This window comes from Saimiri boliviensis, chromosome 11 (genome assembly GCF_048565385.1).
Source record: "Saimiri boliviensis isolate mSaiBol1 chromosome 11, mSaiBol1.pri, whole genome shotgun sequence".
Lineage (NCBI taxonomy): Eukaryota > Metazoa > Chordata > Mammalia > Primates > Cebidae > Saimiri > Saimiri boliviensis.
This window is the reverse complement of record NC_133459.1, coordinates 8119256-8180203: the sequence shown is the minus strand read 5'-3', so window position 1 is coordinate 8180203 and position 60948 is coordinate 8119256. Positions and strand designations below refer to the sequence as shown.

Sequence of the window (60948 nt, the reverse complement as noted above, 5' to 3'; positions counted from 1 at the left end):
CGCTCCCACAGCACCCTCCTCACGGCCCAGCCCAGCCCTGCCCCTTGGGGCTGCCATCCCTTGGGCTGTTGTCTGTGTCCCCACCAGGCCGGGAGCCCTGGGCAGTGTCTCCCTCTGTGCTACCATGCCATGTATCCCAGCACCAAGCACAGCGCCTAGCACACAATAGGTGCTCAATAAATTGTGTGGTGAGATGTGAAATCAGTCCGAGGTGAGATGTGAAATCAGTCTGTGGTATTTGCTGAACTTCTCCTTTGAGTCCCCCAACATGAGGGCGCTCTCTCCTGACTCCCTAACCTCCTTCCCCGCCGCCCCTCGGAGCTGCAGTCTCTGTCTGGAGCCCTGTGGCTCCCGTCCCAAACATTCTCCACATTTGCAGCCCCTGAGAACCCTCTGCCTGTCGTTTCCTGAGTGCAGGGCCACGTCCTGGTCGTCCTTGTAGACACGTGGCCCTGTGCCACTGCTCCCACCCAGCGCTGCTGCAGGTCTCCCACTCCGGCCACGGGAGCTCATCGTGGCCCTCCCGTAGAGTCCTCGCCGTGCGCCTCTTTTCTGGAAAGCAGGGTTGACTATTCAGTTCGCAGAGGAGGAACAAGCTCACAGCGGCGAAACTGCCCTATGCCACTCTCTCAAGAGCAGGGGTGGGATTTGAACTCACACCTTTTTGACTCCAGAGTCCGACTCTTAGCCTCATGGGGTGCTGTCTCCTCCCAGGTGTCCTCGAAAGCCAAGGACAACAGGGCTCCCTCCATATGCTCGCTCCTTCCCGCCTGCAGAGAGGGTGGAAAGTGTCCCTCAGGAAACCCAGCACCCGTGTGTTTAGACAGGCCTGAGTCTCAAAGGAAACCACTCCTGGCAGGAGCCATCTGTGAGTCGGAGCAGCGGTGTGGGCACAGCGAGCCCGACCTCTGGGCACAGGGACCCTGCAGCTGCTACTGCTGATAAAAAACACATGAAGAGGAAACGCCCACAGGCAGCAGCGCTGGCTCACTCAGCGCAGTTGAGCCCTGCCAACCGGTGCTGATTCAGTCCCTGACTCAGTCGACAAGCACTTACCCGGAGTAAGGCCATGGGATGAGTCGTGGGTCCTTGCCCGCTGCCAGGGGCGGGGCAGGGGGAGCCAGTACACAGATCAATCATGGCCTGGAATGGAAAGGGAAGGCCTTGACCACGTGTGCAAGGCTGCCTACCCCGCAACTGCCATTCACTGAATGAATGAATGAATGAATGAATGAATGAAGGACTCTGGGGGGAGCCGGCACCCCTGGCCCCAGCCTTGCTTCGCTGACCATCCCTGCACAGCCAGGCCTGACCGGACCCTTCCCCAGGGAAACACCCTCTGATGATTGCCCAGTGCCTAGGAAGCAGTTCTCAAACTTTTCCCCAAAAGCACCCTCGCCCACCTCAAGTGGGAATAGCTTTGAAGGCTTGTGTTTTCTATTTGAAAGGGATGGCATTTTGCATTCGGCTCCAGAACAATTCAGAGTAAAAACGGTATTTCCCTTCAATTCTTGGGGTACAGTCTGTTCTGCGGAGATGGTGCCCCACTTGCCCTGTGGCTTCTAGTCTCAGGATTTCTTGGCTTGGTCAACTTCTTGGCTGACCTTCAAGGCCTTAGGGTCTGGCCTTGAGACTTAGGCCTTCGTGCTAGCTGTCTCTCTTCTCTCCAGGGTTTAACGCAACCCTCGGAGGGGAAGCTGCCGCCGGACGCCGGCCCACAGCTGGCCTCTGTGTGACCTGAGGCCCAACCCCTGGCACTTCGTGCCTCATATGAACAGCCTTTCGGTGTCTGCTGAGCTCGTGGCTAGTCTCTTGGCATTCGAGTGGGCCAGGAATGTCACTTGCATCCAAGTGACAACCTCCCTCTTCCCTGGAACCTCTACACCGCATTTTAGGACCTGGTGAACAGCAGCACACAAAGTCCTAATATTTACAGGGAATCGAACCATGGCTGAGAGTGGAGAAGCTGCGGGCCCTAGGATTTCCGAGGCACTCGGGTCATGTTAGCAGCCTGTGGTCGGGGCGCTGCTTTTCGAGAGCAAGAAGAGGCTTCTTCCCCTCCCACCTCAGTCTCCTGCAAACTTCGCTCTCCAACGCAGTGGGCGTGGGAGCCGACTGCCTGCAAGACTCCGGTAATAAACACCCCCCTCGGCGTGGTTTCCTTGGGGGATGACTGGCTTCTGAAATAACTTTATGATTAGAAAAACTTTGGGGTGGCTGTTCCCTTCCCTGGAACATAGAAACACAACTGCAAAAGTTGTTTTTTCTATTCACTGAGCCGTCCTGATTCCTGTGGCCTGGTAGATGCTTAGTGACAAGTTCCAGGATCCTTCAGAACTTTCACCTCCTGCCCTTGCATGGATTCGTGGCTCTGTGCTCAGCATTTCCTTCTGGGAGCATCCACCCGGGACGCGCAACACCCAGGGACAGACAGCCGGCCCCATCCCAATGCAGCCAGTGAGCCACTCAAACGCGAACCCTACCGCAATCTCCATGGGGAGGGGCTCTAGGCAGAATCCGATTGGAAGAGCAAGCACAGCCAGGTTTGAAACTGCCTTGGCACAGCCCTTGACAAAGACTGAGAAACCCTCAACCAGTCCTACCCAAGAATTGGGGGCAGGGGGAAGTGAGAAGGCACCCCAGGGGCTTCCCAATGTTGCAGCCATGGCATCCGCGCCACACTCTGCAAGGGCCTCCCTAGGATGTCTGAGGTGCAGCCATGGAGCTCGATGGCCTCTCCTCCTCTGGCATCTTGGGCCATCGGGATGGAGCCATTTTCCCTTACAAGAAAAGCCAAATGCAGGAGGCAAGAAAATGGCCGATACGTAGACTGGGGTTCCCAGATCCAACAGAGGATACCTAGGTACATTTGAATTTCAAATAAACAGCAGATAATTTTTAGTGTAAGTATGTCACAAATGTTGCAGGGACATACTTATATTAAAACTTTATTTGTTCTTTATCTGAAATTCAAACTTGGCTGGGCATCTTGAAGATTGACTTGCTCAATCCGGTGGCCCAAAGGCAAAGGGAGCTGAACTCAGTTTCCTGGTGACCCTGTTTACCATCCCTGGACCCAGCTCTGCTGAAGCTGTTTCCACCCCGGGTCCTTCTGAGGAGAAGGGTCAGGACATTTCCTTTGTTTTATTTTCATTTTCTTATTTTCAGATTTAGTTTGAGTTGGGTTTCTGTCCCTTGCAACCAAAGGAATCCTGCGAAGTAAGCAAGTGATGGCCAAAATTCAGGACCAATCGAGGTGTGGCATGGAAATCTAGCAGCTTGGAGAGGGAGAGTTTAGAACCAGGTGACATGGTTTGGCTGTGTCCCCACCCAAATCTCATCTTGCACTGTAGTTCTCGTAATTCCCAAGTGCTGTGGAACAGACCTGGAGGGCGGTAATGGAATCATAGGGGCTGTTTCCCCAATACTGTTCTCGTGGTGGTGAATAAGTCTCACAAGAACTGATGATTTTATAAGGGGTTTCCCCTTTCACTTGGCTCATTCATTCTCTGCTTGCGTGCCACCATGTAAGATGTGCCTCTCGCCTTCTGCCATGTAGAACTGTGAGTCCATTAAACCTCTTTTGCTTTATACGTTACCTAGTCTCGGCCGGACGTAGTGGCTCACACCTGGAATCCCAGCACTTTGGGAGACTAAGGTGGGCAGATCACTTGAGGTCAGGAGTTCGAGACCAGCCTGGCCAACATGGTGAAACCTTGTCTCTACTAAAAATACAAAAATTAGCCAGGTGTGGTGGTGCATGCCTGTAATCCCAGCTACTCTCCTGCGGAGGCTGAGGCAGGAGAATCACGTGAACCTGGGAGGCACAGGTTACAATGAGCCGCACTGTTTCACTCCAGCCTGGGTGACAGATAAGACTCCATCTCAAAAAAATGAAATAAAATAAAATAAAATACTCAGTCTCAGATATGTTTCATTTCTTTTTCTTTCTTTCTTTCTTTTTTTTTTTTTTTGAGAGGAAGTTTTGCTCTTGTTGCCCAGGCTGGAGTGCAATGGCACAGTCTCGGCTCACCACAACCTCTGCCTCCTGGGTTCAAGTGATTCTCCTGCCTCAGTCTCCTGAGTAGCTGGGACTACAGGCATGTGCCACCAGGCCTGGCTGATTTTGTATGTTTAGTAGTTACAGGGTTTCTTCATGTTGGTCAGGCTGGTCTCAAACTCCCAACCTCAGGTGATCTGCTCGCCTCAGCCTCCGAAAGGGCTGGAATTACAGTCGTGAGCCACCAGGCCCCGCCTCGGGTCTGTCTTTATCAGCAGCGTGAAGACAGATTAATAAAACACAGGGGTTCAAGATCTCTTAAAGCAGGATTTCGGGGCCTGGTGTCACGGCTCCAGCCCAGGTAACCTCTTCTTTCTCTCTCATGGTGGGCGCCCTGCATCCCCGCAGCTGCCTACACAGCAAGTGACCTGTATTCACCCTGGGGTTCATTTCTTTCTCCTGACCTGGAGCTTTCCTGGGCCTCCACCTGTGCCTGGGCTATCTCGAGTCTTCTAAACCCTTCCTTTCTTTCTGAGGCTGTTGGCTATTATTGTAATTGAAATTATATCAGCATTTGTCTTCCATTATAAAGTAATTTGTACTTACTGGGTCATTTTATTTTTATTTTATGTATTTTTTTCATTAGAATATTATCTATACATATATATTTTATTTCAATAGCCAATAAGTGGTTTTTGGTTACGTGATTTTTTTTTTTTCTTTTGAGACAGAGTCTCACTCTGTAGACCAGGTTTGGAGTGCAGTGGTGTGATCTTGGCTCACTGCAACCTCTGCCTCCTGGATTCCACCGATTCTCTGACCTCAGCTTCCCAAGTAGCTGGGATTACAGGAGTGCACTACCATGCCCAACTGATTTTTTGTATTTTTAGTAGAGATGGGGGTTCACCATGTTGGCCAGGCTGGTCTCAAATTCCTGACCGCAGATGATCCGCCCATCTCAGCCTCCCAAAGTGCTGGGATTACAGGTGTGAGCCACTGCACCCGGCCCATGATGAATTGTACAGTGGTAAAATCTGAGATTTCAGTTCATCCATCACCTGAGTAATGAACATAGGAACAGGATCATTTTAAACCTCACACTTTTGTCGTTTTAAAAATAATAAAGGCCGGGCATGGTGGCTCATGCCTGTAATCCCAGCACTTTGGGAGACCAAGGCAGGTGGATCACAAGGTCAGGAGATTGAGACCATCCTGGCGAACACAGTGAAACCCTGTCTCTACTTAAAACAAAAAACAAAAAATAAAAAATTAGCCAGGTGTGGTGGCGGGCACCTGTAGTCCCAGGAGGCTGAGGCAGAAGAATCACTTGAACTTGGGAGGTGGAGGTTCCAGTGAGCCAAGATGGCACCACTGCACTCCAGCCTGGGCAACAGAGTGAGACTCTGTCTCAAATAATACTAATAGTAATAAAAAGTGAAACGTTAGAAAGCACCTCTGTTCAGCGACAGAGGATTCACAGAGGTCCACCAGGACGCGTCCACTCAGCGGCGGTTACGCCTCTGCTGAAACTGGAAGCAGGAAGACTGTGAGACAGTGCAGAGGGTCTTCAGGATGCGATACAGTAGCACAAAGCAGAATTCCAAAGGGTATGGAGACAAGGCTGGCTAAGATGAGAAGCGGCCCAGGAGGGAGAGAGAGGACTCGATTCACAGTGACCGGCGCTGTGGGTCATTTCATGTCCTTTATGGGGGTTGTCTTTTTCTTTCCTTTTTTCTTTTTTTGAGATGGAGTCTCACTCTGTCACCCAGGCTAGAGTGCAGTGCTGTGATCTCGGCTTACTGCAACCTCCATCTCCCGGGTTCAAGTGATTCTCTTGCCTTAGCATCTGGAACAGCTGGGCTTACAGGTGCCCACCACCATGCCTGGCTAATTTTTGTATTTTGGTAGAGACGGGGTTTCACCATGTTAGCCAGGTTGACCTCAAGTGATCCACCTGCCTCCGTCTCCCAAAGTGCCGGGATTACAGGCGTAAGCCACCACGCCTAGCCTATATTTGTGTTTTTCTCTTTAAAAACAAAAAGCAGATATAAAAAGACCCCATACAGTGAACGCTGAAGGGGGCAATCTCCATGATTAACATTCTCATCTGAGTGCTTTACTGTTTAAAAATTTTTTTCAGTAGGAAAAAAAAGCCGTACAGAGTAGGAGCAGGTCCTGACTGACAGCATGAGCTTAGTTTGATGATTTTTCTTCCCAATGATGCCTCTTCAGACAAACAGAACATGTGAGGCTGGGTTTCTGCAGCCGGTGAGTGGGCACAGAGAAGCAGAAAGGGCCGTGGCAAGGCCTCCCCAGGCGGCAGAGGGCCCCTGTTGCTCCCCTCCCCCCGGCTGTCATCCCTGCTGCAGCGTCCAGCAGTGGGCATTTTAGCTTTGCTCTCCACCAGCTGCCAGTGGGAGCTGTCAGGAGTGGGGGTCAGACCTTGCCCTGCTTCTGCGTGGTCCTCCTGTCCCAGAGTGCCAACAAGGGTGGTGGCCCGCCACGGCTGGACCCCATCCATTGCACCCCTACCCCTTGGACCACTCTGGGCACAGGAGAGCCATGTGCTCAGAACCTCCCTCCCCTAGAGAGGATGACACATGCCAGGCTTACCTCTGGCCACACACTTGCCCAGGCCTCCGCCCCTCCAGTTGCCCTACGGACCATTCTCTTATGGAAGCTCCGAGCTGGGGGCCGCCAGCTTTTCTTCTCCTCATCCACAGACACTGGAACTGGCACCACAACACCTGCCTTGGGTCCCACTCGCAGACCCTGCCTGAGCTTCTCCTGGTGACTCATCCTTAGGCTGTGAGCACTGGTTGACAGTTGCTGGCACAGCCTCCCCCAGTGACCAAGAAAACAGCCCCATTCCACCCTCCTTAAGAAAGAAAGGGCACAGGCTTTTGGCATCCAGAGCATCAAACCCTAAAAGTGTCCAGGTAACCTGTGGATGATAACACCAGGACAATCCCCGAGCTCTCCCAGCTGCAGCTAACAGTTTTTTCTTTGGTTTCGTTATTGCCATTCATTCACACACTCACACATTCACACACACATTCACACACTCACACATTCACACACACATTCACACACTCACACATTCACACACTCACACATTCACACACACATTCACACACTCACACGTTCACTGCACAGTGGCATGTAAAGTATCGGAAACACGAAAACGAGCCGAACACGTGGAATCTCTGCCATCGTGGTCCTCAGCCCAACAGGTGAGTGGGAAGATGCGGGGAACAGAGGGCATGGGTGGAGCCGCATCCCCTCCCCTTCTGCTAAGAGCGTGGCGGTGGGGGGGGGCGGTGGCTGACCCCACCAGGGCTCTGGCTGCTTCTAAAGAGCTTGTAAGAGACCCTGGAGAAGGTGGGCTCAGGCCAGCAGCTCCTGAGCTTGTCTCTACCACGACTCCATTTTTTTTTTTTTTTTTTAACAGATCTCCAGGCTGGAATGCAGTGGAACGATCTTGGCTCACTGTAACCTCTGCCTCCCGGATTCAAGCGATTCTCCTGCCTCAGCCTCCAAAGTAGCTGGGACTACAGGTGCTTGCCACCATGCCCTGGCTAATTTTTGTATTGTTAGTAGCGACAGGGGTTTCACCATGTTGACCAGGATGGTCTTGATCTCTTGACATGATCCACCTGCCTCGGCCTCCCAAAGTGCTGGGATTACAGTTGTGATCCATGGCACCCGGCCCATGACTCCTTTTATGACTTGCCAAACTGTTCCCCTTCTGCCCTTCCATCTGTCCCTGCATCTCCAAAACTATGGTCTATCAGAACAGTTCCCATTAAGCAAGAAGAAACCGAAGCTGCACGGGACCACCCAGCTGGCGTTGCCACATTGGGCTGATGGAACCCTGACCCCAAACAGAGGATCTGCATTCTTGGTTCACCCGAATCGCCTTCTTACTTAGATCCGTGTGGGGTTTCTGCTGCGCTGCTGGAAATACGTAACAAAGCTCCTGGCAAGGTCGTTTAGGCACCTGGAAATGAGGCCCAAAGGCTGACTTCAGGAGGCTGGATGGAATCAGGCCCCCATGATGGCCCCTGATGTGGGATCCTGAGGCTCTTCCACGCTGGCCTCGTCCTCAGGCCCCTGTGGTGCTGAGATGGCTGCTGCAGCTCACCCAGGCCTGAGTCCAGAGAAGTCATGTTGCTTCAGCCTGAGTCCTCGGGGTCACTCTGATTTGACCAGTTTGGGCCCTGAGCCCTCCCTGATCCCATTGCTACAGCTGTGGGCACTGGACATCCTGATCAGCCAGCACTGGGTCATACGTCCCATGCCTGCAACTCCCCAAAACACATGTACAGGAGGGTCCCCAAAGGGTGTCTGGGCACCAAGTGATCCTCCAGGACGGCCCTCACAGACACTGGCTGGGACCCACCGTCCCACCCCACCCTGTTTCTGTAAGGACCATGGAACCAGCAGCAGTCACCAGAGAGAGGCAGGGAGTGGACACCCTGGGCTACATCCCCTGCCGCCTCCCATCTGAGGGACAGGTGAGGCCGGTCGCTGCAGCTCCAGGGTCTGGCCTTCGTTACATTTTCCCTCGCAGGCTCTGGGTATGTCTCACGCCTGTCTCTGTCCTCTCTGCAATGGGGTCCTTGCCCAGAGCTCATCTATTCCAGATGGGCACGCTGCTCCTTTTGCCTCCTTGTGATGTCACCATGCCTGCGTGGGTCCTGCATGCTGTTGGTGACAACCTGCAAATCTCTAACTCCTGTACCTTGAGTGGTCCTGAAATCCTATTTGACTTCCCCAAAACATTTACGTTCCTGGGATTGTGACACAGCTTGGAGGTAGGACTCAGGCAGGGGACGAGAGAGAAGACAAATGAAGGCATCAGGCTCTGGTGTCTTCAAAGACCCTCCCCTCTTGACATCTCCCATCAGATATCCCCATGTGCTTCCTTAGGGGTGAGCTCCTTCCCCTTCCGTGGGCTTCTGGGAAGGTTGGGGGACTCTTCCCAGACTGCTTGGGAGTCTATGAGGTGCAATCCCTCTGCCCACTGCCGTCTCTCTCATGAGGCCCATGGACCCTCTTGCAAATGGAACGCACTGGCTTGCTCAGACACACTCACACTTGCAATGGCCATGTGGCTGTCCACGGCCCAGGTCCCTCACCCACCCGAAACCTCGCCTTCCTCCAAGAACACACAAGCACGATGCTGGGGCCCACAGACACCTGCGCCCCATCCCCCTAAAACAGAATTAAAGCATGGATTTTAGCAAATCAATTTTATTGTTTAAAAAATGAATGTTACATTTGACATAGAAAAAGCCATTTTAAAAACATTTTTAAAAGGTTTAAAAAGGCAATTGTTCTGGCCGAGTGCGGTGGCTCATGCCTGTAATCCCAGCACTTTGGGAGGCTAGGGCAGGTGGACTGCCTGAGGTCAGGAGTTCGAGACAAGCCTGAACAACATGGTGAAACCCTGTCCCTACTGAAAATACAGAAGTTTGCTGGGCATGGTGGTGTAATCCCAGCTCTTAGGAGGCTGAGGTAGGAGAATCACTTGAACTCCGGAGGCAAAGGTCGCAGTGAGCCAAGATCGCACCACTATACTCCAGCCTGGGCGACAGAGCAAGACCGTCTCCAAAAAAAAAAAAAAAAAAAAAAAAAAAAAAAAAAAGGCATTTGTTCTGAATGTGTCTCATGTCTCATCATCCTAGGGATCTTTTAAGTTTCCAGTGTTACCATAAAAACCAGTGGGGTTCCCCTCTCCGAAAAAAAGCATGAACATTCTTGCTGCTTGGCAATGGGTGGCTCTCATGCCCACATCTCTCCACCCAAGGGAACAGTCTCTCTGCTGCTCACCTGGCAGAAGCCCAGACCCTGAGTCCCTAGCGCAGGGCGGAGTGCAGGAATGTGATCCAGATGAGGCAGGCCCTGCCCGTCTAGTTCTTCTGCAACGGCCTTTCGGCACTGCTCCAATGTGACCTGTCCAGCTGGAATCACAGTTCCCACTCAGACACAGGTAAAGACAAGCTCCTGGGACCTAGCAGGGGCTCTGCCCCTGGGATCTGCTGCCAGCTGGCTCTTCCTGGTGGAGGCAAGTCAGGTTCCTGATTTCCAGTGAATACAGATCCTTCCTCCTGCATGCAGGCATCCCGTAACGCTTTACGACGGACCCCTCTAGACTTCTGCAGCGATAGAGTGAAGGACCCAAATTGACATGGGTGGGGTCTGTTAACACTTCCACTTTCAAAGCTAACTACCAGTTGTTCAAATATACTCCATACAGCTCTCAGCAAAGCCAAATGTTTACCTCTCCCACACCAAAGGAAAAGACGCAGACTGCCTTTAAGGCACCTGATGGCAAGGTGAGGCTTTAAACAAAAATCAGCCTTGAGAATCAAAGCAGCAGCGGAAGTGTAATTACTCCAATGCTCCTGCTTCCCACGTGTGGGTCACACAGAGATGGGCACCTCTCCAGCGACCTGCTTTGCAAACAGAAGCACTCCCAAAAGTTGGCTAAAAGGAAAGCTTCGGCAAAGGGATCGTGGTCCCCCCGGCCTGCTGGAATCTCAGAAATGCATCTGAAAGCCCTTGCCATCCTGTCCAGTGCTGATGACAGCATTAGTCAACTTGCACCTTGCTCAGTAACAAGCTGTGAGAGCCTCAGTTTGTCACTCACACCCCACCTCGCGCTGCTGACGGCGGCTTGGAGAACCATGTGCGCAGCTCCTCCCGGATGGCATCTGCTGTCACTAGTCTTCCCAGAACATCTGCTGCCCAGCGTTCTTGCTCCTTTCCCCGGTGGACAGATTTTGCAGGGAAGACTGAAGAGATGGGAGGGAGAGCTCTGCTCTAGAGCAGGCACAGCAGGTGGGCTGTTTTATAGGGAGACTGCCCAGGACACTGCTAAAGGAAAACCAAGAACATGGGAGTGTCCAACTCAACCCCTCTGCATGAGCAAATGAAGATGGACATTGGACTGTGCCAAATGACACCTGGGCTCACACGTGCTGGTCAGTGGACAAGAGACAGAAGCAGGCAGGACTATTAGAGGAATAAATCAGCACTTCCAGCGAGGCAGCTCCCATGACTGAGCTACAATGCTTGGTGCCTCCGAGGGCAGATGGCACCAGCCGGGAAGTTTGTAGGGCATCACTGCTTCGGATGCCTTCACAGGCTCTGACTCGCCGCCAGATGCTGGTGAGACTGGAAGCATTTCCTTCCTTCCTGTGTACAATATGAGCGGCACTGCTTCAACTGCCACCCACCGGGGGCAGCCTCATGGGGGAGTTGTAGAGAGAGGGAATGCGTTCAGCCAGTGGATGACCAGGGGTAAGTGGCCCCTGGTGGGTCCCATGGCCTGTGACATCTGGTGGCCGCAGATCTTCGCCCTCTGGAGCCTCATTTGCAGGGCGAATGGGTGCTAGGGTGTCGTCCGGTCACCATGGGCCTTTCCTGTGCCGTGCTCACTCTAACACTGAGATGCTGCCAGGGTGCTTTTTTTTTTGGTCTAACCAGTGGAGTAAGTTCTAAGGGAGTCCCATGTGCTTAAGATAAAAATGTAGCTGGGTAAAGCGGATGCAGAGGCTGCTTCTGTGAGGCTGCATATATTGTATAGGACAAAAAGAGTTTCATACCTGAAAACCAAATTCTGGGAAACAGTCCTGCGGCTTTGGAAGCTTCTCCCTCCCTGTTGGGTGTTCCACCTGGGCCCTCCAGAACAGGGACAGGAGAAATGCAAGAAAAGCAGCAGGGGCCAGACTAGGGAGCCTGAGCCCTGCATAGTTTGGAATGAAATCCCTCGAGGGAATAGTGTGGAATATTAGGCCAAATGGCAGGAAGCTTTGTGTATGATTCTAATTTGGGGGCCCAAGAGTAGGGTTAAAGCATTGTCTGCAGAGAAACAAACGACAGGGAAATTCAATAAGATGGGCCTATTTTAACTTGCGGTTGGCCGGAAATTTGCCCCCAGATTTTGATCTAGCTTACATCTAGCTTAAAGTCCCTTGATTCCTTCCCCTTTACAAATGGTGATCATGCTTGCTCTAGAGCTGCTGGCTGAAAAGGTCTCCCAAAGGAGGGGCCCTTCTGCCATTTATAGGCCCCGAAGTGCACAAGTGGGCTTCCATGTGGATGGAATCATTGGTCCCCACCAGGGCACCTGGCCTATGGTAACTGCTGCCACCATAGGACCCAAGGGCTCCCAGGCCAGGAAGAGGCCAGGAGCACGCCTGGGAACACAGCCCTGGAGTCCCACAGCCCTGGGTTCTGAGCAGGGCTGCGGCCTGGGCTGCTGCCATCATTCCTTCCTTTTTTCTTTTTTTTTTTTTTTTTTGAGACAGGGTCTCATTCTGTCTTCCAGGCTAGAGCATGCTAATGCAATCACACCTGACTGCAGTCTCAGCCTCCTGCCCTCTGGAGATCCTCCTACCTCAGCCTCCCAAGTAGCCGAGACTACAGGTATGCACCACCATGCCTGGCTAATTTTTTTAAAGCTTTTTGTAGATGGGGGTCTCACCATGTTGCCCAGGCTGGTTTCAACCTTCTGAGCTCAAGCGAACCTCTCACCTCTGCCTCCCACGGTGCTGGGATTACAGGCACAAGCCACTGCACCTAGCCCAATTTAGTGAAATTTAAGAAGCATTTTTTTTTTAATGAAAACTAAAAAATAGAGGATATCCAAGGTCCTAAGGGTAAGAATTTTTTTTTTTTTTTTTTTTTTTTTTTTTTTTTATGAAACTTGCTTGAGACACAGTTGTAAATGAATGGACTGATTTATGACGGAAGGCACGTTTCTTGCTGCAGACTCTGGTCTGAAGTTTGAAAGCCACCAGCCTAGAGGGTTCTGAGAACTTCTCCTTCCTAACCCAGGTGAAGGGAAAGGGGTGGGCAGGGGCACGGGAACATGGACAGCTCCAAGTCTGGACTTTTCCAACGTGATTTGAAGAAGGCACTTGATTCTGGAAAGGAGACTTTTGGTCTTTTGACCCCCACTCACACTCCCACCCACGCTCCGCACAGACTCATGGTGCATCCCAGGCAAGGCTGAGCTAGAACAAGACATCCCAGACTCGGCGTCAGAGACTACTATTCAGAAATGGTGACTTCAAGGGCCGGCTCGCCCTTCATCCCGCAGGGGCACTTGAGCATGTGAAGGCCCCTTTCTCTCTGGCGTTGCCACCGCAGAGGAGTCAGTTCCTGAAGAACAGATGGGAGAGCACTGGGGCCAGGCACCCAGGGAGAAAGGAGGGAAATGAGAAATTCCGCACAGGAGCTGCACGGGGAGCGGGGCACTCAGGAGGTGGCAGTGCGGTGCAAGGGCGCCCCCACGTGGCCAGCCGTGGAACTTCCACGGCGACCCCCTGTCCTCTCCTGAGCCGGCCCAGCACGTGCAGAAGCACAGACACTTGGCGCCCGGATGGGGTCTTCCCGGCTCTGGACTCTACAGTTCTGTCTTAATGAGGAGCACTCTCCAGGTTTATAAAGACAGATGAACTGGCTGGGCGTGGTGGCCACACTTGTAATCCCAGCACTTTGGGAGACTGAGGTGGGTAGACTGCCTGAGCTCAGGAGTTTGAGACCAGCCTGGGCAACGTGGTGAAACCCTTGTCTCTACAAAAATACAAAAATTAACCAGGCGTGGTGGCTGGGACCTGTAGTCCCAGCTACTCAGGAGGTTGAGGCATGAGAATTGCTTGAACCCAAGAGGTGGAGGTTGTAGTGAGCCAAGATCTTGCCACTGTATTCCTGTATGGGTGACAGAGAGAGACTCTGTCTTTAAAGAGAGAGAGAGAGAGAGAGAGAGAGAGAGAGAGAAAGAGAAAGATTCTCTCTCTGGCCTGGGTTGGCGGCCAGAGTAAGCAGTCTGAACAACAGTCTGAACAAGAGCCCCGGCTTGGGAACCAGGTCTCAGGCCGGCATTGCAAATGAAAGTCAGGATTCGTTGAAATCCATAGCCTCGAAGTGTAAATAGTCCAGAGAGAAACTAATTTCACCATGCTCCCTCACCCAGGAAGGCCCTCTCTGAAAATGCGGTAGAAATTTTGTAACTGCCTGATCGGGTACAATCGTGAGGTGGGGGAGAAGCCAGACAGAAAACTCGCCCTTAACCAAGAGTTCTATCTCCCACCCTTGACTGTGGGATGTTGAACAAATAAAACTACACGTGTCCTGGGAATTTTGCTTTGTGTTGTTTTTTAAAAGAATGTCAGAGCCCTCCTTGGGGGTTTCAGAAAAGCAGGTATTGCTGGCCTGTGGCTTCTCAAGACCACAGTCCCCAACCTAAGCTTATGAAGAAGCTACCCACTTACTTCCCTGGTCTCGGCAGTGTTAGTGGTGAGGTGAGAGGTGGCAGGAGAGACAGCAGACAGGAAGTCACAGGGCCACCAAGGGGCAGGGAGAGAAGGCCTGGCTGCAGCCCTGTCACCCGCCAAGTGAGCCCCTGAAGGGCTGTGGGCAGCCGTCCCGCCAGTGAGGCCTGGCTCCTGTCTGGTGGGAGCAGAGCCGCCTGGATGGCCTGTGTCACCTGATGCTCCATCTGTCTTCCCACTAATAAGCTGCCACCTCAGTGGGTGATTTAACTGCATCTTTTCTGGTAAAACAAGATGGGCTACTGAGAGTGGAACATCCACCCGGGAGTTCCCTGAGATGTAACTGACCCTCTTAAATTGGAGTTCCCCAGGATGGCCTGATTATGTGCACCCAGCGTGCTTCATGGAGGAAGACCAGCAGGACAGAGGAGCAGCGGAGGTCGGGGGTCCTCCCCAAGAAAGCTGGGGGCGTAAGACCCCACCTCCCCACACAGAGCAGGTCATCAGCTGAGAAAGGGAGCTCCAGACAGCACTCAGATTTCTGGGGCCGGGCACAGTGGCTCACACGTGTAATCCCAGCACTCTGGGAGGCTGAGATGGGAGGATCACTTGAGCCCAGGAGTTTGAGACTAGCCTGGGCAACTAGCAAGAGCTCATCTCTGCAAATAATTTTTTTAATAAAAAAAAAAAAATTCTGGAACCTTTTACATCGCCTAATCTTTGCTGCTGTATTCTGGTTATCAGCCCTCATCTCTCTATAAATGGAGCCTGAGGAATAGCAAAGACGCAGGCAGGAGACTGGAATTCCCACTGCACAGCCAGAATAGAGGAGAGAGGGACAGCGAGTGAGGCAGCAAAGAGGAGGGAGAGAGGCTGGATGTGCAGAGGTTCTAGAAGGGGCAGCTGGGGAAGGAGGGGCTTGACCCCTTCAAGGTCTCAAGACGGTCCCCAGTGCCCTTGCCTTGCACAGGGTAATGTACTCCTCTGGGTACCTCTGCACCCTTCTGTCTGCCAATCATGCTCTTTGAATGTTCCCCAGGAGCCAATTCAAGGACCACCTTCCCCAGGAAACCTTCCCTGATTAACCTCAGCCCACCACGTCTCCTCCTGTGAACACGGGAGCTGGGCGCCACCCTGCGTTGTGCTGGCTGATGGGAATGTGCGACTGCTGCAGGGCTTTTCTTAAGGCTTCTCTCCTGGCTTGGATTTGGAGCTTCTCAGGAGCAGATTCCATTTCTTCTTTGTTTCTGCATCTATCCACCACTAGACAGAGCTGCCTGTCAAAGGCATTGGGACAAGGCCTTGTCCTGCCCACTCTGGGGCCTGACTGTGGGGCAGCAGGGTCTGGAGAGCCAGGGCATGCTGGGCAGGTGGTGGGGCCAAGAGGGGAGGGAGACAGAGGTAAAGGAAAGCACAGGAGCAGAGTGGGCAAGGGGCACAAGGCACCCTCATCCCAGGAAGGCGTCGAAGTCCATGTACCACACCAGCTGGCCAGAGTGCGGCAGGACACCTGAGATGGGCCACTTCTTGGGCTCATGGCCCACCCGGCTCACCAGCGTGGTGATTTCACGCTTCATTCTGCCCATGACCAGGACTGCCACCTTCTTGGCGCGGTTGATGAGAGGCAGGCTGAGGCTCATGCGGCGGTGTGGCTGGGAGGGGCTTGTGGTCAGCACGACCAGCTGCTCACCATCCAGGCCGGTGGGCGACTGTGGGAAGAGGGAGGCTGTGTGCCCATCGGCACCCATGCCCAGCAGCACCAGGTCGAAGCTGCTGTTGGCCACCAGGGTTGAGATCTCCCTGGCGTAGAGCTGGGCGCCCTGGTCCTCCTCAGCGCAGAGCCGCTGCTGCAGGTGCACCGGCATGGGGTGGATGTTGAGGTAGGGGACCCGGACGTGCTGCAGCAGGTGGGCCTGCAGGCCCTGGAAGTTGGACTCTGGGTCGGAGAGCGGGACGCAGCGCTCGTCAACCAGCCACAGGTGCGTGTGGGCCCAAGGGAAGCCATAGTGTGCTGTGGCCAGCTGCTGGAACAGGGCCACAGGACTCGAGCCCCCTGACAGCGCCAGGTGGAACTGGCCAAAGCGTCGCACGGCCTGAACAGCGGTGGCCTCGATGTCAGTGGCCAGCTTAGAGATCAGCTCCTCGGACCAGGCAGATACCAGCGGGCTCTCTCGGTACTTGGCCCTGAGGACCTGGAAGTCACTGGGCATTGGGGCCAACGCTGGCCCTGGCACCAGCTGCTCCGGCTGCTGCTGGGAAAAGAACAACCGGCCGCTACTGAACTCAAAGTCCAGCAGATGGCCGTTCTCAGCTCCTCCAGGATACAGGCGTGGGGCCGTGTGGGCCAGGCTCTCCAGCAGGGGCGTCCAGAAGCCCCAGGAAGCCAGCAGGTTCTCCGTGGTGATGAAGGAATCCTTCCGGCCGTGGTAGATGTGGGAGAGGAGGATGGAGTAGGCGTCCCGCTCCTGCACGGGGCTGTAGGCGTAGTAACTGGACAGGGGACTGCCGAAAAGGCGGAGCCCGGGCGGGCCCTCCACTTCCTTCCAGCTGGAGGGCAGGGAGGGCCTGAACAGGTTCCTGCTGACCAGCACAGCTGGGCTGCCCAGGTCACCGTGGCCAATGTGGAAGATGAGCTGCCGAGGCAGGCACTGACTCTGCGCCGCGGCCCAGTGCTTTTCGCTCTGGACACAGCATGCCTGGTTCTTGAACAAGATCCGAGCGTAGCCCACTCTCTCATCCAAGGCTTTGCCAGACATCAGGATGAAAGGCACGCCCTCCCAGCGAAGGCTGTCAACGTGCACGAGGACGCCTGGGGCGAGGGAACAGCAGAGGGTGACTCTCCAGCACAGACCAGGACTCTCCGGCCAGCCCTCTCCTTGCTGGCCCCTCCTCCGGGCGTCCCCCTGCCTGTGGGAAGCCCCTCGCCTTGTCATGATCACTCCTCAGCTGGCCTCTCTTCTATGACCTTCTCTTCCTGGTCCATGCTGGAAAAGTGGTCTCTGGGGTTATCTCTACAGCTTTGCCACCTCACTTCCTTGAGGCCCCTCTTAGAGTCATGGTCCCCCAGCAAAGAAGAGCCTGGCTGACAGCCTCCAAGCTGGAGACTCTACAGGAAGCCCCACACTGGGGGCAAGCGGGGTGGAGGATCCTGACAGGTGTATAAGGGGGCAGGGGGCCCTACAGAGAAATGTGCTCCCCTCTTCTGTCTGTGAAGCATTCACAATGCACCCAAACCAGAGTCAGATGCAGTGGGGTGGGGAGACAGTCACTCAACCAGAGGCCCGTGGGCGGGGTGTCAGTGGGGAACATGGCTTCGGGGAGGGCAAGGCCTGGTGGGAAGAGCCAGGAGCTGACGGGACTCCATGGCCAAGTTGCAAGCCTGGTTCACTTTCATGACATCAATGAGCCTGACGTTTCCTCACCTATAAAACGGGGCTAACGGCCCCCCGCCCCTTGGTTTGTGCGTGAGGCTTGCATGAGAGACGTCTACAAGGTGCCTGGCACGTGGCACATGCTCCACAGGCAGCTGCGGCTCTTGCTGCCTGGCTGCTAGCTGCCGAGGAGCCAGCCTCTCCCAGAAAGCCCTGGGCCTCTGAACTGCCTAGAGGACAGCCCCAGCCTGGCACTTGCCCACTGGAAGTGCCTCCAGCTGTGGCCAGGCCAAAGGCTCGCAGCCTCGCTGGGTAGGCCCTATGAGGCAGGAACCAGGTCTGTCTGAGCCTCACATGACAAACCCTCGGGAAGCATCTGGGACTGAAGTGGGGCTGACCTGAGGCCAAGGCCATCAGGATGTCCTTCACCCTGGGAGCACCAGCAGGTCGCCTGCCGCTCCGAGCTGGTAGGAAGCCAGGGAGACAGGGGAACGCTTTCTGCCAAGTGCCCTGGGAGAAATCCCACCGCAAGTCCCCTCCACCCCACCCAAAGGAGTCTGGGTTTGGAAAGCTGCTCCCGAAAGTGGGCAGCCCAGTGCCCCATGCCCGACCCCAGGGCCCACCTGCGAAGGTCGGTGTCAGGCTGTGGAAGCTGTCTAGCTTCTGCAGCTCCCTGCGCACCTGCTCACTGTAAGCCTGGTACTGGCCCACGACGGCACTGGCCCTCTGCAGGCCCCGCAGTGCCTGGAAGAGCCGAAGCTTGTGCCGCAGCACCGCCTCCACACTGCTGACGCTGTGGGGCAGCTCCATGGCCACCAGGGTGAGGATCTCCGTTAGGTGGTTCTGGAGGACGTCGCGAATGACGCCGTACTCCTCGTAGAAGCTGGTGCGCCCTGGTGAAGGGAGGTGGAGAAGGGGTGGATGTAAAGAGAGGCCAGGGCATCAGATTTCGCCAAGGTGCACCGAGACCCCAGCCCCACATTCGTCCTGCCTCCAAGCATCCTCGTCCCCGAGTCCACAGAGCCTATAAAAACAGTGCACACCAAAGCCAACCTCGCCAAGAGAAGGGAGGAAGGAAGTCTTAAAGCCACCACCTCTGTCCATCAATGAGAACTACCGTAAGAGAATGCGTTAAATCCATAAGCTGCTCCAGAAATCCACGTGAAGAAAGCTCTATTCCCAGTAAAGGCCAGATTGCATCTGCAGATACTGGCCAGCCCCTTGCCCTGCCCTGCCTGGCCACTGGCGGCAGACGGTATGGCACTGTGGGGGCTATGGTGCCATGGCGGGGGCAGCGGCACCATGGCAGGGGCTTGGGCCCCAGAGTGTGACTGCCGCTTACTAACGTGTGATCTTGGGCAAGTAACTTGACTTTTGTTCCTGCATCCTGCCCTCAGATGGGACCAACAAATGGCGCCTACAGCCCCGGGCAGGAGCGGGACGCCTACTCCATCCTCTTATCCCACTACCAGGTGCATACCTGTGCCAGGCAGTGTGCAGGGGAGCAGGAAAGAGGGAAAGTGGGAAGGAGAGAAAAGGAAGCAAATAAAACTACAGACTGGCTGTGACTGAGGGTAATGAAAAGGCTCCTCTGAGACCCGAAGAGCCAGCCCCGCAAAAAGCCAGGGAGATAGTGTCTCAGGGATGCAGGGACCCTCCAGTGCCAAAGCCCCAAGGTAGGAAGGAACTTGGCCTGCTGGGGGCCGGATGGAGGTGAGCAAAGAGTGGGGACAGCGGTGAGGCTGGAGAGGAGTGCAGGGATCTTGCAGGACAAGGCAAAGAGGCTGCACTTTTTTTCTAAGCTCACTGGGGGACGCTGAAGGGTTGGAGGCAGAAGACGAGACCCATATTGGGGATCAACCCCTGGCCTGCAGGGGAGAAGGGGTGCAGAAGCAGGGAAGGCAAGAAGGAGGCTTCACGGCTGCCCAGAGGAGATGACAGGGCCTGGACTAATGAGCAGTACAGGAGCTGCGGGGCAGGGAGATGCACCCGGAGTCAGGAGTGGCTGGACCTGCTGACAGACGGGGTGGGCGTGAGCAACACAGAGGCCCCAAAGATGAGCCCTGGAAATGGGGCCTGAGTGGAGGGATGGGCAGTGGAGGCACTCACAGACACAGGGAGGCTGGGAGTGGGGGAGTCTGGTGGGGGATTTAGATGTGTTTAGGCTGAAGACCCCAAGGTGCACACATCCAGTTGTCAGGTGCACGGGGTGACTGTGAGGATAAAAGGGAAGAACACTGGAATAACACAGAACAGCACGCCCAGCATTGACGGCAACATAACACCACCGGTGTAAAAACAACATAACGCTGGCATAACAACAGCAACATAACAACACCAGTATAACAACATAACACTAGCATAACAACAATGTAACACCACCAGCATAAGGACATAACAACACCAGCGTAACATAACAACAATGTAACAACAATGTAACAATGCTGGTGTAACAGCAACATAACACTGGTGTAACAACACCAGCATAAGCAACATAATAACACTGGCATAGCAACATAACAACACTGGTGTAACCACAGCAACATAACAATACCAGTGCAACAACATAACACTGACATAACATTACAACACCAGCATAACAGCAACATAACACAAGCTTAACAACAATATAACAACACTGGCATAACAAAACCACCATAACACCACTCTAACGACACCAATATAGCAACACTGGTGTTAACAACACCAACATAACACCGGCAACATAACACTAGCATAACAACACTGGCATAATAACAATGTAACAACACCAGCATAAGAATGTAACACCAGCGTAACAACATAATACCAATGTAACAACAGTGTAAAAACACCAGCATAACAATGTAACAATAGTGTAACACCAGCAACATAACACTGGTGTAACAACATAATACCAGCATAACAACAATGTAACACTGGTGTGACACTAGCAACATAACACTGGTGTAACAACAATGTAACAACACCAACATAACAAAATACTGGCATAGCAACATAAAAACACTGATATAACAATAGCAACATAACAACACCAGTGTAACAACATAACACTGACATAATGTTACAACACCAGTGTAACAGCAGCAACATAATACCAGCTTAACAACAACATAACAACACTGGTATAACAACACCAGCATAACACTGTAACACCAACATAACAATGTAACAATACTGGCATAACAACATACCACTACCATAACACCAGCATTACAATGTAACACCACCAGCATACCACCACCAGCATAACAATGTAACAGCACTGGCATAACACCAGCAACATCATACCAGTGTAACAACATAACAGCACTGGTGACTGGTGTTAACAATAACATAACAACACTGGCATAACACCAGAAACATAAAGCCAGCATAACATAACAGAACTGGCATAACAACGTAACACCAGCATAACAACAATGTAACAACACTGGCATAACAGTGTAACACCAGCATAACAGCAGCAACATAACACTGGCATAACAACATGTAACCACACTGGTGTAACAGCAGCAACATAACCCCAATGTAACAACGTAACACTGGTGCAACAACCTAATGCCACTATGTAACAATGTAATAACACCTGTGTAACACCGACATAACACTGGCATAACAACACAACATAACACCAGCGTAACAGTGTAACAATGTAACAACACTGGTGTAACAGCAACATAACACTGGCGTAATGTTACAACACTGGCATAACACTAGCAACATAACCCCGGTGTAACAACAATATGACAACACTGGCATAACACCACCAACATAACAATACCAGTGTAACAACATAACACCAACATAACAACACTGGTGTTAACACCAACATATCACTGGCATAACAGCAACATAACACTGGTGTAACAACATAACACCACCATAATGGCAACATAATACTGGCATAACAACAGCAACATAACACTGGCATAACAATATAACACTGGTATAACAGCAACATAACACCAGTGTAACAACAGCAACATAAAGGATAACAGTGGCATAACACCATAATACTGCCGTGACAACAATGTAACATCAGTGTAACAACAGCAACCTAACAACGGCATAACAATGTAACACTAGCATAACAATAGCAACATAATACCAGCATAACAACAATGTAATAACACTGTTGCAACAACATAACACTGACGTAACAATGTAACAACACTGGCCTAACAGCCACCTAACACCAGCAAAACAACAATGTAACAACACCAGCATAACAATAGCAACACCATATAACAACAATGTAACAACACTGGTGTAATAACATACCAACGTAATAATGTAACAACACCAGTGTAACAGGAACAGTGGCATAACAACAACATAACACCAGCATAACAGCAACACAGCATAACAATGTAACAACACTGGCATAACAACACCAGTGTAATAATGTAACACCAGCATAACAACATATCAACACCAGTGTAACAAAATCAGCATAACAACAATGTAACACTGGCTTAACAACACCAGCATAACACCAGCATAACAACAGCAACATAACCCCAGCATAATAACATAACAACAGTGTAACAACATCAGCCTAACAACACTGACATAGCAAGACCGGCATAACACTGGCATAACAGCAACGTAACACTGGCATAATACCACCAACATAACAACACTGGTGTAACAACACCAACATAACACCAGCGTACATAACAGCAACAACATAACAGCACCAGTGTAACACTAATGTAACAACACTGGCATAACAACAGTAATGTAACAACACCAGCATAACAACATAACAACACTGGCAAAACAAGATAACAACACTGGTGTAACAACAACGTAATAACACCATGTAACAACAGCAACATAACACCGGCATAACAACAGCATAACCTCAGTGTAACAACACTGGTGCAGCAACACTGGTGTAACAATGTAATACTGGCATAACACTGGCAGAATAGCAACATAACTCTGGTGTAACAACAGCAACATAACACTGGAGTAACAACATAACACTGGTAATAATAACATAACAGCAGCATAACAACAACATAACAACAACAGCATAACATGTAACAAATGGCAAAACAATGTAATAGCGGTGCTCCTCCCCACACTCACAGAGACCCGGCACACAGGCACCGTGGTCACCCCTGCTTCACATGTGAGGAAGGACGTGGGTGACCAGGCTGGCGGGGCAGAAGCAGGCACTGCTTGACCACGAGCTCCGCTCCACTCCCTCCTCCCAGGCTCGACCCTTGGTGAGTGCTGTTTATCAGTGACTCAAATACACAGGACAGTCCCAGAGCTCAGGGTTCCAATGCATACCACCTTATATGTGAGTTCCAATGCCCAAGTCTCCTCACAACCTCACCTACAGACAGCCTGGCCTCATGAAACGAGGCGCCATCATTTCTCAAAGGCTTCTGCATGCAGGACCCCTAACCTGAATTTGTTTGTTCACCCAGCAAACTCCCTCTCGACCTTATGAGCTCAGCTTCTAGGAGCTTTGACCTACCCCTTCTGAAGGGTCCTGTCTTCTCCTAGGCCAGCTGACTGTAATTCAATGTCCATTTCTCTTTCTTCCCCGCTACAAGGAGGCTTCATCTGAGCTGTACCTGCCCTCTGCCGCATCCCTAGCCAGTCATACAACACTACGTTCAGACAGTGGATACTGTCATGGATAAACCTCAGAAACGTAACGTGGCGAGAAAGCAACATGATTACTTTGCTAAAATAAAGATTAATTTGAAAATAGGATGTAGGCCAGGTGGAGTGACTCATGCTGGTAATCCTACCACTTTGGGAGGTCAAGGCAGAAGGATCACTTGAGCCCAGAGTCCAGGAAGCCAGGACAGTCTTGGGCAACAAAGTGGGACCCTGTTTCTACAAAAAATAAAAAATTAGCCAAGTGTGGTCCAAAGTATTTGGGAAGCTGGGGTGGGAGGAATGCTTGAGCCCAGGAGGTCAAGGCTGCAGTGAACTGTGATTGTGCCACTGCACTGCAGCCTGGACAGCAGAGTGAGATCCTACCTCAAAAAAAAAAAAAAAAAAAAAAAAGAGAGAGAGAGAGAGAGAGAGAGAAAGATAATAGGATATAAAGTGACCAGAATAAACAGAACTTCAATAACTGAAAAATATAATTGGAAATTAGAAATTCATTAGATGGGCTTTACAGATGAAAAACAGCTGTAAAAAAGAGCTAGCAGAAGACAGATCTGAAGCGATTATTCCAAATGCTAGACACAGAGACAGAGAGAGCCATGCTCGGACACATACAGGATGACTCTTGTTCAAAATTAAACAACGGATTGTCTAGGGAAGCAGGCGTGCATGGAAACAAGAAAGAGAAACGAGGAAGCATCATCCACAATGGAAGTGTGAAAAGGGGGAACAGGACAGAATGTGGGGAGGCACACACAGGAGAAGAAAGTTGTTTTTAAAAACGGGTAGTGGGGCATAGGCGTTTGTTCTACCATGGTGCTGCAGCTCTTCCATGCATTCTGTAAACTCGGATTTTACCTAGTATCTAATTAACATTTAATTCAAACAGACAAAAAGCAGCGGGTCCTAAGTTCAGGCCTGCCGAGCCCCGCATGGTCCCGAGGGAAGGTGTTCTCCTTCCAGGTCCACAAGGGGGTGTGGTTTTGAGGGCAGAACTTCCCAGCGCCATGCCCCCTCCCATCTCTCTCCATCTGGGAGATTTAAGGATTTATGTTTACATTTCGCAGGCGAGGGAAGAAACTAAGAGTCAATCACTCCAGTGGAAGTTCCAAGGAACTACTTTCATTGGCCAGGAGTCTTAGAGAAGGTGGGGGTTCCTCCCAGGTTAAAAGTCCCCTTCTTCCGCACCCCTTCGGACTCCATGTTTGGGTCCCTTTCCACGAACACTCCCTTTGTGGAACCGTCTTTCCCTCTCCTGGATTTCCCCTCTGGAGCCCCCTGCCACACTCTCTCGTGGAAGCCTGTCTTCCCCTCCTCAACTCCGTCTCAAACACCTTTGAGTCTGGCATTTACTGCGCATTGTGCTGTGGTCCCCTTTCTCATTCTTGAGAGGGCAGGAGACCAAGAACCCGGGGAAACGTCCTCTCAGGGGAGCTAAGGGCACCCTGAACCCCAGTGTTACGGTTCCTCCCAGCAGCCACCAGGTCCACGGTGCCCGTCCTGACCAGGTTGGTGGTGCGCTCTCTCTCTCTCTCTAGAGAGACAGCAAGCATGCCAGGTCACAGGTGGGGAACACCCTGCCCTGAATCAGCCCGATATGCCATTCCAACAGCAGCACCAATGTCGGGGGGCAAGATGTGAAGCCAGCAGCCACTCATATAGCAAGGCACCCTGTCCCCAGCCATAGCAACTGAAGCTTGAGGGTGCAGCTCTGTCCAGGGACAGTCTGAAATGAGCAGGACAGTCCAGCCCAACTGTGCCAACCAAAATGCCAAGAGTGGTCTCCACAAGGGAAAACAATGGGTGGGCTCCTGCAACTCTGTAGCGTTGAGGCCTTCAAAGTTCTTGTGCTGTTGTTGAGAAGACAGTAGAAAAAGAAAATACTGATGACATCAATGTTTTCGGATCAATTTATCCTCACAATGATGACATATAAGGAAGGCCTTCTACTGCCCCTATTTTAAAATATAAGGAAACTGAGGTTCAGAGAGGTTAGATAACTTACCCAAGGTCACACAGCTGGCAAAGAGGTAAAAATGAGATTGAAATCCAGGCAGTTGGCCCCAGAGCCAGCAATTCTTACCACCAAAACATTTCCCTTTTAATTACCTACTACTCAAGACTGCAACAGAAGAGTGTGGAGTGGCGTGGGCACCCTGGCCTTTAGAAACAGCACGATGAAGACGACTACTGAGCTTCTGGAAGGAGGGGTCTAGGGCAAAGGTCAGGGATTCCAATGCCTACCGGGGCCAGCAAAAGACAGGAGGATGGAGTAAGGCTGGCATCCCTTAGAGGGACAGTTGAGTGCCTCGGCTGTAGTCAGGTGATGCCTCACAGGAGTATGGGCCCAGGGTGACCAAATCTTCCAATTTTTCGGAATAACGTAAAAATGTGGATGATTAAGTATAATCTCAAGACTTTAAAATGTGTGCAAATAATTTTGATTTTTAAAAAATGCTATGGGTCTCAAAGAAATATATGTGTGGGCTGACTGCAGTGGGCCACATCCTAGGTGGGGTGAACAGCATGCGACTTACAGCAGAGGCCTCGACACACAGTCCGAACAACAGCAGTGAGCTTGACAGCCGGTCTGTGATTCAGAAGAGCAGAAACTGAGAACACACAGAAGGGGTCTTGGAAACTAGACTAAGTAGTTTAAGGAGCTTCTAAAAGTTCTTGAGGTCAGGCACAGTGGCTCACACTTGTAATCCCAGCACTTTGGGAGGCTGAGGCAGGCAGATCCCCTGAGTCCAGGAGTTTGAGATCAGCCTAGGCAACATAGCAAAACCCCATCTAATATAAAAATTAGCTGGGCACAGTGGCATATATCTGCGGTCCCAGCTACTTGAGAGGCTGAGGTGGGAGGATCACTTGAGCCCAGGAGGTCGAGGCTGCAGTGAGCTATGACTGCACCACTGCACTCCAGCCAGACTGACAGATCAAGACCCTGTCTCCAAAAATTAAAAAATCAATCAATCAATAAATAAGAGTTCTTGGCCTCAAACAGTTAAACAGAGTCATGACCCAGCAACTCCACTGCTGGGTTTATACTCAAGAGAAATAATAACACTTAGCTGGGCATGGTGGCTCGTGCCTGTAATCCCAGCTACTCGGGAGGCTGAGGCAGAAGAACTGCCTGAACCCAGGAGGCGGAGGTTGCGGTGAGCCGAGATCGCGCCATTGCACTCCAGCCTGGGTAACAAGAGCGAAACTCTATCTCAAAAAAAAAAAAGAAAAGAAAAAGAGAAATAAAAACACAGGTCCACACAAAAGCTTGCACATGAATGCCCACTGCAGCATTATTCGTAATAGCAACCCAAATGTCTGCCAACCGGTGACTGGAGGTCATGGCAGATCTATACAGCCAGGCATTATGCAGCAGCCAAAGGAAATGAAGGGCTGATACATGCTAGAGCATGGGTGAACTCTGAACACAGGACGCTAAGTGATAGAAACCACACACCACATGATCCCGGATGTATGAAATATCCAGAATAGGCAAACCCACTGAGAGAATGCAGATCCGTGGTTGGCAGGAGCTGGGGGAAGGGGAAGTCAGGGGATGACAACTAAGGGGAACAGGGCTTCCTTTGGGGTGATGAACATGTTCTGATACCGACTGTGTTACTGACGCACGATCTGTGGATATACTAAAGCTCACTGGCCTGTCCACCTCAACTGGGTAAACTGTAGGATTTGTGAGTTACAGCTCAATAAAACTTAAAGGTTTGGAGCAGGGAAGCAGAACCACGAAAGAGGTACTTCAGAAAGATGAAGCTGTCTGCGACCTGCAAGATGAACAGGATGGAACTGGTGGTAATGGAATCAACGAGGCAGCCTCTGCTGCAATCGAAGGAAGTAACAAAGGTAGGAGGGAACAAAGTCACAGTAAGATGCAGAGACGTTATTACAGCAGATGCATAAAAGCTACTTGGTGACTGGCTGGATCTGTGAATGGTGGTGCAGAGCTGTGGTCGAGTGTGGTCTCTGGAGCCAGGTGGCCCTGGTTTTCTATTTTAGTTTATTTGATCTTATTTTATTTTTTTGAGATGGAGTCTCCCTGTCACCCCAGCTGGAGAACAGTGGCACAATCTTGGCTCACTGCAACATCTGCCCTCAAGTTCGAGCGATTCTCCTGCCTCAGCAGCCCAAGTAGCTGGAATTACAGGCACACGCTATCACGCCTGGTTAATTTTTGTATTTTTAGTGGAGATGGGGTTTCTCCTTGTTGGCCAGGCTGGTCTTGAACTCCTAACCTCAAGTGATCCACCTGTCTTGGCCTCCCAAAGTGCTGGGATTACAGGTATAGGCCACCATGCCCCGCCTGCCCCGGTTTAAATGCCAGCTCTGGCCTCTTTCAGCCCTGTGATCGCCAGCAAGTGACGTCACCTCACATGTGAACAAGCAATAATCCCTGCACCTCCCTTGCAGGGCTGCTGTGAGGCTTAAGGAATTAATATCCAAACAGGGCTTCGAACAGTGGCTAGCATACAGGAAACACTGAATAAATATTGGTTGGGATTTTTCTTACGATAGACACTGAAAGAGAGGGACGACCAGCCCTGGCACTCAAAGAGCACTGTTCCCATTTGGCATAAAGAGCTTAGAAAAGGCGGTTGGTATTTCATGAGAAAAATGCAGTGATGGTTTGAATTCTAAATCTGCTAAATCTGAAGTGATGGTGCGACACCCCATAAAACTATCTAAACGGCGGCTGGAGGTACAAATGAGGGCCTGGAGAGACAACAGACATGGGAGATAAACTAGGTTTCATCAAACCTGAAATGCCATCCATGGTGGAAGCATCACTGTTTTATAACTGCTAAGAAAGAAAAGGGCTTCCGGTTCCACTATTAACGATAAACCCAACTTCAGGGATGTCCAAATATGAAAAATATGCCTCCCAATCAATGAATTATAGTAGATTTATATGTAAAAAGCATAGGTAAAGCTTTAAAAACAGATGAATTTTTGATGAAGGAACACAGCAGAGTCCCTAAAAGCCCTGTTATCTGCTTACTATTCATTAATTTAGCGAGTCCCTAAGTGGCCCCTTTCCTATTTTTATCCTCTCTCAATTCTCAGAGAGAATGCATTCCATGGGTTTACTACCTGATGGGTAAAAAGACAGCTTCCTTTATTCCTTAATTTCAAGCTTCAGGGGGTGCGCCTGTGTTTAACACGGGCTATAGATTTATGACGTTGCTCCTCTCCTGGTTAGCGCTGTCTCTTGAGTTTATCTGTGGCTATACTAAAGCTCACTGGCCTGTGCACCTCAACTGGCCAGCTGTCTCAGGCCTCTGCAGTGACCGGATGGTGGCCTGGCACCTCCCTGGGAAGAGGCCATGAAGCTGAGTGCAAAGACAGGAAGTGAGGGGCTGGCCCTTCTCCTGGTGCTGATCTTTCCTAGTTACTGCCAGTTATGGTGGACTGATTTCTCCTAAAAATGATCTATATTGGCTCCTAGTATGTATGTTTTCCTGCGTTGCAAGTTGAAGGCTGAAACCCATTAGTATATGAAAAGGATAGAGAAAAGCACAATCAGGCTGGACACGGGGAAGGAGGCCTCCTGTAAACCTGGCTCCCGTCTGTGCAGGTCCAGAGCTCGCCAAGGTCGCAGGGTGACAAAGCAGGGGGCCATGGCGGTGCCCGCCGGCTGTGCTGCTCAATTCAGAAGAGGGAGTAACAGCCAGCAAGCATTTCTTCCCTTTCGGCCCAGTCATCCCTCTACAGAAGTTTACTAAAGGGAAGATGTTTTTTTAAATGTTCACAAATATTCTCGAATTAGAAAGTGGTTGCATAACTTTGTGAATATACTAAAAACCACTTAATTTTATAATTTAAAAGTGTAAATTTTGTGATATGTGCATTGTACCTCAATTTTTTACAAGGCTCCCAAAGTACTATCTAAAACAGAAGCCAGAGGAGATGGTACACACCTGTAGTCTCAGCTACTTGTGAGGTCAAGGTGAGAGAGAATCACTTGAGACCAGGTGTTCAAGACCAGCCTGGGCAACACAGCAAGACTCCATCTCTAAGATAATAATTATAAAACAGCAAAAAACTAGAAACCAAAAAGCTTACTAACAGAGTTTATAACACATATTCTATGGCATGCACAGAACTGAACAGAAATATAAATATTAAAAGGTATATATTTATGCATACTGCTAATACATATTTCAATACATATACAAGTGAATGTGTATATGTGAGAGAGAAATATTACATAAAGAATGGACATAAAAGAGTATGATAGATCAATTACAGGATTTACATAATCATCCAATATAAGTCACGTGGAACTCAGACACACTGCAAGAACACTACCGCTACCTCTCCTTGCAAACTTGGAAGAAGAACAACACCTCCATTTGTAAAGTATTTCTGTGTGCATTATCTGATTTAATCCTTAAAATTACCAAGAGAGAGGTATTGGGGCTATCGGCATTGCACAGAGGTGTGCTGAAGGTCACAGCCTTCAGAATCGGGACCAGAAGCCACCTCCTTATTGCTTCCACATTGTGGGAAATCCAGGTTTTCCTAACAAAAAATAGATTAAAAAAGAGACAGACAAACAACTAAGAGCCAGCTGCAATCCCTATCGACGCCTTCTGGGATTACTAAAAATAAAAAGAGGTGAGGGCCAAGGAGAGCGCAGTGTGCTGGCTGGTGCTCTCTCTGGACAGGAGGTCCAGCAGCTGCCCTGGGCTCACCTTGCAGACAGCTCTGCAGATGGGGCGGGAAGGGGAACCGGCCCTGCTGAGCGAGCTCCCGGCCCCTTCTGGCACACGAGGCTGGAAGGCAGGACAGCTGGTGTGTGCCTGGAAAGACCCTGGCTGCCCTGGTCCCTTGGTGAGAGGCACTGAACGGTCACTCCAGCCCTCAGAGGTGGACACAAATCAGGCTCCTCTCCCCATGTCAGGACAGGAACCCTCCCCAGCAGTGACATCCTCAGGAAGTCTCCCTCCTGCCTTCTAAAACAACAACAACAACAACGACAACGACAACAACAACAACAACAGCAACAACAGCAGGCCTTCTACACAGAGGGGAAACCAGGGCAGCAGAGAGCCTGGCCCTGAGTGCGTTCCAGCAGGGAGGCCAACTACTGAGGGCCTGGCCAGATTGGGAGGCTATGGAGCTCAGTGGTTAGAGGCTCGGGCTCTGAGGTGCCAGAGACCTTGGTTCTGATTCCAGCACTCCTGACAGAAAAGGGAGCTGGACCCAGACAGCTGAACGCAACCCATTAATCACATGGGCCCGCCTGTCTGCAGAGCCCCTCCCGACGCCATGATGAGGGCCAGCCAGGGTCGTCTCTGGGATGAAGATGGTGCAGTGACTCTCCTTCTATGGTTCATGCTGCTTCAGGAGACCCCAATCAGGGTACCCAGGGTAGCTGTGACTCTCAGGGCTCACAGACTGGATAAGCGGAAGCAGCACCCAGGTCAGGCTGCATGGGAGCTGGGTACCAGATCGCTTCTTCCTTTCCTCCTCCCCACCCACTCTGGCCTGTGCAGCAGGCTTGACTCTGCAGCAAACTCCTCTGGGCCAGAGGCTGCAGCATTAAAACAAAACAAACAAAAAAAACCACTCACCCAGCATGGAGGATTGAGGGAAAGGGAGGGGAGGGAGCTGGGGAAGCCACTTGCACCCACTTAGATGTGTGTGATGGGGGTGGGGAAGACATCCAAACGACCTTGCAGCTCAGAAGTCCCTTTCCTGGGGCCTGCAGCAGCTCTAGACCAGGAACACTCTATTTCCCAGGCCTGGCTTGCAGCCCCTCCCTTCCCAGCACTCAGGGTGCTGGCTTGGGTTACGCAGATGTCACTCCTGCCTAGGAGTCAGCTAGGGTTGCACAACTGCAGAGGTGGGGGGCAGCTGGGATCTACCAGAACCTCTGGCAGGGGCAGAGCACAGGGTGGGGGAGTGAGGGAAAATGGCCTGTGGTGTACGTGGGGCGGGGAGTTGGGAAGAATGGTTTGCCCTGCACTTTGCTCCTCTGCTTAGCAGTCAGACTGTGGGGCTCTGAATCCTGCCTTGGAAAAGTTCCGCCCACGCTAAGCCCCACTGCAGCGGCACTCGCCTGCTAAGCCCACCAAAGTCCAGCAGGAGGCAGCGTTTCCTCCTGCCTGTTTCCCATCTTCATCTGGGGCATAGTGGCAGCCTAGGCCCTGCTGTGCTGGGTACAAGGCTCCTGGCCGTGCTAGGGTACACTGCAGGTTGACGGTGCCTGTCCCTTCTCTCCAGCCTGAACCACAGGCAGGGGGCCCCTGAGGGGCTGGCTCCAAAGCAGAACCCAGAGGGGACAGCACAGAACAGTGCTGGGGCCAGCAGGGCTGCACCAGGCCACCTTCTTGGGATGCAGACAGAATGTGTCCTCTGGCACGCAGGCACACAAAATTGAGAGAGACAGAGAGAGAGCAAGTGAGCTCATTCTGTTGCCAAAGCACCCTGTGTCCAAGGCCCTCTTGCTGGGGGCTGGGCGCAGCAGCAGGCAGTCCCTCCCTGCTCTCAGCTGTCTCAGGCCTCTGTCTATAAATGGCAGGTAAACAAGCCAAACACTGAGGCCCAAACCCCAGGACAATTGCAGTCCTGCTGGCCACCTCTGACAAGGAGCGTGGACTGAACCAGCCCCACTCAGGCCTCAGCATGACAGGCTGCAAGCCCCCAGGACTAGTGGATCCCCCACTGCCTGTCCTGCACTGAGGCCCCCTTTGCCCCTGGGCTGAAGGTGCAGGGCCCAGCTGAATGAAAGGCCTTGCACTCTGGAGCTTAGGAGCAGTGGACCCGCCCCCAGAGCCCCCTTGGCAGGCAAGCTGGGCCTGCTTTAGTGACAACAGGGCCCCGGGTGCCTCTCCCTCCTGGACCCTGAGGACAGCCAGCCCAGGCTGTTGTATTGCTGTTCAAACCCAACATCCTCAGACTGTCTCGGCAAACAGACCTGCTCAGAGCTCTGCCTGTCTTTCTTGTCTTCTGTTTTTCTTTCTCCAAAATCTGAAAGTACCTTTGCTAGGATAATCAGGCCTGCAATCTGCCTGGTCCCTGGCTCCATGGGACCTGCAAAGAACCCACATATGACACAAGATACCAAGAAGGAAACAAAGTAGGAGGGTTGGAAAAACTAAGAGGCAACGCACCAACAGATAAACTCCAGACATCACAGCTCTTCCCCAGCCCAGGGTGGGGATAGAAAGGACTTGCCAGAAAGGGGAGAGAGGAGGAGTCCTGGTATCCCAGCGTCACTGGGGATGGAGCCAAGTCCAGGTGGAGGGGTGCAGGTGCCGGCCTGCAGGCTGCAGCGGGGGCAGGGGCCCCTCCCATTCTGCTCCATGCTCTCTGCACCAGGTGCAGCTCACTTCTCTGAAGACAAAGCAGGGATAGGCCCAGCACATGTGCCTGCCAGGATATCACACACACACAGGTGCGGGAGGAAAGCCACGGCCGGAGCCCTGGCTGAGGACAGGGAGGGGAAGCTTGCAAGGGCTGGAGGACAATTCCCTGAGACCCACCAAGGCTCACTGCAGGGGGCAGGGCCTCTTTTCTGCTGTGGATGCTGGAGTAGAGAAACCCAGTGCCTTCTAGAGCCCAGCAATGTCCTTCAAGGCCTGGCTGGGGAAGTCCTGCTTGGCCTCCCGCCCATGTCACCCCCCGACCGCACTGCCTGCCTGCAACACCTGTCACCCATATTGTTTTCTTTTTCAGAGATGGGGTCTCACTATGCTGCCCAGGCTGGTGTCCAATTCCTGAGCTCAAATGATCCTCTTGCCTCTGCCCCCGAGTAACTGGGACTACGGGCGCACCACTGCGCCTGGCTCCATTTTGGCGTCTGTCCTACAGCCCGTGTGATGAGATCATCACCCCCTACAGCACCCAAGAATCTGAGCAGTATTAGGGAGCCGTATCCGAGAGGCTGAGTCTCATACCTCACTGGCATCTCAGCCCCGCAGACAGCTTCTGGCACTAAATACACATTCAGAGAGGAGTGGAGAAACAGCTGAAGAGAGAAACCAAGGGGAAAAAAAGAATGAGAGGAAAATGGCCCAGAGAAAGAGCAAGATAGAGAGAAAAAGAGGAGAAACCTCCTGGCCCACCCTGGGTCCAGGGCTCTGGGCCCTGCCCTGTGTCGGCATGCACTGTGGGGGCTGGGGGAGGGGGCGGTGGCCTCGGGTGCTCCCGCTGCAGCTGCGGAAAGTGGCCGCGGGGATGAGCTGGCCATTGACGCAGCGCTGGCAGCACCAGGCGGCGGCGCCAGGTCCGGGTGCTGGGGCCAGACTGTTGCCCCCAGAATCAGGCTCCACCACCTTCCACCATGGGCTGTGGACTCGCCACCATCCTCATCTGGAAGGAGGCCAATAACGGCGCCCACCTCCCCCGGCGGCTGGGTAACGGGCACATAGTAAACATTAGCTGTTATCATTACTGGGCAAGAGCCAGGGCTTTACATATTCACGGTCAATGCTCCAAAACTTTGCTACCATCACGAATGCCAGGTCCCAAAGGGACATGAGCTGTCCTTGTTGACAGGACGTACTCATCTCACAGCTTCAAGGAGTGACATGCTGAGGCCACCCAGCTGAAGGCAGAGGTGGGCCTGATGCAGGCCCCCCACCTCCGAGGGGCTTACTCAGCGCATCTGAGGTGTGTGGCAGGTGCCGGAGAAGAGGTGCCCTCCTGTAGTCCACAGGCTGGCAGGAGACAGGGTGGACAAGGACGAGGCAAGGGCAACACCGTGTAGGGCAGCGGCAGGAGGAGTGCGGCACCGTGAGGGTGAGGGCAGCGGGCCTGCAGGGCTCAGAAAGCCTTCCTAGAGGGCCATGGAGCTGAGAACTAACATGAGAGAGGGGTCAGAAGGTGAGGGGGACCCGAGGGGCAGTGCCCGGGCAGGGGTGCCACAGCTGCAAGCACCGCAGTCAGAGGAGCCCTCACACAGCTCCCACAGTCTCTACACACTTGGGAGCTCAGTGAAACTCCAGCCTCTGCTGCGTGCCAGTGATTTCCGGAGTCTTTGCCAGGCCTACTTCTCTGGACTATACGCTCCCCACGGGCAGCAATGGCTACTTGGGCTTTGCCAGCCGGCACCTTGGGGTTTAGTCCAGTTCAGAGTTGGGCACACGGCAGACTCGAAGGGAGACCATACACCCACAGAAAACCTCCCTCTAAGAAGCGGCCAAGGCCTCACTGCAGACAGCGGGCAGGCAGAGGCTGAGCGACCCAGCACACAGGGCCACTCACACACCTTCGGCATCCACGGTCTCCTTCATGATGATCTCCACCCGCTCCACGTGGTGCCGGTTCCAGAGGCCATCCAAAGCCTTGCGGTTCTGGTCTCGGAAAGGCAGGATCTGTGCCACGGCCTGTCGGGACGAAGACGGTGTGCTGCAGGGTCCTCTCACGATGAAGGAGGAACCCTGGCCCCCAGGAAGGGCTCTGCCCGCTCTATTCCCTCCTCAGACCAGAAGATGCCCTCTGAGCAATAGTTCTGGACTTCAGGGTCTCATGGGCCAGTAAAGCCTCCAAAAATTTGCAAGTGACCTCCAAAGGGTTACTGGATTTGTATTTTGCCAAGAAAAAGAATATTCAAAATTACGTATCTTCCAGTATAACCATTTTTTAATAAAGATAGGTTTAACACCAAAAATGTAGTAAGAAAAGCTTCAAATTGAGCACATTCAGTATTTCTTCTCATCTTGCCGTTAACAAGTGAAAACCTCCCCAGGAATGGCCCAGGTCTAAGGACTGCTATTTAGGAATCCAGCTATGGGCAACTCCAGACAGGGTGTGATAGAAACCATGTCTCTCTTCTCAACAGCTGCCTGTACCCACCCGCACCACCTGGGCTCAGTACCAGAACACAGGGCTGCTGTGCTCTCTGCTGGGGTTTCTGGGACAGGATGCCCCCAAGGGCCTCCAAGGCATTTTGAGTGACTGACATGTGTCACCCAGGAGGTTACCATATGCTCCTCCCCAGGGCTTGGGCTTAGGGTCCCACTGCTCCCTGGTTTAAGCTCTTGTTGCCAAACTTCTGGCTCAACACAGAACTCAGGAAGAAAAAGATTTTGAAAAAAGGTAGATGAGGCCAGGTGCAGTGGCTCACACCTGTAATCCCAGCACTTTAGGAAGCCAAAGTGGGCAGATCACTTGAGGTCGGGAATTTGAGACAAGCCTGACCAACATGGTGAAACCCCGTCTCTACTAAAAATGCAAAAAATTCGCCGGGCGTGGTGGTGTGTGCCTGTTACTTGGGAGGCTACTAGGGAGGCTAGGGTGGGAGAATCACTGGACCCAGGAGGTAGAGGTTGCAGTGAGCCGAGATCGTGCCACTGCACTCCAAACCTGGGTGACAGAGAAAGACTCTGTCTCAAAAAAAAAAAAGGTAGATGAGTGCAGGAGAAGAAAGCTCATTCTAATTCCCACAGCACACCCAACAGGAAGCCAGATCCAGACACTGGAGTCCCTGGGCCACCTCTACAGAGGATGCAGGACAGGCGTGAGAAGCCAGAGCCCAAAGGACAAAAGAGGCCAGACACATGGACAAGGACCCAACAGTCCTGCCTGCTGCTGTCTTTCCTTTGACCCCTCACCTCCTGCCCACTTTCAGGAGACCATGGGAGCTCCGAGTTCACAGTGCCCTGGGGCCCAGCTCCACAATGAGTGGGTGTCCTTGTTGCTGGGGTCACCCAGCTCCTGCCACCACCCAGCTCCTACTCCAACCCTGGCAGGCTCCACGCTGATGCTCACCTGCTTGCCCAGGTAATGGTCCACCCGGTACATCTCTTCCTCCTGGAAAAAGCTCCCGAGTTCTGTGGCCAACTGTTGGGCTGAGAGGTGGTCATGGCCAAAGGGTTTCTCAAGGACAACCCGCAGCCAAGCGCCTGGGCCTGGCCGGCAGCTGCTGTTGATGTTGCGGGCAATGTCTGCATAGGCGAAGGGCGGCACTGAGAAGTAGAAAATCCTGCCAGCCTCCCGGAGGCCCATGGGCTGGAGCTGTGCCTCAATGTCCTTGTTCAGGGCCTGATAGTCCTCGGCCGTCTTCAGTTGGTGGTACCGGCTCAGCTGTAGGAACTGATCTTTGTGCTCTGCACAGTGACTGGGTTCCATGTCCTTGGGGCAGGAGAGGGATTCCAGAGCCTTGGCCATGAGCTCTTGGCCCTGCTTGGGGGCTGTCAGAGCAGCTCCATGAAAGCTAAAACTGTGGCCCCTCCCCGCTTCATCCAGGTACAGCTGGAATAGTCCCTGCCACAAGTACTTCTTAGCCAGGTCCCCCGTTGCTCCCAGCAGGATGATGGAGACGTGTCCCTGGAGCTCCTGGGCCTGCAGGCAGCCCAGAAGGGCCACACACATCGCCACTGTGAGCATCTTCCACATGCCTGGGTGCCTGGAAAGCACAGAGAGACGGATGAGGAACAAGGAAGGATCAGACATGGTTCAGGTAGCCGTGATGTGAAGCAAACATTTCCTGCCTGGCAAGAAACCACCACCACGTGTTCCTTAAGAATATGTTAGAGGCCCACAGCTTGTCCCTCCCTCCTGGCAGCTGGGCTTCTGTGCCAGGAAGTCAGTGGATAGGGAGCCTGCCCTGTAGACGGGGACTCTGCCTGGGAAAGTTAGAGGCCGCATGCTAGAGGTGAACCACTTTGCTACCAGGAGCATGGGAAAGTGGCAAAGGCCACTAGGAAGGGCCACGGGCCTGGGAGTGGAGCTGTCCATTTGATGACCAAGGCTGGTGTACTCCAGGAGCACAGGTCACCTGGATAAGTAAGGCAGCCCCAGCCTAGGAATAGCTGCAGGTCCTCAGGTGACAGCTGCAACAGTGAGAGGGTAGAACCACCTCCTCTCACCTCTCACTTTCCTCTTCTCCATGTCTACTGGGCTCCGACTACAAAATGCTGAGTAATAACTGCTGCAGCACAGTGACAGAAAACATGGACTCCAGGCAGACTGCATGAGTTTGAATCCCAGTACAACCCCTTAGTAACTGCACAATTATTTAACCTGGCTGTATCTCAGTTTTCTCATCTGAAATGGGGGTAACAGTGGTACTTACACCAGAGTTGTTATAAGGATAAAAGAAGTTCATGCTTATAATGCGCTTAGGCCTATGCCTACCGCCTGTTAAGTACCAAGTGGTAGGTGTGATCCTGGAAGAGTGATAATAGCTAACACTTAGTGCTGGCACTAAGTACTTATGTGCATTAGAGCTCACTGAATCCAGACAATTCTGGAAAGAACAACATGGGGTGGCTTCTGTTACAGTTTTCTCATTCTGCAAATGGGAAAGCTGAGGCTCGGGTCAATGAGGGTCCCAGGGTAAGAAAGCAGGGGTGCTGGGGCTGACACTGTGCAGCCGCTGCAGGCTACGACCTCCCCCAGGGAAGCAAACCACCCGAGCAGGGTTCAGCCTCAACCGAAGGAGCTGCTGTGCATGAGAGGTAGAGACCTGGGGTGCGTCACAAACGCACCAAGCATTTGTTTTTTCCGGCCTTCTGTTCTAACAAAGGTTGTAGGGCCTCACGTGCTGAATGCTTCCTCCACAGTTCTCCAGCTCTCTAGTTTCCAACCAAGGCCAGTGTTGGAGGGAAGGGAAGAAGGAAGTGAGGGGGAAAGTAACTACGGCCGGCATGCCCATCGGAACTAGTGGGAAATCCACGGTGGAAATGGGGCCCAGCCTGCAGGTGGTAGCAGTGAAGAAGGAACTGAGATGGCTGATTAGCACCTGCTATATGTCAGGCATTTTACCAGGTAAAGGATTAACAAAATCTTTGGCAACTTCAGGAAGCTGTAATCTGGTAATACAAATGGGGAAACTGAGGTTTAAAGAGATAACTTACAAAGGCCCCACAGAACCGGCCCAATGACCTCTCCACCATCCCTATACAGAGGGGACAAATCTGCCTCTTGACCCTGACATCAGACCCCCTCCTCCCACCACCCCCTTTGCCTTGTCCTCATCTCTCTCAAGATCCATCTCCGAGAGGGTCCTAGTGAGTGACCAACCCAAGATGAGGCCCCAACAACAGTGTCTGAGCCAGTGTCTACAGGACACATGGTGCGTCCATTACTGGAGCTTTAACTAGAGGATCGGGGCCACCAGTGGCTCCCCAGCCTTCCTCTCCCCTGCTCCCTGTATCTGCACTCACCCCTAAAAACACGCACGGACCACAGGACCATTCTGCTCTTTCCTCCTGCTTTCCAGTCCCTGACCTTGGCCCTTCAAGCATTTTTTCCTCAACTGGCAATCTCACCCCTGTCTGGAGGGAAGGAGAAGCTGCAAGGTCAGCGCGGGAGAGAGGCAGCGAGAAATCTGAAGCCCAGAGAACAGCGTGGAGAAGGAGGAGCCGCCAGCTGGCAGGCTGCGCTTCAGAGCTGCTGATCGGATCCTGGTAGCCAGTGCTCTGGATGTGCCTGGTACAAAGGGAGGAGCTAAGCCCCCAGAGTGCTGGCATGGGCAGGTGGGGGAGCCCCAAGGGCCAGCACCCCTGCCCCCACCCCAGAAGACTGCAGGCAGCTGTGACAGACGGCCACCTGGCCTGAAGTGACTCCTGGCCTTCTGTTTAATCCTGTTCTGACTCAGGTTTGCCATAGTCCTCACTGAGCAGTCCTGTTGTGGGTCCCCAGTTCTCAGGCTGGCCTCCCTTATCTGTTACTTATGTTCCCAGCACTCCTATAAACAAATCCAAGATATTGGGTATTACAACATGGTTGCTTACTCTGTGGTTGCAAAACAACCAGAGAACAACTCTTTCCTAAATGAGTGGGGATGGTATGTGTATTTGTTTTTTTTTATGTTTTTTAACCTTAACAGTGTTTCTTAAATTTTCATGAGCATTTGAATTTCCTGAGGATCTTTTTAAAAGGCAGATTCTGATGCAGAAGGAGAGGTACCTGAGGTGCTGACAGCTGGTCCAAGAGCACACTTTGAGCAGCAAGACTCTGGAATACTGAGCAGTGAGTACTAAGAGCAAAGAGTTCTAGAGCAATGACGCTCATCCAAGGAGGGCATCAGAATAAACACGCACACGTCGCCTCCTGCTCCCTTTCCCAAGACAAAGACATTCCGATTCATTAGGTACAGGGCAGGGCCTAACACTGTATTTCGAAACAGTCTCAAATGGTTTCATTTGCCCATCCCCCTGTAAAAACTGGTTGTTCCCGAGTCCATTAATAATACCTATGTTTACCAAGTAGTTAGCGTGTACCAATGACTTAAATGCACCGTCTCAATCGTTCCTCACAACAGTCTCCTGGAGGGGGTTCTGTGAGGAGTCTCATTTTACAGACAAGGAAACTGGAAGGTGAAAGAAACCGTCAAGCCACAAAGTCTGGGCCCTCAGTCATGACGCTAAACAGCTTCCTTAGTCAAGCAGAAGATTGTGGCATTTGGGTCCAAGGACCTGGGTCAAGATCACTGCCTAGCTTCGTGATCTAATTAAATCAGCTAATTAGGTCGGGCACAATGGCTCAAGCCTATAATCCCGGCACTCTGAGAGGCTAAGGCAGGAGGATCGCTTGAGCTCAGGAGTTCCAGACCAGCCTGGGCAACATAGTGAGACCACCATTTCTACAAAAAATTTTTTAAAATTAGCTGGGCGTGGTGGCAATGTCTGTAGTCTCAGCCGCTCAGGAGGCTGAGGATCACTTGAGCCCAAGAGGTCCAGGCTGCAGTGAGCCATGACTGAACTCCTTTCCGTAACAGCAGGTAGATGATTGGAGCCTTAGGGCCCACATTTCTTCATCTATAAAACAGGGCAAGTACCATCAACTGAGGGGGGGGGGTGCGGATTAATTGAGATGATACACGTGACAAAACTGCTGTACGAATGTTAATTAATTAAGTTAATCAAATGCAAAGTACCTTCCTGGCCCCCAAGGGTGGCATAATACCACTGCTGTCAGGAAAAACACTGTGAACCTCCCTCCTCTCCTGGGGCTACAGAGCCAGGCTCTACAGACAGCACTGAAGAACACACCCTGTTTCCTAGCTTACCCCAGCTAGTCTGAAAGCAGCAGGAGGAAGGCTGGCTTGGTCATCCTCCCTGCTGCCCTGAGAGAGAAATAAGCAGGCCCAGAGAAGCCCAGTTCAGTCAAAGTCAGGAACAGGGGGACCACAGCCTCCGGGGCAGAGGTGCAGACAGCTCCACCACATCTCCTGGGCTCACGCCTCCCCCTCAGTGCAGGGCTCTGCTTCAGAAGGTTTTTTTCTGAAGCACTTCTCCCCTCTGCCTCCTTGCCTGCCCTGAGAGGAATGGGCTGTGAAATAAATCTTCCAAAATTCCATACTTGAAGTTAGCCAAAGAGCCTGCAAGTAGCCTTTCAAAGGCTTTTCCGACTACGAATCACTTCTTTTTAAAAAATGGATAAATCAATGAGAAAATCTTTAGTGAAAGTTTGAGCAGCTGTAGGAGTGGGCATCAGATTGGGAACTGGAATGCGTGGTGCCTCCTGTCAGGGCCCTGCCTCTAAACAACTACATAACCTTGAGCAAGTCATTTAGCCTGGCTGGGCCTCAGTTTCCTCTTCTAGGAAATGGGAGGGTGAGATAAAGGATCTGTGTGATCTTTCAGTGTCCCTAAGTCCTGTTTGCCGAGAAAAGAAGATCCGCACCCTATTTTCTGGGAGCTGCCCTCCATATTTCCATAAGGCACAAGAGTGCTTCGAGCTTTGACCTCAGCAGCCAGGCGGGGAAACAGAGAACTAAAATATGAAGCCAAGGGCTGCTAACTGTGCGTCATTCAGCAGTCAAGACAAAGCTCTTTGAAGCTATGACTTACGTGTGTGGAGGATGCAATTTCATTTACAATTCTTATTTAAGATACTTGCCAGAAATACACTCACTACAAAACAAAGTGCTGCGGAGGCATCCTGTAGGTAGGTGGAAAAGACGTTCTTCTGACGGCTCATCTTAGAGCCAGGGCTGACTGCGGGCACACGGGCCCAGTCCCGGGCACCCTTCATTGTCTCTAACTCTAATCCTGAGAGGCTCCTACCAGTCATCCTGGGAGAGACTTACCAGTTAAAGGGCTCTGCTAACATCCCAGTAGGTGGGAACACTGGCTTGGCCAGCCAGGGAGTTTGGATCAGAATTCAGGTTCCGGCCTTTGTTTTCACCCAAGCGGAAGAGGCATGCAGCTGTCCCCGACCAGACCGGGCACAGATAGACCCAGCCTGTGCTGAAGCTCCAGCCGCAGAGCGTTTTCTGGTAAACCACAGGAGGATGCAGTTCTAATCCTCGGTGCCCAGCAGACAAGGGGTGGGAGAGAGGAGCTGGGAGGTAAAGGTCAATGTCTGCTGCTGCCCTATTCCCTCTTCCGGCCTTTGACGTTACCTTCTGTGCGCCAGGCAGGAGGAAGGGAAATTTTATTCAAACCGTGACCCATGAGTTTGGAATTTTTTAAAAAGAACATGTGGGAGTAAAACAAAAGTTCAAACTAAAGATCATTTTAAACTAAAGCACAAGGTGATGTGCCTCGTCTTTTCACAATAGCCAACCCAAGTTTTTTGTCTGTTTGTTTTTGCAGTCTGCCTGTTCTGGTCCATTTATGCTGAACCCATCAATGTAGATAAAAATCGAGCCTGCTGTCAATGACCTCTGATCTGCATTCACTGCCCTCAGGGCCAGAATGGGGGCAAAAGCTTCCAGATCAGGCTCTGGGGTCCTTGCTCCTCTCTCATCTCAGAGAATCCTCATTCCCATCTTAAGTACCTGTCCTGGGTCGCTATAACCAGGGATGTGCTGGAGCCGCCTCATACCTGCACGCGAGAGCCGACTACTCAATTTCTAGGAATTTTCAAGCCAGTTGTTCAACATGGCCATTATTAAAAACAGTTATATAAATGTATAATTAAATAGCCAGGCACGGTGGCTCATGCCTGTAATCTCAGCACTCTGGGAGACCGAGACGGGAGGACTACTTGAGCCCAGGAGTTCAAGACCAGCCTGGGCAACATGGAGAAACCCCGTTTTACTAAAAATACAAAAATCAGCTGGGTGTGGTGACAGATGCCTGTTACCCCAGCTACTTGGGAGGCTGAGGCAGGAGAATCGCTTGAACCCAGGAGGCAGAGGTTGCAGTGAGCCAAGATTGTGCCACTATACTCTAGCTTGGGTGACAGAGCAAGACTCTGTCTCAAAAAAAAAAAAAAAAAATCATTAAATAAATTATATTAAAAGGGTAATAAATACTCAAAACTCATTACTTCCTAATCATTTGACTACATTTCACTAATATCTATGCTCTTGATATTATGTATCTCCACTGCATCTATGAGGTGAAGACATTCTATTGAAGTTGGCCAACTTGGGACTATTTACACCACATTTATTGGCCTAGACTATTGATTAAGTTCCCCACCCCTCACGAAGTCTGCTGGTAGACATTACAGCACACAACTGCCTGTGTGCCCAAGTCTCTGTTTACAGCCCAAACTTACCCTAAACTCCAGACTCATCAATCAACTGCTACTTTGAGAGCATTAGCGACGTGTCTGGCAGATTTAATATGTACAAAATTGAACTGCTTTATCTCCCAACCCGCTTCCAATGTAGTTTTCCCCATTTTCAGTAAACGGCAACTCTACCCTTCCAGGTGTTCAGACCCAGGAACCTTGGGGTCATCTGATCTGTCAGCAAATCCTGTAGTTTCTATCTTCAAAATTTATCTAGAATCTGGCCGGGCGCGGTGGCTCACGCCTGTAATCCCAGCACTTTGGGAGGCCAAGGCAGGCGGATCACGAAGTCAAGAGATCGAGACCATCCTGGCTGACATGGTCAAACCCTGTCTCTACTAAAAATTAGCTGGGCGTGGTGGCATGTGACTGTGGTCCCAGCTACTTGGGAGGCTGAGGCGGAAGAATCACTTGAACCCAGGAGGCAGATGATGCAGTGAGCCGAGACTGCGCCACTGCACTCCAGCCTGGTGACAGAGCAAGACTTCGTCTCAAGAAAAAAAAAAATCTAGAATCCAACTGCTTCTCACCACCTTCCACCAAGCCACTCTGGTGCCAGCCACTGTCATCTGTCTGGATTACTGTGGCAACTTTCCTAATTGGCCTCCTCTAACTCCCGACCCTCTATGGTTAAGCCTCAAGACAGCAGTCAGGGTGACCTTTTTATGCCAGATCATGTCATTCCTCTGTGCAGACGTCTGCAAAGTCTATACATTCTGGCCTCCCGCCCTTTACATCTTGGAGCGCTCCTCTTACCATCCTGTCCATCTAGGCTCCGGCCGCCCAGGCTTCTGCCCCAGGGCCTTTGCACTTGTACCCTCCGCCTGGCTGACTCCCTCATGTTCCCCACCACATCCACATGGTTTACTCCCTCACTAACTTCAGTTCTTTGCTAAAATGTCATCTTCTCAGTGAGGCTTACTCAGACCACTCTAAAATTGTAAACCGCCCACCCCCCCATCCTCCTCTCCTGCTTTATTTCTCTCCAGTGTACGTCGCTTTCTAATACACTGCATGATCCTTACATTCATTTTGCCTATTGTCTGCCATTCCTTTCCCCAAGACTGTGTGTGCCAATGAGAACAGGGACTTTTGTTTGCTTTTTTCTCCACAGTACCTCCGGTATCCAAAACAAGGCCTGGCATACAGAAGGCGCTCTATAAATATCTGCCGAATGAACAAATAAATCCCATTTGCACAGGACCACTGTCATTTCTGCATTTGAAAGAAACACATCTCTAATGGTGACTTCAAGCAAAGCGACACAGCACACATTAGCAGCAGCTTACAACTTGAAACAACACTTTTAATAATCAAAGAGCTATTTATGGAGTATTTAACGATATGCCAAATGCTAGGCTATGAGTATGACATGCATCAGACCATTTAAATCTTGCCACAACCGTAAGAAGTAGGTACCATGATTATCTCCACTTTAGCAGTGAGTAGAGAGGAAACTAAAGCAAAAAGAAGCCAAATAACGGAGCCAGATGTGGTGGCTCACACCTACAATCCCAGCACTTTGAAAAGTCGAGGCAGGGGGATCACTGGAGGTCAGGAGTTCAAAACCAGCCTGGCCAACATGGTGAAACCTTCTCTCTACTAACAATACAAAAACTAGCCAGGCGTGGTGGCAGGTGCCTGTAAGCCCAGCTACTCAGGAGGCTGAGGAAGGAGAATCTCTTGAACCCAGGAGTCAAAGGTTGCAGTGAGCGGAGATCACACCATTGCACTGCAGCCAGGGCGACAGAGCAAGACTCTATTTCAAAAAAGAAAAAAAAAAAAAAAAAAGAGAGAGAGAGAGAAGTCCAGTAACTTACCAGAGGTCAAGGAGCTAGAGGTGACAGGATTTGAAAACAGGCAGTCTGGTCCCAGAGCTAACCTTCCTATAAAATGTGACTACATCCCTGAATGGCAAAATTTAAAAACCTGTATTAGTACAGATACCGAACAGTGGTTCAAACCAGATAGGCTACTTCTCTGCTCCATGAAGTCAAGCTGCTCTGAACACCAACTGCTGTAACTGGCCTTGGCCTCCTGGGTCCACTTTGCCTTTCACAGTTCTTCCTTCTGACATCATGAAGACATCATGTGTAAGCCTCAGTTGCTTTGCTGAAACCTTGAAAACCTTCAAGGGCTAGTTTTTGGAGAACTGGCTCCATGAGAATATTCTGGATTCAAATCTCTGCTACTTAGTAACTGTGTGACTTCAGACAAGTTATTTAACCTCTCTGTACCTCAACCACAGAATGGGAAAACAAATTGATAGGAGCCAGGTAAGGCGCTGAGCGCAATGCCTGGCATACAGTAAGCACCCAAGAAATCCTAGCTTTTTTTTTTTTTTTGAGACGGAGTCTAGCTTTGTCTCCTAGGCTGCAGTGCAGGGGCATGATCTTGGCTCACTGCAACCTCGGCGGGGTTGGGGGCGGGGGGTGTTGGGCAGGACGGTTCAAGCAATTCTCCTGCCTCAGCCTCCTCAGAGCTGGGATTACAGGCGTCTGCCACCACCATGCACAGCCAATTTTTGTATTTTTAGTAAAGACAGGGTTTCACCAGGTTGGCCAGGCTGGTCTTGAACTCCCCTCCTCAAGTGATCCGCCTGCCTTGGCCTCCCAAAGTGCTGAGATTTACAGGTGTGAGCCACTGGGCCCAGCCGGAAATGCTAGTTTCTATCATCAAGCCATTACCGTCACGAATGAAGTCCTTCTTGCTAGCTTCTTGAACTGCTGTTAAAACCAACTAACCACCAGAGAAAAATGCCAAGGAATAACTCAGACAGCTTATCATGACCTTCCAATCATAATGACGAAAAATTAAAGGGAAATGATACATCATTTAAAATACGCTGGCTGGGCGTGGTGCTTCACACCTAGAATCCCAGCACTTTGGAAGGGTTAAGCAGGATATCGTTTGAGCTCAGGAGTTCGAGGCCAGCCTGGGCAACATTGCGGGGCTGCTGTCCCTACAAACGGTTCAAAAATTAGCCAGGTGTGGTGGTGCACGCCTGTGGTCCCAGCTACTCAGGAGGCGCCTGAGCCCAAGAGGTGGAGGCTGCAGGGGGCCGTGTTTGTGCCACTGCACTCCAGCCTGGGCAACCGAGCAAGACCCCATCTTTCATTAAAGTGAAAAAATAAAAAATACGCCCATTTGACACCAGTGTTCCCTCATCTGCTGCCTTTCATGAGCTATGGGCCTGTTGGGGTGGGGGTGGGGGTGCAGGGGGAGTGGGCAAGGATGTTTCCAGAAGTTCTCGCTTCTGGCTAAGCATTCAAGGTTGGGTGAGCTGATTTTCAGAGACCAAGAGAAGTCTGCCTCTGGAAAACCGTGCACTGGATCGGGGTACAGGACACGCGTGTGAAACCCGAGGGCCAATCCAGGCCAAGGATTCAGCAGGTCCGCGGGAAAGCACGGGCCCCCCCCTCTCCTGGAACTCAGCGTCGGGAAGCCCAGGGAAAGGGCCGCTCAGCCGCTCGGAGCGAGCCTGGAGGCCGGCCGCCTCCTGAGCAGCCCCGAAGCCGCCAGGCCCCGGGGGCTCCGCGCGGTCCGGGGCCCCGGAGGCAGCGCGGATTGGAGGCGCCGGGGCCGGGGAGGCGGCGGGGCCGGCGGGGGGCGCTTACTTCCTCTCGCGGGGCGGCGCAGGCCGGGCTCGCTCCCGGGGGCTTCCCTGCGCCCCAGGCCGCGCCTCCTCTTCCGCAGGGCCCGTCACCCGGACAGGTGCGCGCGTCACGCGGCTACGCGCCTCACGACGCTTCGTTGCCACCCGCGGAGCCCGCGGCGACAGCAGGGGAGGGCGCGAGGCCAAGGCCAGCCCAGCCGCCGCCCCGCCCCAGGCCTCAGGCCTCAGGCCTCAGGTCTCCGCGGCGTCGCGCGCAGCGGGCCCGGGGCCCCGGCCGGGGGCGCGCGGCGGGGGGCGGGGCTGGGGCTCCGGCGAGGCCACGCCCCCCGCTGGCGGCCGCCGGGGCGGGGCCTCGTAGTTTCCGGGGCGAAGCGGTGCGTCCGCCCGGGGCCTCTGCCCCCGCTTTTCCTTCTGGTCCGGCGGTCTCGGTGCATCCTAGAGCTGTCCTGCTGCGTCCGAGACGCGCGCGGGCCCCAGAAGTGGCCGAGGGACGTGGTTGTGTCGTGGAGGGGACCTGGGGTACTGGCTGCTCCCCACGATCTGGCACCCGCTCTGCGACTCCCCAGGTCCGGCTTTTCCCGTCCGTAGAATGAGCGGCTCGGTCCTTCCGTCTTTAATACCAGAGTAGGGATTTAGGGGTCGGAGCGCACACGCCTGCCACGCCTCGGCGCCCAGCTTCGAATCTCTGCCGCCCGTTATCACTTGTGTGACCTTGAGCTCAGTTTCTTCATCTGTACAGTGGAGACGATGGGAGTACCTGCCTCCGGGGTTGTCTGCCACGTGGGTGCTTAGTAAGCGGAAGCTTGGACCCGTGTGGCAAATGGAGGACGTTTGCTGAGACATTGCTAAGAAAGACAGCAAATGGAATCAGGGCTTCTCTGTAGGGTGAGAGGTGTTTAAGTGAGATAATGGGATCAGCTGCCTTCCAGATCACTCACTCACCTTCCTGCCTCCCCACCATTATTATCAGGCAGTATGTGGCCCTTACCCTGCTCCCCAAACAGCTGCCCACTTTTCTTTCTTTTTCTTTTTCTTTCTTTTTTTTTTTTTTGAGATGGAGTTTCGCTCTTGTTACCCAGGCTGGAGTGCAATGGCGCGATCTCGGCTCACCGCAACCTCCGCCTCCTGGGTTCAGGCAATTCTCCTGCCTCAGCCTCCTGAGTAGCTGGGATTACAGGCACGCCCCACCATGCCCAGCTAATTTTTTGTATTTTTAGTAGAGACGGGGTTTCACCATGTTGAACAGGATGGTCTCGATCTCTTGAGCTCGTGATCCACCTGCCTCGGCCTCCCAAAGTGCCAAAGTGCTGGGATTACAGGCTTGAGCCACCGCGGCCTTTTTTCCTTTTTTTTTTTTTTTTTTTTTTTTGAGACAGGGTCTCGCTCTGTCGCCCAAGCTGGAGTGCAGTGGCGGCTATCACAGCTCACTGCAACCTCTGCCTCCCAGGCTCAAGTGATCTCCTGCCTCAGCCTCCCGAGTAGCTGCGATCACAGACGTTGGCCACCACACCTGCCTAATTTATAAACTTTTGTAGAAACGGGGTCTCACTTTTTTGCCCAGACAGGTCTCGAACTCCTGGGCGCAAGTGATCCTCTCACCTTGGCCTCCCAAAGTGCTGGGAGGAGATTCTGACCTGAGAGAGAAAATGTGCTGCAGCTTTTAATTTCCTGTGGTTCCATTAGTGGTGGGAGCATCTGGAACTAGCAGAGGGAACTTGGCAGTGGCCAGCAGGACTGAGTGAGCCAACAGGCATGATTACCACACAGGATGTTAGGCAAGGGGTTCCGGGAAGGCTGGAGGCCGAGGAGGGCTGGGCCTCACTATCACTAAGGCCAGGGGCCATCCGGGCGCCTGCAGAGGGCTGCCAAGCTTGGTAAGGATTTAGGTCACACTGAGAGGGCTTGGCGGAGGCGGGAGCCAAGGAGCCAGGCTCCCTCTGGGCTGCCTCCACAGCTGGAAGTGAGCAGGAGGGGTTAGGGCAGGAGCCGGCCAGAGCAGACTTGAGTGATGCCAGGACGGCTGGCTTAGAGCCCTTCCCATGTTCTGTGGCCCTGAGTATGCCAGGCACCCACATAGCTCTAAAAACCAGGGCCCAGTGAGGCACAGATAGGAGTGGGCAGGTATCGAGAGGCATGACCTGGAGGTCGGTTCCCAGATCTCCATGTGGCCCTCAGAGGGTGATCTTCTGCTCCCTTGAGGGCTTCTTTAAATATAGCCCCCAGGTGGCCAGGTGAGGCGGCTCAAGCCTGTAATCCCAGCACTTTGGGAGGCTGAGGCTGGTGATCAGGAGGTCAGGAGTTCGAGACCAGCCTGGACAACATGGTGAAAACCTGTCTCTACTAAAAATATAAAAAATTTGCTGGGCATGGTGGCAGGTGTCTGTAATCCCAGCTACTTGGGGTGCTGAGGCAGGAGAATCGCTTGAACCTGTGAGGTGGTGGTTGCAGTGAGCCAAGACCGCACCACTGCACACAGCCTGGGCAACAGAGAGAGACTCCATTAAAAAAAAAAAAAAAAGCCCCAGGCCGGGCGCAGTGGCTCATGCCTGTAATCCTGGCACTTTGGGAGGCCCAGGTGGGTGGATCACCTGAGGTTAGGAGTTCAAGACCAGCCTGACCAACATAATGAAACCCCGTCTCTACTAAAAAAAAAAAAAAAAAAAAAAAAATACAAAAAAAAACAACAAACGAACAAACAAACAAAAAAAAGCTGGGCATGGTGGCATACCTGTAGTCCTAGCTGCTTGGGAGGCTGAGGCACGAGAGTAGTTCGGAGCCGGGATGCAGAGGTTGCAGTGAGCCAGGATCGCGCCACTGCACTCCAGCCTGGCAACAGAGTGAAACTGTGTCTAAAAAAAAAAAAAAGCCCCAACTCAGGTCAAGTTGTCACCTGCTTCCTAAGAAAATGTCCACCTGATTGGTAATGTTGCGGTGGGGTCTGAGGAGGGAATTAGCCTAGGGTGTCACAAGCTCTCCCAGCCCTGTGTCCGCTCCCACACTGCTGTGAGAGGTTCCATTTCTCTGTCTGTCCTTCCTCACCTTACCGTCATCTCCGTCTCATCCTGCCTCTGTACCTTCCCATTTTCTCTGGGCAATTGCTTTGCTTGCTTTCCATCATGAAAATGATGAGGTCGTGCTAAGCCCCAGTCATCTTGGTGTGACAGTATTGCCACCCAAAACGCAAAAATCTAAAACCCTGTCCCTGTGGGCCCTGGCAATGGTTTCCGCACCTTTTTCTGTCTGAAGCTTTTCTCATTTCTGTACTAACAGCAGCTACAAGGGACCAGGTGTGCCCAAAACCCCTTGAAGGAAGCCAGGAGAAAAAAACTGATGCCCCATGGGGTGGGGATGGGGATGTCCTGTGACAATAATTCTGTCTGTGGTTTATCTCATGCTTTATAATGAGCACCCTGGGGCTCTATGTATTTAGCGGATTTGGGGGGATTTTTCTTGCTGGCCCTTTAACTGTGGGGTAGGCAGAAGTCAGGGTGAATTCAGCCTGCTTTACAGACGTGGAAAGTGAGACCCAGAGAGATGAATGACTCACGGAGATGCCTGTGGAGTTAGAAATAAAATCCCGTTGCAGTTTCTATTTTCAGGTGCCACTCCCTAAGGCAGCTCTGCTGGCTTCCTCTTGCTTCTCGAAGGAGGTGGGGAGGGAGGAGAACAGGGGAGGGAGAAGAACAGGTAGAGATTTTTCAGCCGAGAGTAGATCTTTTCATCCTCAGATATGAGAAGCCTCCTTTTTAAATTTTTTATTTTATTTTTTGAGACAGAGTCTCACTCTGCCACACAGGCTGGAGTGAATTGGTGCGATCATTAGCTCACTGCAGCTTCAACCTCCTGGCTCAGTGATCCCTCCCCCTTAGCCTCCCAAGTACCTGAGACTACAGGTGTATGCCACCATGCCTAGCTAATTTTTCTTTCTTTCTTTCTTTCTTTCTTTTTTTGAGATGGAGTTTCACTCTTATTGGGAGTGCAATGGTTCAATCTTGGCTCACTGTAACTTCCGCCTCCCGGGTCAAGAAATTCTCCTGCCTCAGCCTCCCAAGTAGCTGGGATTACAGGCATGTGCCACCATACCTGGCTAATTTTTTGAATTTTTAGTAGAGACGGGGTTTCGCCATGTTGGTCAGGCTGGTTTCGAACTCCTGACCTCAGGTGATCCACCTGCCTCAGCCTCCCAAAGTGTTGGGATTACAGGCGTGAGCCACCGAGCCTGGCCTTTCCTTTCTTTCTTTTTTTTTTTCTTTCTTTCTTTTTTTTTTTGTAGAGATAGGCTCCCATTATGTTGCCTAGACTGGCGTCTAACTCCTGGGCTCAAGGTATCCTCCCCTCTTGGTCTCCCAAGGTGCAGGGATTACAAGCATGAGCCATTGTGACTGGCCTTTTTTATTTTTTAAGATTGTATTCCTAAAGTCTACATAAACTAGTTATGTAATGGTTTCCATTGCTACCATAACAATATACCACCATTTAGTGGCTTAAACAACACAAATTTATTATCTTTTTTTTTTTTTTTTTTTGGGTTTTTGCCATGTTGACCAGGTTGGTCTTGAACTCCTGACCTCAGGTGATCCTCCCACCTCAGCCTCCCAAAGTATTGGGATTACAGGCGGGAGCCACCTCTCCCGGCTGCTTTCTAGAAGCTTTAGGTGCTTAGCTTTTTACATTTAAGTTTGTGATTGATTTTTAGTTAATTATTGTGTATGGTTAAGGGATCAAAGCTTTTTTTTCTCCCCCAAATGAGTATCAAGCTGTTAACGGCATCATTTATTGAAAAGACTATCTTTTCTTTTCTTTTCTTTTTTTTTTTTAATAAGAAAAAGAATAAAGAAGAGGAAGAAAGAGAAAGAGAAAGAGGGAGAGAGGATGGGGGTATTGCTTTATTGCCCAGGGTAGAATGCAGTCTAAATATGGGTATGCCTATAATTGTCCTTAATAATGGAGACATGAAAGAAAATGAGGGAAGAGAATAACAAACAAGGAGCCAAGCAACATTTCGTTTAAACTTCTAAGTTGATATGATGTGGTACTGATAAGAGTGTATATTTTGTACATTTAAAGTGGAGAGTTCTATAAATGTTAATTAGATTTACTTGTTCCAGATCTGAGTTCAAGTCCTGAATATCGTTGTTAATTTTCTGTCTCATTGATCTGTCTAATATTAATGTTGAAGTCTCCCACTATTATTATGTGGGAGTCTAAGTCTCTTTATAAGTCTTGTATGTCTGCGTATTCCTGTATTGGGTGCGTATATATTTAGGATCTTTAGCTCTTCTTGTTGTTGCATTGATCCTTTTATCATTATATAATGTCCTTCTTTTGATCTTTGTTGCTTAATTGTAACTTCTGCTTTTTATTTATTTATTTTAGCTCTCTGTTTGGTTGGTAAATCTTTCTCCATCCCTTGTTTGGAGTCTCTGTGTATCCTCGAATGTGAGATGGGTCTGGATGCAGCATACTGATGGGTTTTAGTTTTTTATTCAAATTGCCTGTCTTTGGATTGGGGGATTTAGTCAATTTAAATTTAGAATTAATAATAATATATGTGAGTTTAATACTGCCATTAGCTGGCTATTTTGTCCATTAGTTGATGTAAATTCTTCATTATATTGATGCTCTTTTTGATAATTTTTTTAGAAAGGCTGATACTGTTTGTTCCTTTCTATGTATAGTGGTTCTTTCAGAAGCTCTTGTAAAGCAGGCCTGGTGGTGATGAAATCTCTGAGTGCTTGCTTATTCACAAAAAACTTTATTTTTCCTTCACTTGTGAAGCTTAGTTTGGCTGGATGTGAAATTCTGGGTTGAAAGTTCTTTTCTTTCAGGATGTTGAATATTGGTCCCCACTCTCTTCTGGCTTGTAGGGTTTCTGCTGAGAGATCTGCTGTAAGTCTGATAGGCTTCCCTTTGTGGGTAACCTGACCTTTCTCTCTGGCTGCCCTTAGTATTTTCTCCTTCATTTCAACCCTGGTGAATCTGACGATTATGTGCCTTGGAGTTGCTCTTCTTGAGGAATATCTCTGTGGTGTTCTCTGTATTACCTGGAGTTGAATATTATCCTGCCTTACTAGGCTGGGAAAATTTTCCTGAATAATATCCTGAAGCGTATTTTCCAGCTTGGATTCATTCTCTTCGTCACATTCAGGTACACCTATCAAGCGTAGATTAGGTCTTTTCACATAGTCCCATATTTCTTGGAGACTTTGCTCATTCCTTTTTATCCTTTTTTTCTCTAATCTTGACTTCTTGTTTTATTTCATTGAGTTGGTCTTCGACCTCTGATATCCTTTCTTCTGCTTGATCAATTCGGCTGTTAAAACTTGTGCATACTTCACGAAGTTCTCCTATTGTGTTTTTCAGCTCCATCAATTCACTTATATTCCTCTCTAAATTGTGTATTCTTGTTAACATTTCGTCAAATCTTTTTTTCAAAGTTCTTAGTTACTTTAGATTGGGTTAAAACAAGTTCTTTTAATTCACAGAAGTTTCTCATTATCCACATTTTGAAGCCTGCTTCTGTAATTGGAACACACTCGTTCTCCATCAAGCCTTGTTCCGTTGCTGATGAGGAACTGGGATCCCCTGCTGAGGGAGAGGCGTTCTGATCTTGGGTATTCTCAGCCTTTTTTGGCCGTTTTCCTCCCTTCATTATAAATTTATCCATCTGTGGTCTTTGTATTCACCGTCCTTGTAATTGGGTTTCTGAGTGGACGTCCAACTTACTGATTCTCAGCGCCGAAATCTGAGCAACCCACTGCACCGACTAAATCAGCGGCGTTAAGATTGATGGTGCAAGGCCGGGCGCGGTGGCTCAAGCCTGTAATCCCAGCACTTTGGGAGGCCGAGGCGGGTGGATCACGAGGTCGAGAGATCGAGACCATCCTGGTCAACATGGTGAAACCCCGTCTCTACTAAAAATACAAAAAAAAAAAAAAAAAAAAAAAAAGATTGATGGTGCTTTTCCGACTCTGCACCAAGAACCGACGCTCCGAGGCGCCTGCAAAACCGCCTCGCCGGTCACAAGAGTCGCGCTGGCGACCCGTGGGGCTCCTCCACTGGGAATCTCCTGGTGCGTGAGCAACAAGAATTCATGTGAAGGTGTGGCGTCCTCTCGTTCTTTGCATTTTCACTGGGAGCTACAATCCCGAGCTGCTAGTGATCAGCCATCTTGGACCTCTCCACAGATTTATTATCTTATAGTTCTGGAGGTCAGAACTTGGGTCTTATCAGGCTAAAATAATGGGTCAGCCTAAATTCCTATCTGGAGGAGCCATTTCTGGTCAAGGCATAATTCAGTACCTTGTGGTTTTAGGACTGAAATCCTCGTTTCCATGCTGGCTTCAGCTGAAGGCTGTTCTCAGCTTCTCGAGGGTACCACTCTCCTTGGCTTGTGGCCCCTTCCTCCACCTTCAAAGCCAGCAATAGGAGTTCCGGTGATTTCTCTCTCCCCTGTCTCTTTTTCAGGGTCATCTCTCTGACTCAGCTGAGGAAGGGTCTTTTAAAAACTCATGTGAGCCAGGCATGGTGTACATGCCTGTAATCCTAGCACTTTGGGAGGCCGAGGTGGGTGGATCACTTGAGGTCAGGAGTTCAAGACCAGCCTGGCCAACATGGTGAAACCCTGTCTTTACTAAAAATACAAAAGTTAGCAGGGTATGGTGGTGCATGCCTATAATCCCAGCTACTTCGAAGGCTGAAACAGGAGAACCGCTTGAACCCAGGAGGCGGAGGTTGCCGTGAGCCAAGATCACACCATCGCATGGGTGACAGAGCTAGATTATGTCTCAAAAAAAAAAAAAAAAAAAAAACCCTCAGATTTAGCTTAGGGGCATTTATATAATTCAGGATAATCTCCTTATATCAGGGTCCATACCCTTCGTCACATCCTAAAAGTCTCTTTTGTCACCTCAGGTAACAGACACTAGTTTCAGGCATTGGAGGCCTGGATTTTTTTTTTTTTTTTTTTTTTTTTTTTTTTTTTTTTGAGACACAGTCTCATTTGGTCACCCAGGCTGGAGTGCAGTGGCACAATTATGGCTGACTGCATCTTCAGCCTCCTGCTCAAACAACCCTCCTGCCTTAGCCTCTGCAGTAGCTGGGACTACGGGCACACACTTGATTTGCTTTTTGTATAGACAGAGCCTCATTCTGTTGCCCAGACTGGTCTTGAGGTCTTAGGCTCAAGCGATCCTCCTGTCTCAGCCTCCCAAATGTAAACCATTGTACCTGGCTGGACATTTTTTTTTTTTTTTGAGGTGGAGTCTCTCTGTCACCCAGGTTGGAGTGCAGCAGTGCGATCTCGGCTCACTACAACCTCTACCTCCCGGGTTCAAGCAGTTCTCCTGCTTCAGCCTCCCAAGTGGCTGGGATTACAGGCACCTGCCACCACACCTGGCTAATTTTTTTGTATTTTTAGTAGAGATGGGGTTTCACCATGTTGGCCAGGCTGGTTTTGAACTCTTGACCTCAAGTGATCCACCGACCTCAGCCTCCCAAAGTGCTAGGATTACAGGGGTGAGCCATGGTGCTCAGCCCCAGCTGGACATCTTTAGTCATTGTTCTGCCTACCAAAAATTATAAATTTGCAAATTCTCAAACCCTCTTAATGATCCAGAATCTTTATCATAATGTTTTTTCAGACAGAGTCTTGCTCTGTCGTCCAGGCTGGAGTGCAGTGGTGCAATCCCAGCTCACTGCAACCTCTACCTCCTAGGTTCAGGTGATTTTCCTGCCTCAACCTCCCGAGTAGCTGGGATTACAGGTGCTTGCCACCACACCTGGTTCAGTTTTGTGTTTTTTAGTAGAGACAGATTTTCACCATGTTGGTCTTGGAACTCCTGACCTCAGGTGATCCGCCTGCTTCGGCCTTCCAAAGTTCTGGGATTACAGGCGTGAGCCACCATGCCTGGCCCACAATTTTTTATAATAGCTGTATTGAGAGAAAACTTACCTACTATACAACCTACTCATTAAAAGTGTGCAATTCAGTGGTTTTTAGTATATTCAGAGTTTTGCAACCATCACTACAATCAAGTTTACAATATTTTTGTCACCCTGACAAGAAAGCCAGTACCCATTAGCAGTCACTCCCCATTCCCCCGACCCTCTAGGCCCTAGGCAATCACTAATTTATTTTCTGTCTCTGTGGATTTGCCTGTTCCAACGTTTCATATAAATGAATCATACAATGTGTGGCCATTTGTGGCTACGTATGTTATATATAGACACAGACATATACGTGTGTCTGTGTAATGTTTTCAGGGTTCGTTCATGTTGTATCTTGTATTAGCGTTTTTGTTTTGTTTCGAGACAGAGTCTAGCTCTGTCGCCCAGGCTGGAATGCAGTGGCCTGATCTTGGCTCACTGCAACCACTGCCTCCCTGGTTTAAGTGATTCTCATCCCTCAGCACCCAGAGTAGCTGGGATTACAGGCATGCGCCACCATGCCCAGTTAATTTTTGCATTTTTTATAGAGACTGGGTCTTATCATGCTTGCCAGGCTGGTCTTGAACTCCTGGCCTCAAGTGATCTGCCCTTCTCAGCCTCCTAAAGTGCTGGGATTATAGGCTGTGAGCCACTAATCCCAGCTACTCGGGAGGCTGAGGCAAGAGAATCACTTGAACCAGGGAGGTGGTGGTTGCAGTGAGACGAGATTGTGCTACTGCATTCCAGCCTGGGCGACAGAGTGAATGATTTCATTGCTAAATCATATTTAATTGAATGGATATACACCACATTTTGTTCATCCATTCATTGGTTGATGCACATTTGGGTTGTTTCTGCTTTTTACTTTTATGAATAATGTAGTTATGAACATGTGTATACATGTTTTTGTATAGATATATGTTTTCATTTTTCTTGGGTATACACCCATGAGTTAAAGAACTGGGTCAGCTGGTAATTCTTTTTTTTTTTTTTTTGAAACAGAGTCTTGCTCTGTCACCCAGGCTGGAGTGCAGTGGTGAGATTTCAGCTCACTGCAGCCTCCATCTCCTGGGTTCAAGCGATTCTCCTGCCTCTGAGTTGCTGACATGACAAGAGCCTGACACCATGCCTAGCTTTTTTTTTTTTTTTTTAGTAGTGGTGAGGTTTCACCACGTTGGCTAGGCTGGTCTCGAACTCCTGACCTCTGGTTATCCACCCACCTCAGCTTCCCAAAGTGCTGGGATTACAGGTGTGAGCCACTGCGCCCAGCCATCTATTGATTTTTGTTGCTTGTGCTTTTGGTGTCATAGTAAAGGCTTTGCCCAATCCAGTGTCATGGAGATTTATGGTTGCATTTTCTTATTCTAAGAGTTTAGTGGCTTTGGCACTTGCATTTAGGTTTCTGACCATCTTCGGTTAGTTTTTGTAAATGATGTGAGGTAGGGGTCCAACTTCCTTCTTTTGTACATGGCTATCTTACCGTCCATGGGAACAATCCAACAATGTGGGCTGTTCCATGGCACGCTCCAAGGGCCTGTGCTCATACAGACATGCAACGCCTTATGCCCTGAGTGCCTCCCTGGTCCAGAAGGCAGGCCCTGGATGACCAACGCCTGGCAAATAACAGGCCCTCAAAAACTGTCAAATGAACATGGTGAACGCTGGGGAGCCAGAGCCACCGAGTCCAGGTGCTGGAGTCCACTTTGCTCTGCAGAGGCTCCAAGGGACTCCAGCTTGGCCACAACCACTACGAGTGCTAGTACTGCCTGAGCTGGATCTCAGGGGGAAAAAGCCCCCAATGTAGTTTTGAGGCTGCCTGGGGGAAGGAGAGTCGAGGCAAGAGAAGAGAGGAGACTGGGAAGCAGCCGGCCTGGGTATGAACCATGACAGGGGACCTTGAGTAATGAAGAGGGAAGCTCCTATCCTCAAGGTCGACATTTCTTGCCTTAAGCTTTAAGAGGCAAAAGCAGGGAGAAGCTCTTGGCTGGCAGATAAAATGAGAAGATAAAAGTGCTGGCAGCCACCCCAGACATCTCTGCACCAGCAAAAGCTGCATCGTCTCCTTCAGGCCAAGCAGAGACAGCCTGGGGACAGCCAGGCGATGGATGAGCCTGGTGCCTGGGGGAAGGACAAGGGAGTCTCAGAGGGGAAATGTGCCGGTCAGCAGGACCTCACCAGACAGCCGCTGGCTTCCCGTTGGCTTTTCCAGGAAGCAGGCACTGTCTGCCTTTTCCCAGCCCCGACACTGCAGTGGCCTGGTCTGGGGCCAAGAGTTTGGAAGCCTCTGATGAGGCGGCAGTTCCCAAGTGGCTGCAGGGTCACAGCAGGAGACAACCCTGCATTGGTCCAGCCCTGGCACCTCTCTGCTATCCAGTCCTGAACGAGGTAAGGCACCCCTCATTCATGTACCTTAACACCATGCACCAGGCATGTGCCAGGCTCAGGGGGCACAGCAGTGAACCAGGCCCCTGCTCTTGGGGGGCTCACATTCTACTTCAAGTAGGCAGGCATGGCAGGCAGGGAGACAGACAATAATCAAGTGAATCATGACAGTGGCAGATGTCACAAAGCACACAAAACTGAGTGATGGAAGAGAATGTCAGACTGGGTCTTTAAGGGTGGCCTCTCCAAGAGGTGACATTTGACTGAGACTAGAGGGAAAGAGGCCAGTCATGCAAGAGCTGGAGGAAGAGCGTTCTGGGCAGAGGGAACGGCAGGTACAAAGGCCCTGGGGCAGGAACTGGCTTGGCGTCGCTGAAGAACGGAAAGGCGACCAGCACACAGAGCACTGAGCTCAGCACCCAGGAGCAGTGTTGCGGGGGCTGCATCCTGTGGGGCCTCATAGACCACAGTGGGAACTGTGGGGTTCACCCTTATTCGCAACAGAAGGTTCTAGGGAATTTTAAATAAGAGAGTGACATGATCAGTTTTTATTCTAGAAAAGTCCTTCTGGCCCCTGGGTCACAGGCCTAGAGGGGAAGCACATTGGTCTGGTGTGGAGGAACCTTGTAGCATAGTACCGTGGTGTTTTAAACTGATGGCTTTATAGGCCAGACGTGGTGGCTCACACCTGTAATCCCAGCACTTTGGGAGGTTGAGGCGGGCGGATCACTTGAGGTCAGGAGTTCGAAACCAGCCTGGTCAATGTGGTGAAACCCTGTCTCTACTAAAAATACAAAAATTAGACTGGGTGTGGTGGCTCACACCTATAATCCCAGCACTTTGGGAGGCCGAGGCGGGTGGGTCATTTGAGGTCAGGAGTTTGAGACCAGCCTGGCCAACATGGTGAAACCCCATCTCTACTAAAAATACAAAACTTAGTGGGGCATTGTGGCTCGCACCTGTAATCCCAGCTATGTGGGAGGCTAAGGCACGAGAATCACTGGAATCCAGGAGGCGGAGGTTTGCAGCGAGCTGAGATAGTGCCACTACACTCCAGCCTGGGTGACAGAGTGAGACCCTGTCTCACGAAAAGCCCCCAAAACACAAAAATCAGCTAGGCATGGTGGTATACACCTGTAATCCCAGCTACTGGCAAGGCTGAGGAAGAAGAATTGCTTGAACCTGGGAGGCAGAAGTTGCCATGAGCTGAGATGGTGCCACTGCACTCCAGCCTGGGCAACAGAGCAAGAATGGCAAAACTGTGTCTCCAAAAAAAAAGAAAAAAAGAAAAAGATGCATCCTGGGCTTTTGGCTCAAGCAGTTGACTCCTCCCATTCTTTATTTTTTATTTTTATTTTTCATTGTTATTTATTTACTTATTATTATTTCTGAAATGGAGTCTCGCCTTGTTGCCTAGGCTGGAGTGCAGTGGTGCGATCTTGGCTCACTGCAACCTCTGCCTCCCGGGTTCAAGCAGTTCTCGTGCCTCAGCCCCCAAGTAGCTGAGATTACAGGAGCCCACCACCATGCCCTGCCTTTTTTTTTTTTTTTTTTTTTTTGTATTTTTAGTAGAGATGGGGTTTTACCATCTTGGCCAGGTTGGTCTTGAACTCCTGACCTCAGGTAATCCACCCACCTTGGCCTCCCAAAGTCCTGGGATCACAGGCATGAGCCACCATGCCCGGCCTGTTGTTGTTATTTATTTTATGTTTCTTTGGCTTCTTCCAGTTCTTGAAGCATTTCTTGGGGGAGCTGGGAGACATGGCTATGGCCAGGCAGCTTCGAGTCTTATAGATGAGCCCAGCTTCAAGTGGAGCAAGGAGGCCAGCGGGGCAGCGGCATTAAGCTCGCTAAAGCATGAGTGTATCTTGCCTTAAATGACAGATATGTTGCAAAAAGTAATGCAGAGTGCAAAAATTCATATTCACCGTTTAGAAATACTATTTCTCCCATGTACTTAAATTATTATTTCAGCAATCATGATTTCCGGTTAGCTTTCCCTTATCCAAGCCCCAGGACATTGCCATGGTGAGGGTCTCTGCTGCTGTAGTCCAGGAATCGAATGCTTCAAGAAACAAATCTTATTTGTCTTAGAAGATCTCTTCGTAGGAATTTAAGACAAGCCTTTAAAAAATATAGACTCTTTTGACCATGGAAATCATTGCCTTTTAACATTTTTTGTTTTGTTAGATCTTTTTTCGGAGACAGAATCTTACTCTGTCACCCAGGCTGGAGTGCAGTGGTGCAATCTCAGCTCACTGCAACCTCCGCCTCCCGGGTTCAAGTGATTATTGTGTCTCAGCCTCGACAGTAGCTGGGATTACAGGCATGCACCACCATGCTCAGCTAATTTTTGTATTTTTAATAGAGACGGGGTTTCACTATGTTGGCCAGGCTGGTCTCGAACTCCTGGCCTCAAGTGATCCACCTGCCTCAGCCTCTCAAAGTGCTGGGATTACAGCATGCCCAGGCCTGTTTCGTTAGATCTCATTTCATTAAATTCAATTGTATGTAACAGTAAATAATTGTTAAATAACTGTTACAATTTTTTGTTTGTTTTTTTGAGACAATGCCTTTCTCTGTCACCCAGGCTAGAGTGCTGTGGCATGATCACAACTCATTGTAGCCTTGAACCTCCTGGCTCAGGTGATCCTCCCACATCAGCCTCTTTAGCAGCTTAGGAGTCAAGGCATGAACCACCATACCTAGCTACTTAAACAAAAATTTTTGTAGAGACAGAGTCTTACTATGTTGCCCAGGCTGGACTTAAACTCCTGGCCTCAAGTAATCCTCCTACCTTGGCTTCCCAAAGTGCTGGGATTAGAGGCATGCACCACTGCACCTAGCCTGTTAATGTTTTTAAAAATCAAGATTAAGAAAGCAGAGCACCAATATAAAACACAAAGTAGATGCTTAATGAAATATGTTTTTGTGATTTGCTTTGATGGCACAGCCTCCAGAAAAGGCAGAACTCGTGATGTTTTTATTAAGTCTATTGCAAAGCCACAAAAGAGCTCCCTGCCTAGAACATAACATTGACCCAGTGAAAGACTAAATGAACTAGGGGTATTACGGCACCTAAACGTAGTGCTCTTGAATTCGTGCTAATTAAGAGGCCACGCAGCACCTACTGCGTGGATGGAGCTGTTGATTGCTGGTGAGACATTTGATTGTGTGGTGGAGGGCAGGCGAGGAAGAACCTGTGGGGCTTTCTCTGACCAGCCTGCTTGGACATCGGAGCATCCCATCCCATCTACTGAAATTCACACGCAGGAA

At 50.9% G+C, this 60948-nt stretch overlaps 1 protein-coding gene across 4 annotated transcripts; it reads right to left on the bottom strand.

Annotated features, from left to right (window-relative positions):
- Positions 1–9240: 9240 nt before the first annotated feature.
- Positions 9241–46645, bottom strand: H6PD (hexose-6-phosphate dehydrogenase/glucose 1-dehydrogenase). 4 transcript variants are annotated; one of them, XM_039474431.2, is made up of 5 exons: positions 46364–46645; positions 36042–36678; positions 34540–34657; positions 18281–18550; positions 9241–17095 (listed from the first exon to the last, which is right to left on the bottom strand). In XM_039474431.2, the coding sequence occupies exons 2-5, from the start codon at positions 36666–36668 to the stop codon at positions 15735–15737; spliced, it is 2376 nt and encodes a 791-aa protein (XP_039330365.1). In that variant the 5' UTR covers positions 36669–36678; positions 46364–46645; the 3' UTR covers positions 9241–15734. The 4 variants fall into 4 exon arrangements, with proteins under 4 accessions (XP_039330365.1, XP_074236122.1, XP_003927969.2 ...); XM_074380021.1 differs by lacking the exon at positions 46364–46645 and adding an exon at positions 44567–46189; XM_003927920.4 differs by lacking the exon at positions 46364–46645 and adding an exon at positions 41311–44530.
- Positions 46646–60948: the final 14303 nt, after the last annotated feature.

What these genes read in the sequence shown, in the direction of transcription:
- H6PD (XM_003927920.4), bottom strand. Translation starts at nt 41,333, where the DNA reads ATGTTAGCAGAGCCCTTTAACTG. An exon ending in TTAGCAGAGCCCTTTAACTG is followed by an intron (nt 36,679 to 41,310) that starts GTAAGTCTCTCC and finishes TGTGCTTTCCAG; the next exon opens with GCACCCAGGCATGTGGAAGA. An exon ending in GGAGACCGTGGATGCCGAAG is followed by an intron (nt 18,551 to 34,539) that starts GTGTGTGAGTGG and finishes TCCCTTCACCAG; the next exon opens with GGCGCACCAGCTTCTACGAG.